The following is a 59863-nucleotide window of genomic DNA, read 5'->3' on the forward strand; positions in this document are numbered from 1 at the left end:
TTGTTTGGGGGTGGTCTTAAATGAAGACGGGTGGGAAACTGTCCGATATTTTGCATCTGCTGCTCTCAAAATTTCCAGGCTCACCCCTCCGCTTCATTCCATGGCCTCTGGGCTCTACGGGATGAGGCCCCCCCCCAGCACTGACCCTGCAGCCAGCCAGCTGCCACAGGAAGGAGCAGAACACCAGTGTGGTGGCCGCACAACCCGGCTGCTGACCCGCCTGATCCAAACTGGGGTTGACCCAGGGGGACTGGATCAGCCATGAGGACACAGGCAGCTTTCTTTGGGGTGGCCATTGTGGGGAGGGGCAAGAACTGGACGGAGGTACTCTGCCGCTCTCCAAGGGGGTCATGTGGCAGGCAAGGTCCTCGGAGACGAGTGAGGTCTAATCCAGGACAGCGATGTCAGAGAAGCCTGTGCAGCAGGGTATAGAAGAACCAAGGACATCTGAGGGACCGAGAAGCTACAAAAGCTTGGGACCGCATGCGCACACTCTTTCAGATGCCTCGGGCCCAGCTCTAGTTACAAGGGTGAGCCACCCACGTAGCCCAGAACAGGCACCAGCCGGGCTGCCTGGGAACTAATTTCCCTTTGCCTTTGCCTCTCCCCGAGAATTCACGTGGAAAGAGTGGGGTTGTACACACAGCTCTCCTTCTTCAAAAACTGTTCTGTCCTCCTGGGTTCCTGGATGGAGGAAGTCAGCCTGTCACTTTCTGCATTCTTAACGAAGTCCTAGGGTGCAAACAAAACATCTGGCCTCCAGGACAGCCTCACACAGGATGGCCCCCCATTGTCATGTTTTTTCAAAACAGATCATCCTGTCTGTTTCAGGGCTTTTCATATGGGCATCTCATGGGAGGTGGGACCAGTGGCAGTGGCGGCCTGCAAGAATTAAAACGAACATTCCAAGACAAGCCACTGCCAAGGAGGCTGGGTTTTGTTTTTTTCTGAATGATCCTTCCCAGGAAAGGTAAGGAGCTGGAGTCTCTGGGCAGCAGCCAATCAAGCTAAATGGCACACAGGACGCAGCTCGGAAGCACAAGGTCACAGCTTCTGACTGGTCACAAGGATAATAGGCCTCTCGACCTTGGGTCACAAATTCGGGCAGCTTTCCCCAAAAACCAAGGGAAGGCTGAGCGGTGGTGTAACGGGGCACAGCCAAGAGGGGGGGCCCAAATAGGGATTTGAAATGGGGTCCAGAACTCAGGGTATCCAGGAAATATTAGAAAAATATAGAGGATGTCCTCGCCCCCACAAGTCTGAGCTGGGGGATGGGACACATGGAGCAGGGCCATTGAGAGCTGTTTTGCATAACAACGGCTTTGCAGCTAACCTCTGGCATGGTCATTTAACATACCTATAACCTTTAACTGGTTTCATGGATATGTTAAATAGCCATGGCAATGCTTTAAGCCAGGGGGATGGAAGTGACTTACACCCAAGATGAAACTAGGGGCCAGCTCCCCCTGGTTACAGAGCCTGCGTGAGAGCTTGGAGATGATTGGCTCCATGCCATGGGGCCACGCCTGCCCAGACTCACTATGGCAGCCCAGTAAAGCTGGAAGGATACAGGAATGCTGGCAGGTGTAACCAGTTGTAAGAGGAGTCAGAAATGGGGTTGCAGAGGAAGACTGGCTTGGGGATTTAAACCCAGACTTGGCCGCCATTGGAGAGAGAACCACATAGCTTTGGCAGAGTGGGGACCCCACAGCTTTGGTGAGAGTAAGGACCACATGGCTTTGGGGTGTTCTCTTTTGCCACATGGCTTAGGAAGCAGGAGAGACTTTGCCTAGAAGGAAAAGGGTGAAAGGACTCTTGCTGGTGGGCCATGAGAAGGTGCCACATGGCTTTGGATTAAATGGAGATCCTGGCGGCGACACAGCTGATGGTGCCAGGAGTTTGGATCATGGACTTCTGCTTCTTTTCCTGAGATACAGTACCCCAGATTAGGGCAGAGGGAGAAGGAAGGACTGTGTGAATCTGTAAGTATCCTAAAAGACTAACATTTTAATGAAAACATTGGGTCACTACTTTAAGTCTGTATAGTTTTAAATAAACATTTCCTTTCCTTTTCACAAATCTCTGGCATTGAGAGACGTCTTTCCTCTGGCAGCAGGCATAGCAAACCTAGTGGGGAGTCCTTTCAGTAATAGTATGGCGAACCCGCCCCTTGGCTCTGTTCTGTAACAAAGGGATGTCTGCAATTGGATCAGCCCCAGTGGACGCCCTCTCCGCTGGGAGGAAATCAGCATGAAATCATTAAATACTGTGAGACGGAGTGAAAGGATCTGAGATGCGGAGAACCCAACAAAGAAGGGAGAAGGGTGCCCTGTGTCTTTGGAGGTGTAGGTATTTTTTAAAAATTCCAAGCCAGCCTTTCTTCTCAATCCTTTTACAGCTGGCCAGCAAATCTGGAGGAAGACTATACTGTGATGCCTCCTTATAGTCTTCACAATCACCAGGAAAATCTTCTGAGATAGATGCATGAGTCCCAAACCCTGAAAGTAACTCAGGGCGCTGTCCAGGGAGGAATACTGAATGGAGACATGGGGGACACTTGCCTTCAATGTCCTCCCAGGGAGCCCAAACCTGGCCCGTGCCAGGTGAAATGCCAGTCGACAGCCTGTGGACATGGATACGGGTTGATTACTCCGGCCCCTCAGCTAATAAGCGCCCAAATGTGCCCCCTTGTAAAAGGCAAACACACTCACGGTGTCAAATATCACTTCAACACAAATAAAATATGGTCCATCACAAAAAACTAGGCTGCGATATTTCACCGCTGGGGGGAGCCAGAGACCGCTAAATCTAATCCAGACTCTAGGTGACGTACATAAAAGTTGCCACCAGGCGGCGTGATTGCCAGGAGAGGGCTAACCTGCAAACAGCTGGTCCCTGGGGCCCTGTGATGGGGTGCAGAGTATGAATCCAATCTTTCTGGGCTAGCTAGGTTATGAGTGCTCTGTATCCCCAAAGGGCTCAGAAAATTAAAATTCAAAGTAACAAGAGCTTTATTTAACAAGTTACTGTGTGGCCAGCCAAAAAAATTTGTTTTAATTAAAAAAGAAAGTAGGAATCACTGGGACGTCTATTCTCGAGTCTGCCTGCAGTGGGAGTTAATGTAAGCATCCAGCTGGGCATCCACACCCTCCAGCTGGGCAGAGGGAGTGTTGCACATCCGGGGAGGCAGTGTGAAGGGCTCCACCCACTCCTCGGCAAAACGGGTGAAAATGATGTCTTAGTGTATGTGTTTCTATATTCATAATTATACATGTTTCTAATAATACAGAAATATATTTATCATATACAGAGACATTATTAGAACTTGACATATTATTTTTAAACTGTGTAGAGTACATAAATTTTAAGAACTATATAGACTTTATCTATAAACATTTAAAGTCCTGTATGTCTAGTAACTATGTGAGTAAATATAAAAACTTTTTAAAATTATTTAACTCTCTCTTTTTTTAAAGATTTTATCCATTTTATTTTTAAAGAGGGAAAGGAGGGAGATAGAGAGAGAGAAACATCAATGTGCGGTTGCTGGGGGTCATGGCCTGCAACCCAGGCATGTACCCTGACTGGGAATCGAACCTGTGACACTTTGGTTCGCAGCCCGCGCTCAATCCACTGAGCTACACTAGCCAGGGATTACTTAACTCTCTTTAAAGGATAATGTAACAATGTATGACAATACCACAGAGGCGGAGAGGGGAGAAATGAAAGCGCACTATTGTGAAGTTCTTTACTCTGCATCAAGTGAAATGGTATCTCGAAGGTGGATACTATGAGCCCTGAAGCAACCACTGAAATAACACAACAGCGTTACAGCTAATAAGCCAGCAAAGGAAATAAAATGAAGGTGTGAAGGTTCACACAGACACCACCAATTAACACAAAAGAACGACAAAAAAAAAAGAACACATGGGAGACGTAGAAATTAAATAGTGTGGTGGCATATTTAGATACTACCACATCAGTGCTTCAAATAGAGATTATCTGATTAAATAAACACCCAAGACCCAACTATATGCTGGCAATCATAAATGTACTTTAAATATAAAAATATAAATATAGATATAAATATATGGAAAACAGTGTGGTGATTCCTCAAAAAAATAAAAACAAAATTGCCATACAACCCAGAAATTCCACTTCTGGGTATTTATCCAAAGAAAACAAAACACTAATTCAAAAAAATACATGCACCTCTACATTCATTGCAACATTACTCACAATAGCCAAGATATGGAAGCAACCTAGTCCATTGATAGACACTTAGTCTATTGATAGACCGTTAAAGATGTGGTGCATGTGTATATATATATATGTATATATTATATACATATTATATTATATATTATATATAGTGGAATATTACTCAGCCATGAAAAAGACTGAAATCTTGCCATTTGTGACAACATGGATGGACCTAGAGGCTACTATGCTAAGTGAAGTCAGTCAGACAGAGAAAGACCAATACCATATGATTTCACTTATGTGTGGAATCTTTAAAAATTAAAAAAAAAAAACAGAAACAGATCCATAGATACAGAGAACAAGCTGATGGTTGCCACAGGGAAGGGGTGTGGGGAGACGGGTGAAATTAAAGAAAGTGGGAGAGAAGGAAGGGAGGGAGGGAGGAAGAAAAATAGATTTCAGAGCAAAAGGCATTGCTGGGTAAAAAGGGGTCACTTCGTCTAAAGGACGCGGTGCCTACGCATCATGCTGTCTGTGGCAGGGCCACTTGTTGGGCGTGTAAAGCTGTAAGACTAATTAAAGATAACTAAGTGAACAATATTAAGAGAAATTTTCAACTACAGAGTGAATTTGATTTTTACAGAGTTGCTCTCAGTGATAAAAATAATACAAATTTAGTTGCCTGAAATCAGAAATACATGTCAAAAAATTGTAATTATTTTTAACAGAATTTGAGTTTGTACTTCAGCCAGCTCTAAAACAGCTTGGATTCTTGTACCAAAAAGAAAAACAATTTAGATGGAAAGATGACAAAAAGAAGTATTCCCATTATGGAAATTTGTTAGAAAATTATGATAAAATGCTGCAAAAAAAGATATTTTACAAAAAGCCAAAAATTTTTCAGTTGTCTCAAAACAATTGCCCACAGAATGCAAGCCCTTCCTAATAGTATCAGAAATAGGTGGACTCAACATCTGAAGGTTTTCAGGCACCTTTCGTTAGCTTCAGCTGAGCCGGGTGACCTGAAACACTGCCCGCTTAATACTTTGAAAATTTTGTCTCAAAGAACACCCAAACTATGAACAAATGTTGCCAATTCATGACCTAAAAGATCAAACTTGTGGCATACATATTTTTAACCTTCTTTACATTGATCAAAGATTTTCAGGTGAATATGGAGAAATAGCAATAGTTTTATCATGACAAATAAATAGTGTTCCGGCTATGTTAGGTCAGAACGCCAGACTGAATGGAATTTTAAAACAGGAGACTGATGTTTCCCTGTTGCTTTGTCCCAGCCTGTGATACATATTTAAAGATATCTGTGCTTAGTTTTTTTTAAGACTTTATGTATTTATTTTTAGAGAGGGAAGGGAGAGAGAAAGAGAGAGAAACATCAATGTGTGGTTGCTGGGGGCCATGGCCTGTAACCTAGGCATGTGCCCTGACTGGGAATTGAACCTGCGATACCTGGTTCGCACCCTGCGCTCAATCCACTGAGCTACGCCAGCCAGTGCGATATCTGTGCTTAGTTTTTATGGCAGACTTTACGAAAAGCGTCATGGATGGACACAGTTGTTAAAATCGGTCAGTGTATACGTGCAGAGGTAAATCACCCTTCCATGAAACTGTTGAAGACATAGAAGGTGATGAATTCGATGATGTGCTTTTCCCAATGCTCACTGATTGAATATGGGAAATTTTACCCAAAAAATTACAATGTCAGTTACAATTTACATATTTTACAGTTTTCTTGAAGCAAAAGGAATGCTTGTCAAAAATTCACTAACCAAAGGCAATAGATGGCATTCAGCCTTAGTTATATTTCTCATGAATATGTACTATATACAAATGAGCTAAATTTAAAGTTAAAGGAAGGAAAGGCTCATTTGTAACCTAGCTAGCCAAGTACAGGAATTTATGTTCAAATGGAAACTTCATAATACAAATCAATAATAATGATTTTGCATGTTCTGCAAACACGAGTCAATATGTCAAAGATTTTCATTGTTACTGGCTGTGCTATGTAATTGGAGGCAAAAACTACCAGAAAAGTCTGAAGAACTCTTTGTGAGATTGATCAATGAGAAATGCTCTTTAAATATGTAATGCCTCTTTGAAGTCAATGTTAATAACATTGAGTGGACCACAAGGGCTAGCGGACGACATAACTCGGACAGACAGAATTTTGAAACTAATATGCTTTTGCTTCAAAGTCAAATCAATTCTTCTAAAAAGATGAACCAGTTGTGTTACTGACTTAAAGGAGAATAAAATGTTAATAACATAGTTAGCTACTGGAAAATTTTTAAGTATGTTTAAGATAACTTGGTTTGTGAGTCTATATTTTGAACTGTACCTTTTATTAAGTTTAAGGACACATCAAGTATTTCTGGTGAGAAGTCAGCGTGAGAATTGAGATGTGTAAAATACACACCAGAGTTCAAAGACTTACTGTGGAAAAAAAGAATATGAAATATCTCAACAGTTTTTACACTGATTACATACTGAAATGATAATGTTTTGGAGATATTAGTTGAATAAAATATATTACTCAAGTAATTTTAATTTTACCCATTTCCTGTACTTCCTCAACATGGTTACAGAAAATGTTCAATAGTATCTGTGCTGCACATCACAGGAAACCAGCCAAACATGTGCAAACGACGCACCTGATAAGAGGTTACTGTCTAAAATGTATAAAGAACTCATGTGACTCAATAGCAACAAAGTTCACAAATAACCCAATTTTTTAAATGGGCAAAGACCCTGAATAGAAATTTTTCCAAAGAAAACATACGAACAGCCAACAGGTGTATGAAAAGCTGCTCAACATCACTAATCATCAAGGAAATGCACATCGAGACCACCGGTTAGGATGGCTGCTCCCAGTGAGTCAGGGGACAAGTGTTGGTGAGGATGTTGGCGCCTGCTGGTTGGGATGTAAATCGGTGCAGCCGCTGTGAACAATAGCACAGAGGGTCCCAGAACACTGGAAACAGAACTACCATATGCCCCAGCGATCCCACTTCTGAGTGTACATTTGAAGGAAATAAAATCTCTATTGCGAAGTGATATCTACACCCCCACATTCATCGCAGCATTATTTACAGTAGCCAAGATATAGAAACAACTCAGGCGCTTGGGGACAGATGAATGGATGAAGAAATGTGAGGTATATACATACCAGCACACATAATTTTGTGAAGACATGGGTGAACGTGGAGGACATTATGCTGAGTGAAATCAACCAGACACAGAAAGACAAATACTGCGTGATCTCACCATGCAATATTTTTAAAATAGCGTACTGAATATTAAAATATTTTTTAAGAAAGCTGTACTCATAATAATAGGCTGTAGAATGGGGGTTACCAGAAGCTAGGGGTCAGATGGAGACAGGAGATATGGATCAAAAGGTCCAACCTTTCAGTAATAAGATGAGTAAGCCCTGGAGACCTGACATACAGCCTGGTGACCAGGGTTAATAATAATGTATCAGACACTTAACACTTGCCAAGAGGGTGGATCTCAAGTGTTCTCGCCAAACATGCACACACACACACACACACACACACAGTGGTAACTGAAGTAATCGATATGTTCATTAGCTTGATATGATTATTTCACAATATATGCATACACCAAAACACCAGGTTGTGCACCTGAAATATGTACAATTTTTATTGGTCAGTGATGTCTCAATAAAGCTGGAAAGATAAAATAATCCATGGTTCACATTGTATGTCTTCTGGACAGCACTGAACTAAACCAGGGCTATAGAACTCCGCTCAGGAGACCACAGACCTCCGACTGGCTACAGGGAGCAGCCTCCCTGCCTCGCGGTCTTGGATGCAGACTAATTGGTTGTTGTGGAATCAAAGGCGTTCGTATATGCAAAGTGCACAGAAGGAGGCCTGGCACGTAGCAAGAGCTCTATAACTATTAGCTTTTTAAGTACCAGCATTATTGACCAAAATTTCTAAAACTACAATTTAGCAGAGAAACACACCAAGCAGTTATAAGGAGAGTAACTGGTTGGCTTAGATTGAAAATTCACCAGTAAGAGTCAAACTGCGAAAAGCTGAGGACCCTGTGTGATCAGTTGGTCCAAAGGGTCCATGACCAGGGTGAGGTGAGTGGGGCGTTTTCCTTGGGGCAAAACTTAGGGAGGCGCCAAAAAAACTCACAACTCATGATAGATAATATTCTAATGTAACACTTTAATAAATTTTAAGCAGTGCCAAAATTCCACAATAAACAAGACATCAAAATTATAAATAAAGACCGGCACTGTGTTACTGGTCTCCTTTTTGCCCCAGGATCCCATCATGGTTCGGAAAGACAGTGACCGATCCCGCCTGGGCAGCCTCACGCTGGCCCCAGCCTGGACCTGCTGTTAGTCTGGGATGAAACCACTGTGCCCAGCAGAGCGAGGGTGCAGTGCCTGCACCGGCAGCGAAGACGTGCGACAAAGAGTACAACCCCTAAAAAGCGAGTCATTTGCTGATTGGTGAGAACCGGGCTACGCACCGCCCTGGGCCATCTGGGAACTCCCAGGCTGCCCCGCGGCTGTTCCCAGGATGCCCCGCAGCCACCAGAGCCAAAGCCGGAAGTCAAAATTAAAGCCGCGGCTGTTCCCAGGATGCCCCGCGGCCGCCAGAGCCAAAGCCGGAAGTCAAGATCAAAGCCGGAAGTCAAGATCAAAGCCGTTGCCGCTTCCCCGGAGCCAGCCCTTCTCCGCTAGCCCGGACGCCCAGCCATGTACTTTCCCTGGTCTGGCATGGCCTCTAACTGGAGTACCGTGGACTCCGGTGTCAACAACGCAGTAGACATGCTGGTGATGGTGTTGTACCTCCTGTTGGTCTTGGGCGTCGGAGTGTGGGTACGACGGGCTCCGCAGGGGAGGGCAGGGCCCTGGGCGCCGACCGGCTTCGACCCTCCCTGCCAGTCACCTGGTCCCCGCCTCCACCTGCACACCCTCTCATCCCCGCCCCTGCTCGTGCGCAGCCCTCAGTCCAGCCTCTCTGCCCTCCCTTTGCCTCGTTACTTTCCTCCCTTCCAGGCAAGGGTAAGTTCACGTTCTCAGCAGCCGAGCTGTACTTGGCCAAACCCACCTTCCCTTCCGGCCCCACATAAACACCTGCGTCAAAGTCCTCTGTGCCCGCTGCCCGGAACCTAGGCAGCAGTTAAGGCAAAATCGTTATGGTCATCATGATGATGGTGGTGGCAATGACAGGTGCCAATGGTGAGGTCTTCGGTGTCACAGCCTCACAAGTGCAGTGTGAATGACCCATTAGCTCCTCCAGTTTCACAAGTGGGGAAACTGAGGTTCAAGGAAGTTAAGTAACAACCAGGAAACGGTGGAGTTCGGACTCGAACCTAGAGCTGCCTGATCTGACTTAGGAGCTCAGCCATGTTTGCCTCACTAGCAAAACCTCAAAGACCACACACAAATAACTTAGGGATCTTACGAGTTCCCTTTAAACTTGAATAAGGAGCTTAGAGTTTCTCTTCTGTTACAAGGTTCTCTGAATAAGGTAGAGACTGTGTCTTTTTTAACACCATTCACTCGCTAAAGCTCAGCATGTTAGCACTCAGAAAGCTGTCCATAATCCCCAGGACCAGACCCTGCCCAGGAGGGGACAGCCCTTGTGCCAGGGAAAGGTCAGATTGGTGTGAAAGCGTCAGCTGATGTCAGGGTGCCACTGTCCCTCGGCTAAGCTGTCAACCAGCAGGCCTCTGCCTGGCCTGCTTCACTGAGCAGAAGTAGCTGATGACAGTGCCACCATTCCCTAACTAGTGGCAGACTTGTCACTACCCATGGTCCCCACCCAGCTAAGCTTTCATGCACGTGTGACCTTTAACTGGGGGCACGTCAGCAGGTCACAAGCAGGACCTTGCTGTGCACAATCAGGCCCTTCGCAGTACAACCACTGGACGCTCTTCAGGGCTTGCAGCGAGTCGTCGCGCTGCTGGTGGACGCAGAGAGCAGTGGAGACACGGTCTCCATCCTCTGAAGGGAATTTTGTACCTGAAGAGAGCATATAGGCCCTTTATTCCGAATGTAAAAAAGAGATCTGATGTGTTTCTACAGACCATTTAAACAAAAGGAACTGGCCTCAGTTATGAGAAACATCCTTGTAGGTAGCCCAGGCAAGGGCTCTGATTAGTACTTGTTTGGGGATCTTTTCCCCAGTTTCTGTTACTGAATTAAGAAGCCCCTGCCCAGCTTTCTTCCTAGCCCAGACGGGGCCTAGGTCTGGCCAAGGTCAGAGTACTGGTAAGCCATCTGGTCACTTCCAAAGGAAACCTGCTGTTCCTTCTGTTCGAGTTGGAGCCATGGAATATGCACAGTTCTCCAGAAGGCTTTGATCTTTTTTCTTCCTTATATTACTATCTTTCATTTGGTTCTTTTTATAAACCATATATTGTTTTTAACTAGGAAAGTATAACATGCTCATTGTAAGAAGTGAAAAGATGTATAAATAAGACAAATAAATTACTAGTCTTCCCCGTCCATTCCCAGCCCTCTGAGGTAGCCGGGGACTGTGTAGCCTTCCTCCCCCTCCTCAGTGCTCCTACAGACCTGTGGACATGTACGTGGAGTTTTTGTCTTTACAAAAACTGTGATCACATTCATGCATTATTCTGCAGCTTGCCTCTTTTCACTTGCTAAATGGTGGAGAGAGCCCTCCGAGTCCACAGCAGAGCCCTAGCTCCTGTTTTCATTAGCTGTGTGGCCATCGTACCGTTGCGTACGCTGCTCTGCTTGTCTGTAGTAATTGACACTTAGGTAACTGCCTGGTAGGTTTTTCAGTTTTTAATGTGTTGGTGCTTTTAATCTGTGTGGCATGGATTCCAAAATTGGAGTCCTAGGTCAGAAGGCTATGTTTACTTCAAATTGTAGTAGGTATTATTAAGTGGCAGTCGACAAAGCGTGTTAAAATGTACATCTCACAAGCAGCATATAGGCATGCCCTTTTCCCCAAGCCCTCCTCACCAGCCTTGCTCATTGCTTCCTGTGTAATTGGCCTGTCTGATGGGTGAATCGTGGCATCTCGGTGTGGCTCTCATTTGCGCTTGCCAGGCTCCTAGCGAGGCTGAGCATCATTTCCATTGATTTTCCTCTTTGGTGAATAGTCAGTTTATTTGCACGTTTTTGACTGTTGTTATGAACGTGTCTGTCATTTGAATTGCTAATATGTTTTTCCAAGCTATGATTTGTGTGGGCCAGTTTCTCAACCTCAGCACAAGTGACATCTGGGACCAGTTAATTCCTTATTGTGCGGTCTGACCTGTATGCTATACAGTTCCTGCAAGTACTCCTGACATACCTATTCACAACCAAAGTGCTCTCTAGACATTGCCACATGCCCCCTGGAGGGATGGGACAAAACCCACCCCGGTGGGCTGCGAACCACCGGGCCAGACTCTGTAAATGGTGCCTTGTTGTCATTTGGATTTTTGTTCACTTAGAAGGAGTCAGCTACCTCCCTTTTCCTTTACACCTTCTAGATTTCCTGGTTGGCTTTTCCCCACTCCAAGTTTGTACAAATATTACTCTAAATTTTCTTCTAATATTTTATAGTTTTTGACGTTTAAATCTCTAACACATCTGGGATTTACTTTTATATGTGAAGTAATGGAGGAGCTTAGCTTTCTGTACTTCCAGTTATTAAACCACCCGCCCCTTTCTCGGCGAGCAGAATTGCTCATGTGGGCACACTCGGGACTCTTTCTGTGCATTCAGCAACTCCTGCCGGCTGGGCATCTGCAGGGAGCTGGGAAGTCGGTCTTTCTGCTGATGCCTTGGCTGCTGGTGCCTTGGCTCTGGCACAGTGTTAAATGGGAAAGACTTTCCTTTGTTATTTTTCAATTACAGTTGAAATTCAATATTGTTTTATATTAGTTCCTGGTGTACACCACAGTGGTTAGAATGTTATATAATTTAGGAAGCGATCCCTTCTATAAGCCTAGTGCCCAGCTGGCACCGTACATAGTTATTACGATCGTACTGCCAACTTGTACTTTTAATCCCTTCGCCCTGTTCACACAGCCCTCCAGCCCCCTCCCACCTGCGAATCATCAGGTTCTTTCTCTGTATCTATGAGTCTGTTTCTGTTTTGTTTGTTTATTTTGTTCTTAAATTCCACATGTAAATGAAATCACACAGTATTTGTCTTTCTCTGTCTTGCATTTCATATCACTTAGCATAATACCTTCTAGGTCCAGTTTTGTTGTCACAAATGGTAAGATTTCATTGTTTTATGGCTGAGTAATAGTCCATTGCGTGTATATGCCACATCGTCTTTACATAGTGGGGTATTGGTGGGCATGTAGGTTGCTTCCACATCTTGGCTGTTGTAACTAATGCTCCAGTGAACATAAGGATGTGTTTTTTCTTGAATCAGTGTTTTGAATTTTTTCAAATAAATACCAAGAAGTAGAATTGCTGGGTCATAACGTCGTCCTATTCATGATTGCTTTAGGAACCTCTACTGCCTTTCGTGGTGGCTACACCAATTTGCAGGCCCACCCAAAAGGAGGCCCCCTGCCCTCCACACCCTCGCCAGCACCGGTGACGGCCATTCCAGCGGGTGTGAGGCGGTTTCTCCTTGTGGTTTCAGCTTACATTTCTGTGATGGTGAGCAACACTGAGCATCTTCTCATACATCCGTGGGCCATCTGTGTCTCTCCTTAGAGAAATGTCTGTTCAGGTCCTGTGCCCATTTTTTAATTAGATTGTTTTATGGGTGTGGGGCTGGTGTTAAATTGTATGACTTCTTTATAAAATTTTAGATATTAGCCCCTTCTTGGATGTATCATGGGTGAATATCTTCTCCCAGCCATTAAGTAGGTCGTCCTTTCGTTTTGTGAGCAGTGTTCTTTTTACTTTAATGTAGTCTCATTTGTTTATTCTTTCTTTTGCTTCCCTTGCCCGAGCAGATATATCATGAGAAGTGAGCTCTGTCAGAGAGTTTACTGCCTGTGTTTTCTTCTAGGAGTTCTAGGAGTTTATGGTTTCAGGTCTTACATGTAGGTCTTTAATCTATGTTGAGTTTATTCTTGTGAATGGTGTAAGATAGTTGTCCAGTTTCATTTGGGGGCATGTACCTGTCCACATTTCCCCAAGCCATTTATTAGGGGTGTCTGCTGTGTCTCCCAGTCTTCACCAGGTGGCCTTATGTAGTAGGTGACCCGTGGGCCCAGGGGCGAGGTTTCCCTGATTACTTGACCTGTGAACCACAGGTGTGTCCCTTCTGTGGGTTGTGTGTGCCCTCCTGTTGTAGTTCTGCCTTGATGGCTATTGGCACATTGGTGGGTGGCATTGACCTTCAGACTGAGTGGCTGTGAGTACTGGTCACGACCACAGTATATGAGCTGCTATGCGAGGCTGATCTCGTGGAGTCCGATTTGCCCCAGCAGGCTTTGGGGCCTGCCAAGACCACTCTTTGGGTAGGTCTCTTGTGGATCTGATCTGGTGGGGCTGGTTTTGGTCTGAAGTGGCCACCAGGTATGTTGGCTCTGGGTCCTCTTGGGAGGGACTCCGATGCAGGCCAAGGTCAGCTGCTGCCTGTAACCAACCCAAGGCTACCTTGCCACCTAGAAGGATGTTTCTCATAACTGAGGCCAGGTCTTTTTGTTTGTTTAAATGATCTGTAGAAACACGTCAGATCTCTTTTTCACACTCAGAATAAAGGGCCTATATGCTCTCTTCAGGTACAAAATTCCCTTCAGAGGATGGAGACCGTGTCTCCACTGCTCTCTGCGCCCACCAGCAGCGTGACGACTCGCTGAAAGCCCTGAAGAGCGTCCAGTGGTTGTACTGCGAAGGGCCTGATTGTGCACAGCAAGGTCCTGCTTGTGACCTGCTGACGTGCCCCCAGTTAAAGGTCACACGTGCATGAAAGCTTAGCTGGGTGGGGACCATGGGTAGTGACAAGTCTGCCACTAGTTAGGGAATGGTGGCACTGTCACCAGCTACTTCTGCTCAGCGAAGCAGGCCAGGCAGAGGCCTGCTGGCTGACAGCTTAGCCGAGGGACAGTGGCACCCTGACATCAGCTGACACTTTCACACCAATCTGACCTTTCCCTGGCACAAGGGCCGTCCCCTCCCAGGCAGGGTCTGGCCCTGGGGGGCATGGTGAAGGACACCTTTTCGTTGTGGTCTCCGGAGGAGGTGAGCACAGTGTTTATCTACTCTGCCGTCTTGACTGGAACTCTAAAGGGGAAAAACTTAGACTTCTTATTGCTTGTTTTCTTTCTTTCTCTGCCGAGAAATCTGAGAAGGCATTAGATGCATCTTCCACCCCGTGAACCTCTCTGCTGTGGTTGTGTAATTCCGGAAAGAGCGCAGAGAAGACAAGAGGCAGAGACATTGGCTTAAGCCACATCCTTCCCAGAATCTCCTCTTCTTCCTGTCTGGTTCTTTCTTTAATGGGAAGAGGGGATGAGTTTATTCATCTCAGAATATTTTGTAAATTCCTTTTAAAAGTTTTAGTGCACCTCTACCTACTTACCACTGATATCTTCTTTGGAAGAGGTCAGGTTCTGCACACAGTAGGCCCTTGCTAAATATTTATTGAATGGTAGAAATGAGACTAACTTAATATGACCAATAAAGAGTTGCTTCTTGGGCTTAAGGCGTTATGATGTGAGGGGACCCCATGATAATGCAGATACCTCAGATGGTGGTAATATAGTAAGTTCACTCTTCCTACAGAAAAACATGTCCACCCGTCGCTGTCATCCTTAGGTTGTGCAGGAAATCCCCCGCCAGTACTGTCTGTTGACTATACCAGGCTCTGGGAATCACAGCTGGGGACCCCGAGTGGAGAGGACACCCTTGGAAAGACACCAGAGTGATGGTGGTGTGACCGCTGTCCTGGAAGAAGCCAGGCACACATTCAGATTTGCCATTGCTGATCGACCCATGTGGTCGCTAAACCTCTTATCTCTGAGACTCTGCCAGGAACTGTGGCACTAGTTCACTAGTTGGGAAAAATAAAGCAATTATTTTCATGGGAGTGTAGAAAAATGGACATTCCCATGCAACGTCGGAGCTAGAAGAGACTGCAGCACCAGCTCGGCAGCCACGCGCCTTCCTCTCAGCGCGTGTGGGCCTCCATTCCTGAAAAAGGAGGAAGGGAAGAGCGGATTCGGGAGCCCATAAGAGACCTGTCTCTGTAGCGGTTTTGTTTCTGGTATTCCATTGTTTGTTTGTTTTGTTTTCCTTTGTTTGTTTAAGGCTATCGTATCAAGCAGCCGCGGAACGGTAGAAGACTTCTTCCTGGCCGGCCGGAATCTAGCGTGGTGGCTGGTGAGTGTGGCGGTCCACTTTGAGGGCTACATATTACCTTGTTTATTACTTTAATTAGGTGTCTTACACTCAAAATAATCTGAAGTTTGTAAGTCAGGAAGGAAAGCTGTTCCATTGGTAGTTCCTTTAACTCTCAAAGTAGTTTGTTACCTAAATGTTTCCGTTTAACTCAGTTTAGTTCATTAACCGTTTCTTTGGTTACTGAAACATGCTTGAGACGCTGTGCACTTACCGGATTCGCATGTCTGTTTTCTTTGCCGGGTTAGGGAAGTTTTCCTGTCCCAATAAAGCCAATGTGTACAAGGAAATGGCACCGCCCTCGGGAACCACACAGCCTAGAGTGGGGGTTAGACACTCCTCCAGTGCCTCACACAGTGCTTGCGGTGCAGAAGGTCTAACCGGAGGGGCGGGGCCAGCCGCGGGTGCAGGGCAAACCCAGGCCACCCAGGGAAGATCAGTGCCTGGTGCAGGACTGGAAAGGCCTCACAGAGGTGAGGGCGTTGGAGTGGTATTTGGAGTGGGGTAGGCAACTCAGAGGTACAGCTCTCTGATTTATCTTTGAATCTTCTTTTTTTTTTTTTTTTTTGGTAACTGAATGTGTCAAAGCAGTGTTTGCAGCAGGCCTCCTCCCTTGGTTTATCCTTCAGCAGAGAATTCTGGCAACACCATCTCTTCCTGGGCAGTGAGGCCCCCAGTCTCTTGCCTGAGCCACTCTCAGGCTTTGAAGTCCTCCATTCTGTCCCCTGGAAAGTGGCCGTCTGCCTCCCGTGTTACCTTGCATTGCTGTGGCACTTGCAGTGGCTTTCTGACAGCGCTAACACCCCTTGGCCTTCCCATGCTTGGGCTGTATGTTACGATTTACTGATTTCTGTACTGTGACTCCTCTTCTCAGTGATGGGGTTATTGCTTAATGAGCAAAATCATTGTGGTATCATTAAAGGAAATTGAAGTAGAAGAATAATTCTGCCACTCCAAATTTCTCTTTTATTTTATATTTTTGTTCAGTCAGAGGTGTTTGATGGATATCAGTGGCTCTCACCAGTGTCCTCCACATGGCTGGTTCCTTTCCTTCCTTCGTTTTTAAATTGTGCGTGGTGTATCCTTGTAGTCAGTTCTCGGCCCTCGTTTCACTCAGCCTGGCCCTGGAGAACCTCCGGAACTCCCAGTCCTCCCTCCCTCCCCATTTCTCCACCCCGCTCTCCTCCTTTCCTGCCACTTCCCCAGCCACTCAATCACCCTGGCCAATTCTCTCCCATCTCCTTGGCTTCTTAACGCTGGAGCTCCCCGGGCCAGCGCCTGACTTCTCCCCTCTGGTTACTCACACACATGGCAACCCCCTCCAGCCTTATGGCATTAAATGCCAATTACATGCTAGCGCTTCCCAAAGCTCTCCCTTCACTGGAGAGGTCTCTCAGGTGTCACCGACTGACCAGGTCCGGAAGGAGCCCTGGACTTTCCTCCACAAATCTGCTTCGCCTGCCTGCTTCCTGTCTCCTGAACAGCAGCTCCGTCCTTCTGGGGTGCCACTTGACAAACATGGGGTCACATTAGACATTTTATTCTTCTCTCTCACACCCAACATCCAATCCACCAGGGGGGAAATGTGTTTGAAATCCGACCACTTCTCATCAGCTCTGCCTCCAGGTCCAGACGGCTGTGGTGTCTTCCTTGGACTAGTGATAACAGCCTCTTTCAGGGCCCTCCTTCCACCCCTGCTCTTCTATTTCTAGTCTCAACAAAGCAGGGAGCCAGTTAAGGCCTGAGTCAGACCCTGTGACTTCTACGCTTAGAACCCTCTGGGGCCCACCCACCCCCACCCCCCCCCACCCGCCCCCCCCCCCCCCCGTCACCCAGCGTGAAAACCCCACTGCTCATAATGGCCTGTGTTAGGCCTCAGGTGATCTGCCCCACCTTACCTCTCTCACCTGGCCTCTGGGGACTCCTGTCCTCAGTCCTAGCCCACGTCCTTGATCAGTCTGCTGTGCTTCTGCCTCAGGGCCTTTGCCCCTGCTGCTTCCCCTTCCCGGAGGCCTCCCCCCACCTGGCTCAGGGCTTGCTTCCTCCCCGGGCACTCCTCAGGGCTCCTCCCAGACAGTCTGCCCCAACCTCCCAGTTGCTCAGCACTTCCTATTCATTTTCCCACCTTCCTTTTTATTAAGCTAGAAAATAGCCCTCCATGTTTTGTTTATTTTCTTCTTGCCAAAAGAATGTCATTGTCGTGACGGCAAGGATTTTCGTCTGTTTTACTCACTAATGTACCCCTAGGATGCTGCCTGGCGCACAGGTGGGTGGCAGTGGACGTTCACAGTAGTTGCTGTGCTAAAGAATGGTGCCTATTTAACCCACCTCTAATACTGTATCAATATCTTCCTAGGCCTGTATTAACGGAGGTAGGTAGATACAGATTTTTTATACAGGGTGGGGCAAAAGCAGGTTTACAGTTGTGGTAGCTGAAACAGAGTTTATTACAGTATTATTATTTGTTAATTATTATATTAGTTTGGCCAAAAAGTTTGTTTAGTTTTGTCCATACAGTGTCTGTAATAGTATTTAGTTGTCTTTAACTTCATTCAAAACAATTTTGTTAGATTGTATTGTGACAGCTCTCATATCAGTGTGCATTTAAAATAAATCAAAAGTTGGTGAATTTTTGTGCAGCCATTTAAATATTGAAGTTGGAAGAAGATACATAACACTGTTGGCATATTATGCTTTATTATTTCAGCCAAGGTAGACACACAACTGAAACGTAAAGACAGATGTGTGCAGTGTGTGGAGAAGCTGCTGTGACTGCTCAAATGATCAGAAGTGGTTTGTGAAGTATCTTGGCACTGTTGACACTTTGACCAAATAATTCTTTGCAGTGGGGCTGTCTTATGCACTGGAAGATGTTTAGCAGCACCTCTGGCCCCTTCTACCCACCAGAAGCCAATAGTGGCAGATAGCCGACATACTCAAAATGTCCCAATCAATAAAGTTGTTGGTGAAAATGAAAAATGTGTCTTCCCTTTTATGGAAAAAGCAAATGGACTTTTGGGCCAGCCCAGTGTCATTTCCCACACGGACAGCTGTGACCACTCTGGCCCCACCAGAGTTTGCGCGTGGCTGCCCGGCAGTGCGCCACAGGACACCTCCCCTGTGGTCGCCTCGTAACTGGGCGATGTAGGCTGTGTGCAGTTTCGCAGTGTCGTCATGAACGTAGTGAGCGTTCCCAGTGTACGAATGACCACCATTGCTTGAGTACTGACTGTGCCTCTTCTAAGAGCTTTCCGCCTTACATTTATGTTTGTCACTGCTGAGGTGTTTGGTGCCTGCGCATGCTCAACAATGTCTTATGAGTGCATTTTACCTTTCATAGTTTCAACAGCAAAACCTCTTGTTTAATGCTTTTGGCATCCAGTGCTATTTTATCTATGTGTTAATATTGTCAGGGCTGTTTTTGTTTGTTTGTTTGTACCTAAAAGTCTTTGATATTTTAAGCCTCTCTTGATAATTTGGTTTTAAATGTTTCTCATATCAACAGCATAATACTTGGATTTTTGGTTTAATGGAGTGGCTGTCTCCACTCAGTTAAAAAGCTATTATTGGTTTAGAAGGGATTTTGTTCATTTTAAATGCCTCTGGGATTTTTTTTAAAGTAACAGATGTTGGTTGTAAAAAAAATTAAAAGTTACAGTCCAAGTGTAGACCTCAAAATTTTCTCCCAATTCCATCCCTATACCCATAATTTCAGCCCCCAGAAGTACTCTGTCGTGTGTGTGTTTCTACATGTGTGTATATATATACATATATACACGCATGTATATCTCCAGAATCTCTCCCATGCATATGTAAATGTATATGTGCAGAAGTATAATGTACACACATAAATTTTAATGAGATTATATTATAAAGTTTTTTATTTTTATTACTTAATAGAACTCCTTTATTCTTTTTTAATGCTACATTGTATTTCATTGCTTTCTTGTATTTTAACCAATCCCTTATAGATGACCAGTTACACTGTTAATATTTTTTAGAGATTTCCAAAGGAGTTACACTCCTGCAAATATTTCTATATTTCTGCATCAGGGAATCACCAGTAAGTCGGTGGGGCATGTGGGGGGCGGCAGCATAAGAGCAGCTGTTCCGCCTCTTTCACCTTCTCCCTCTTCACTCGGCTTCTAATTCGTAGTTAGGGTTCGAGTAGAAGAAACATGAGTGGCATTATGGCTGGGGAATAATCCCTTTTGAAAAACTGTATAATTCACTTTGACGTGACATTCGTGAACTTCGTTCTTGGACTTGGACCAAAAGTTCTGACACGGAACTGCCTCTCGATTCCCAGACAGGCGCGTCCCTGTTTGCCTCCAACACCGGCACCGCCCACTTCATGGGCCTGGCTGGGACCGCAGCGACGTCAGGGATCGCCATCGGGGCCTCCGAGTGGAATGTAAGTGACTCGTCCTGTAGCACCGGCCCCCACCCCCACCGTCACCACGGTCCAGATAAAACTCAGGGACACAAAAACTCGCCTCCAGCCCTGAGGAGGCACTAAAGAGAAGCCACGAAGAAAGGGACCAAGGGTTCGGTTTCTCCAAAAACTGTGCTAGTTTCTTATCTTCTTGGTAAATTAATGAAGAGACAGAATCTTCATCTTTCAGGGACTGTGGCATACACTAAACAAAACTGTTTTAAGAGAGTAGTCATATAGAGAAAAGATCACATTAATATGTAAATGCCTATACATGTGTGCGTATATACGTACACACACATATAATGAAGTATAAAGACAGCTAAAAAAGAAATAATGTCCAGCAGAAGTAACACCTGCTTCAGTGTGGTTGGTAGGGTAGTAATACGGGTGTGATAACTTACAGTTTTAATTTGAATATTTCACCTAAAATGTCATGTGGTGTGCTTGAGTGTGATATTGTTATGTTAAAGAATCACGTGCTTATGGTTTTGTAATAAAGAGGGGCATTATTTGTGCCGGACCCTGTCTATTTGTATGTGTATATGTGTGTATAAATATGCACATGTATGTATATCTGTATGCATATGTTTGCAGTATATATTAAGAATGGGCTCACCTGAGCTCTTTGAGATGTTCAACTAGTTACTACAAAACTCCTAATTAATCTCCTAAGAATACCAGATTTTAACTATAAAACTTGTGAAGTGGATTATCTATTTGATCTGTGGGATACATTTGTTGTAGGACATAGAATTGCTCACCTAAACTGTAAGCATACTTATCAGTCTTCTGTCAATTAGCCTGTCGTCATCTGACTTCTTCTGGATGAATCGGAAAGCCCCCTCCCTGTTCTCCGAGTCACACTTTCCTCTGATGGACTTCGTGCAGAAGTAGGGACACTGGTAGCAGGGTCAGTCCCAAACCCAGTGAGACGCCCCGCACTTACAGCCGTTTCCTCTCGGAATTCACTAGCGGTTCCTCCACGTATTCAGTGTACCTCGCCCCTTCTTTGTCGAGAAAGCCAGACCTGACTTTCCACTTAATCCAGTAACACGTATGAAATGTTGGTGTGGTCTCTCTCCCATTTCTCTGAGTGGTTTCTGGTTCATTTTCTTTTTAAATTGTCTTTTATATTTATTCCTATCTGGAAGTAGGCGAACAATAAATTAATAAATACCTTGAAATTTGTCTCAGTGAACCCCCTGACAATTAAGAATGTACCCCTTTGTAGGCAAAGATCAAGCGCCTGTAAGTTCAGGTCACTGGGCGGAGAGGTTTACACTGGGGCTGTTATTCGAAGGCCCCATAGTGGTACATTAGTTGGGCTCAAAACGGACAGGGAGTTCACCTCTCCGTTCGTGTGGACATGCTGGATGGAGACCTTCTTCTATCCTGGGGGTGCCCTTTTACCGCTGCTCCTCTATCCAAGAAATACTCAGCCCGTGTGGGACCCTGACATTTTTCTGTTTGGTTTCAGGCTCCATTTCTGCTCTGCGTTCTTGGCTGGGTATTTTCTCCGATTTACATTAAGGCTGGGGTGAGTGTCTTTTATCAGCTCCTCAATTCTCTACAATACTTTTTCTTACAAATACTGCCTTTGTACATAAAAGCTTCCTGGAAGACAAGTCGAAGTTCTCAGCCCCTTGATCCCTGTACTGACTCCCCTAAATCCCAAGAAATGCCCCCAATAACATTGTTCTGCTGGGCAAACAGGTGCCGGTAACCACCTTCTCTTCCACTCTGGACTTTACTCAAGAGTTACCTCTTCAGGTTTGTATGGGAAACATTTTAAAGCTTTATATTTAAAAATAAGGCCTAGATAAATGAAGAGAACAATTATGTCATTTAATGATTGGCAGACAGTCGCCTAAAACTATTAGCTCTCCCCAGGTTGGTCTGTGCACGGAGTGCATTCCCGACAAAACCCAACAGGACTTTTAGGAGCCGACGGGCTGATCTAAGGGCACATAGACTTGCCCGGCTGAGAGGACAGAACTGAGAGACCGTCTGGGCTGTACATCCGCAGGGACATGTGGAGCGATGTCATCAAGGTGGCAAAATCCGAGTTTTCTGCCGCCTTCCCCCAAAGAATACCAATTTAGACAATCACCCGCAGACAAGAGGGCATTATGGAAGTCCCTGAGTCTAGCGGAGAATTTCTAGCACACTGCTAGATTAAAGAGAAAAAACTTTGGACACATTAAAGAGAGTAAGGGGAATAGTTCGCTTTATCTGTGCCACCCCTCCCCAAGGTGGCACAGCTTAGTACCAAGAGCGAGCTGCTCAGCCTGAGTTTTCTCCTTCCGAGAGCCTGCAAATCAGTGCCTGGCCGCTCCAGCTGTGCAGCTGCTGCCAGAAAGACCGACTGCTTTCCTGTCTCGTGCCCTGAGGTGCGCTGCCTCGTGGGAGCCAGGACGTGGCGGCGATGCCAGCAGTCAGGGCTCTCAGCTGGCATCAGAGGAATGTGCATCCTACCGATTGCTCTGCGGACTATCAGGAAACCTGCCAATGACCTTTCAGGGACTTCTTATCTGCAGAATCCCCTCCTGGCCCATGGGTACCCCAACATTCTGCACATCTCACCTACGTGTATTTCTACCCTGTGACCAGTCCCCACTGAGCAGCCCTGACAGTGCCAAGAGGGAGCCTTTGCACGAAGCTAGTGGGCACGTGCAGAAAGCCAGCCTGACTCTGGATTGGGAGGGAGCACACGGACTTGAACACTCAGCGTCACCCTAGGGAAGGCAGGCAAACGGGAGGCTGGCAGCACTCAGCCCGGCTTTGCAGGATCGAGAGAAGATGGATCTTTTTTAGAATTCCCGCATGTGAGGGAACAAGAAGAACAGAGATTTATTCACAGAAAAGGTCCCAGAAAGCTTCAGAATCACCAGCAAGGATGACAGAGTGTATTTCTCTCCGAGGCCAGTCAGCAAAGACTTAGAGGAGAGGACTCATCCTCAAATGCCAAGACAGCAGTGCAAGACGGAAGACTGAAAAGTCAAGGATATGCAACACCACCAAGGGAGCACAACAATTTTTCAGTAACTGACCCCAAAAATGGGGTCTGAGATTTACCTGATGAAAAATTCAAAACAGTTGTTTGAAGGAAGCACAGTAGCAATGAGAGAATACAAACAGATGACCCAGCAGAATAAGGGGAATAATAAACAAAGAAAATGAGCAATTTGACAGAGAGAAGTCACAAAAATAACCAAACAGAAGTTCTGGGGCTGCAGAATACAATGAATGAAGTGGAAAAATACAATAGAGAGTGTCAGCATCAGACTGGAGCCCGCAGAGAAAGAGTCTGTGAGGCAGAAGACAGGTCAGGTGAAACTATCCAGGCAGGAAGGAGAAAGACAAAGCAGCAAAGAGAGCCTACATAGACCGTGGGATGCCACGAGAGAAACAGTCTACATGTTATTGGACTACGAGTAAAAGGGGAGCGGGGATGAGGCGGAAAGTTTATGTAAATAAACAATGGCTGAGAACTTAACAAATCTGGGGAGAGAATTGGATACCCAAAATCCTGAAGTTCATAGGTTCTCCCCAAAATTTTAACTGAAAGTTATCTTCTCCACGACACATTATAATAAAACTGTCTAAAATCAAATGCAAGAGAAAAATGTTTAAGGCAGCAAGAAAAAAAAAATCCTCCCTTACAGGGTGACACCATAAGGCTGTTGGCGGGTTTCTCAGCAGAAACCACACAGGCGGGGTGGGGGAGGGGGTGATACAGTGAGTGCGATGGAAGGGAAAACTGCCAAACAAGAGCACCGAGCCCGACACAGCTGTCCTCCAGAAACAAAGGCAGAACGCTTACCAATCAAAGACCGAAGGAGTTCGTACCAGTAGAACTGCCTTACAAGAAATGCTTAAAGGGGTTCTTCAAGCCTAAATGAAAGGATGCTAATTAGTAACATAAAAATAGGCAACTCACTGGTGTAAGTGAGGATGTAGTCAAATTCAGAGTACTCAAATACTGGTATGTTAATCAACTTAAGTCTAGTACAAACGTTAAATGGTAAAACTATTAACATGACTATCTGCATAGTGGATACATTATATGAAAAAGGTAAATTATGGCATCAAAATATCAGGGAGAGATACAAGGGTAAAGTTTTTGTATCAGTCAAAGATAGCCACTTAAAATAGACTGTTATAGCTATGAGATGGGGGGGCTGTTTTTGTGTTTAAGATTTTGTTTATTTTTAGAGAGATGGGAAGGAAAAAGAGAGAGAGAGAAACATCAGTGTGTGGTTGCCTCTTATGGGCCCCCCACTGGGGACCTGGCCCACAACCCAGGCATGTGCCCTGTCTGGGAATCCAACCGGCAACCCTTTGGTTCGAAGGCTACACTCAGTCCACTGAGCCACACCAGCCTGTGCACCGTGAGATGTTTTATGTAACCTTCATGGTACCCACAGCAGCAAAAACCTGCAGAAGATTCACAGGAGGTGAAGAGGAGGAAATCAGAGCTTACCACTGTAGAAAGCCGTTCATCCACAGGGGAAGAAAGTAGCAAAGGAATTACAAAACAGCCAGGAAACAACTAACGCAATGGCATTATTACGTCCTTACCTATAAATGATTACTTTCAATGTAGGTGCATTAAATTCTCCCATCAAAAGGCATAGGGTGGGTGGCAGAATAGATTTTTTAAAATAGCGTGGTAACCGTAGTTAACAATACTATATCACACACTTAAAAGTTGCTCAGTGAGTAGATCTGAAATGCCCTCACCGCAAAAGAAATGGTAATTCTGTGAGGTGATGCAGATGTTAACTAACCTTACTGTGGTAGTATTCATTTCACAATACATACGTGTATCAAATCTTGTTGTACACCTTAAACTTAGGTGATGTTTCATAGCATATCTCAGTAAAGCTGGAAAAAAATAAATAAAATGTATGTAGAAGAGCAAAAGTATGTGAACAACAGAGACACTCCTGTCAAAGGAAAAGAAGGACTTGCCCTACTTAATATCAGGGCTGCTGGCTGGTGTGCGGATGGCACGTGGACAGGTGAGGCGGTGAAAAGCCCAGGCGCACTCGGACAGGGGCACCCGGTGGCTCTGACGGTGGACCAGGTCGGTGCGGGAAGGAGGGCCGGTTGATTATCATATGAAAAGGCAAAATTGGGTCCCTGTTCTACACAATAATTTTAGATTGATTAAAGACTTAAATGGGAAATACAAAGTTTTATGTTTTTACAAGAAAGTATAGACTCTTTGTATGGCCTTGAGACAGAGAATTATAAAATAAGATACAAAAATCCCAAATTCCTGACTGGCCAACCAAAAAAACCAAAAAGAAACTAGAGGACATCTGTCCTGCGCAGACAGGAGCACGCGGGGGTGTTCGGACACAAGGTGGGACGGGCTGCAGTGGACAGTTGTCTGCGCCCCTGCCGTGCGCAGGCACCGTGCCGGGCCCGGGAGTCGGAGGAGCAGGGGGCGCGCACGCCCCGCCACCAGGTGCACGCAGCCTGAGAGGTGGAGGCAGAAGTGAGCCGGGTTATCTGGGGCACCAGCACACACACGGGCGTCGTTCACAGAGTCAGGTTCTGTCTGTCTCCAGCACTGGCTGAACTTGTCGTGTGAGATAAAGCATGTAATCTTGCTCTGTGATTTTTTCACAGAAGTCATTCGTCATCATTAAACATTTTCAATTAGCTGGATTTCCTTCTTTCTGCAGATTGCACCGGAAGCTCAGTTCCAAGCTTCTTGAAGACAGCAGTATTCCCCCTCCTTTCTCATTTCTGTCATCTTCACAGGGACCGGGCAGTAAGTACAAAGCCAGAGTTGGTGACCCTGCATCTTGCCTTCCCTGGCCACTCCCACCATCAGCTGAATCTCTGTGACAACCAGCACATGGTGAGCAAGGCCCATCCTTGCGCCTGCCCCTTCCGGCACTCCTCCAGTGACTTCTCTTGTTGCTCCTGCAGGTGGTGACAATGCCGGAATATTTGAGGAAGCGGTTTGGTGGCTGCCGGATCCAGATCCTCCTCGCTGCTCTGCACTTATTCCTCTACATCTTCCACAAGATCTCAGTGAGTTGTTTCAAAGTCAGCCCAAGAAAGAAAACGAACAAAACTCAGTGGACAGGGCGGTGCTGCATTTGTCCCATCAGGTCACCCTGGGGCCCCATACATTACTCATTGGCCTCTGCTGTTAAAGCCAGGGCAGAGGAAGAATGGCTCCATGAGAATTTACAAAAGCTAAAAGACAGAGACATCTTCTTTGCCTGCCAAGCCTGGGTTACAGGCCCCTCCTCTGTATTCCCAGAGGACCGTGGGCTTACCTGTGTCATGTCATTAGGTAGTGTCACTCTTCTGCTTAAAACAATCCAGGAGCTTCCACCCCCCCTTGCAAGCAAACCTGCACCCCTTGTTGTGGCCGGAAAGGACTGTCTTGTTCCAGCCCCTGCCTCTCTGGCCTTGTCCCCTCTCCTGTAGTCACCGTGCCATAGCCACACCAGCGGCCTCGTTGTTTCTCAAATCCTGCAAGCTTTTTTCCACTTGAAGTCCTTGACACCTGCTCTGTACTCTGTCTAGAATGTTCTTCCCCCATGTTTTCCAAGCATCTCCTTGGAAACGCCTCCCATGGATATGGCTGTCAGTCTCTGCTCCATTACTCTGTCTCTATTTCCTCTGTAGTACTTGTCACCATGTGAGAGGGATTTATTTGCTTCCTTGATCATTATCTGTCTTCTCCACTCCAGCACAAACTTCTTGCGGCCCAGGGCCTCACCTGGCATATTCACAGTGTCATGCCCCCTGTGCTGAGAACACGTGCAGCACATAAGATGCTCATAAAATGTTTCCTGAAGGATCGAATGAGTTCCACATTACATGGAAAGTGCCTGTTTAATGGTCTGTGTCCATCATTAAGTGTAAGCTACTTGAAGACAGTGACTGGCTTTTGATAACCCTGTGTCTTCAGAAACCTGCTAAATACCTAATATGTTGCTGGTGCTCGGTAAACCTTTGGTAAATAAACAGATAGGGGAATGTTAGGAGGATCTCTCTGCCCATTGTATTTCTGGCTTTGGAGACCAGAATAACAAAGCAAGAAGTTGGCCGGTTAAATGATGCGCAGATGCTTCGGAATCTAAGCCAGGGATCAGCAAGCCCAGCCCAAAGGCCAGTCCTCAGAGTGGCCTGCTTTGAACAGCCCTTAAGCTAAGAATGGCCCTCACGGAGCTAAAGGGCTGTGGAAAACAGAGATGGTATGTGGCCTGCATAGCCGACGGCATTTACCATCTGCTCCTGTATGGAAAAAGCTGGCCAGCACCGAGTGAGCTGTTCCCTTTGCCGTCCCCAGTGCAGAACTGCAGGGATAGCTCACTCTCCGAGCGCACTCCCCACTCGGACGCTCCAGGGAGGAAGAGGCTAAGTGGTGTTAAACGGATTAATTGGGTTAACCTAAGCCCTGAAGGTGCTGACCTTGACTGAACTCGTGGGGCACAAGCCTTGGTGCCCAGCAGAACTTGGGTAACCCCCACCCGGTGCCCCCAGTGATGCAGCGCTGTGCCGACTGTGGGTGGCTTCCAGGGCTGCGGTGGGCCGAGCCGCAGATGGAAGAGTGGCCTGGTGCCTTGTCCTCACTGCAGGTGGAGATCTGCACTGGGGCCATGTTCATGAGGCTGGTCCTGGGCTTGGATGTTTACCTGGTCACCATAGTCCTGCTGACAATTACTGGTATTTATACCATCACAGGTGAGGCTACTCTGACCGTACAGGTATTTATGTTAACACAAAAGCCCTACCTCCCAGGGGAGTCCTGGTAGACACTGAGGCAGGGGTCTTCAGCTTTTACATTTTCCGGAAGTCTGTAGAGCACAGTGCTGAGGCCCGGTCGGGGGAGGGGGTACAAACAGTAAAAATAACCAGGGCAGGAGTGCCAAAGCGGGGCCCCACCCCTAGACATCAGGTCGGGCGGGCAGGGGCTCTCTGACCAGCAGGGTCGGCAGTGGTGCCATTTTAGGTGGTATTAGGCCGGACACAGCAGGCTGCTTGGTACAAGAATGGGACCACAGCCCTGGCTGGTGTGGTTCAGTGGATTGAGCACCGGCCTGTGAACCAAAGGGTCGCTGGTTCAATTCCCAATCAGGGCACATGCCTGGGTTGTGGGCCAGGTCCCCAGCTGGGGGGGCGTGTGAGAGGTAACCAACCAACTAATGTTTCTCTCACACATCGATGTTTCTCTCCCTCTCTTTCTCCCTCCTTTCCTTCTGTCTAAAAGTAAATAAAATCTTTTTTTTAAAGAAAAACAGCAAAAGATTATTGAAAGAGATTAAAGAGAGGAAACAGGGTGTACCAAGACCAAGCATATGTAGTTGTCAGACCCACTGAGTTAAAGGGACAGACGGTGCACATGTGGAGACCTGCAGGAAACGGGAGAGGAGAGTAGGATGCCAAGGCAGCTTCCAGCAGAAAGAGTCCAATGTGCTTTCATCCTCTTCCTCCTGCCTCTTCAGGTGGCTTCATAGCCGTGGTGTATACTGACATCGTACATGCTGGCGTTATGATTCTGGGGTCCGTCTTGCTAATGGGCTTTGGTAAGTAAATCTTGAGAAGATTGGGTGCTGTGGATGGTATCTTTGAATCTGGTTGCTGCCTGAGGCCACTTCAGCATCTTCGTCTTGCAGATGAGGAGACTGAGGCCCTCGGAACCCAAGAGCATCACCTAAGGTCGTGCTGAACATCAGGGAGGAAGCTTCTGCTCAATGAGCAGGAAGGAGTCCAGGGACGGGAGTGGCACTGACAGACTCTAGTGCCTCAGGGCAGCAGGCCAGGGAGGTCCGCCACCCTCATCCCCGCCTCTGCCCATGCTCTTCCTCTGCCATTTGAGGCCCCTCTGCTTTGCACCCACTCAGTCAGACCCATCTGTCCACGTCAGTGGGAGGTCCTGCCCCAGAGGCGTGATTCTGTGGTCATTCCATCTGCACGTCCTTCTCCTCTGGCCCTGCGTCAGCTGCCACACAGCTTGTCTTTCTCTGCACACACACCTCATTCGCCCATCAGTTGTGTCACTTGTGTGAACCGTATGTCCCAGGTTCAGAACTCCTTAAGAACCAGGGCTGTCGTATCCCTCATACAGTGCAGTGTGAGGCACATGGTAGATTATTCATTCATCCAAAAGGGGGGGGGGGGGCATTAAGGGAAATTGGGAAATAAAAGGGCAAGATAAGAATCCAACAAATTATTAAGTAATAAGAATGAAAATAATAGCTGCACGAATTGGGTGTCAGGTACCATGTAGGCATTTGTCTGTGTTGCCTCTTGAACCATCACCAGTACCGTGAGGCATAACCACTATCGTTACCCCCGTTTTACACATGAGGAAACTGGGCTCAGCTAAGTGACTTGCTCACAGACTCACCACGAGCAGAGCCAGAACCGGGGCCCTCTGACACAGAGCCCGGCACGCAAACGTACGTATTGCAGCACCTGCGTGGCAAGCGCTCTTACCTTCAGACCGAAGTCTCCCTCCACCGGTTGGGGCAGGAGTACGACTTAGGGAAGCCGGTGTTACCCACTGCTCCAAGAGTGAGAGATCAGTCTTGCAGACACCTAGAAGGGGAAGTTCTCAGACCAGGTACTGAAAAAACACTGAAGTGATATGTGAGTGCAGTGGAAGGATTACGGTTTCCTAGACCTCGCTGTTGCACCCCATGCGGTGAGGACAGACAGAATCAAACGGAACACACTGTCCCCGGTCTTACCATTCAGTGAGCATGAGTGTGCCCTGAAGTGCACTCGGCGAGGCGTTGCTGGGGAAAAAATGCACGCTGAGCGTGACCCACAGAACTCTTTAAAGAGCTGAGAAGCGATGGCCTCTGAGTGACAAAACTGTAAACTAAAACAAACTAAGCCATTGTGATTAATTGCGTGCTAGTGTTAAACATCCACACTTTTCTAGCCCTCACTCGAGGACATGCTTATTGATTTTAGAGAGGGGGGAAGGGAGGGAGAGAGGGAGAGAAACATCGGTCGGTTGCCTTCTGTACACACCCTGACCGGGAACCGAACCTGCAACCTAGTTGTATGCCCTGACTGGGATCAAACCTATGACCTTTCAATTTACAGGACACCACTCTCACCAACTGAGCCACACCAGCCAGGGCAACATGAACATTTTTCAAACTGGCCAAGCCCCCCCCAGTAGTTGAAAATGACATCCAATTAAACTTTAGGAGTGGGTGGGATATTCCACTTAATGTTAGCAATTATGTTTCTAAATAGTTATATTTTCTTTACTGTTATAGAATGAATGTGTGTGTCCCTCCAAAATTCATATGTTGAAATCCTAACCCCCAATGTGATGGTATTAGAAGGTGGGGCCTTTCGGGGGGCTCTGCCCTATGAATAGCATTAATGCCTTTATCAAAGAAACCCCAGAGAGCTCCTTCTTCCCTGCCTCCCCGTGAGGACACGGTGGGTGGGAAGGAGGCCGTGCCTGGAGCAGGAGGTGCGCCCTCCCCAGACAGCCCCGGGCCAGCCCTCTGGTCTTGGACTTGCCCACCCCCGAACGCAGGAAGTACCTGTTTGTAGTTTATAAGCCACCTGATCCACGGTGTTTTATTAGAGTGACCTGAACAATCTAAGGCATTTTCTCAGAAATTTAATGGGATTTTTTTACTGAAATATTCATGTTCTTTTGATAAGTAAACTATTATAAAGTAGAATAATTGTTTTCTTTTAGAAGTACACAAGAACTTGTACATCCAAATGAGTACTGTCCTTCAAACTGGTCACCATGGGAACCCATGGCAATTTTATTTCTTATTTCCAGGTAATATACACACGAACCAAACAGAACAAAAGAGGGCACAGCAAGCCCCTCATTGCCCTCAGTTTCCCAGCCTGAGCCCCGAGACGAGCAGTATCACAAGTTGTGTGCAGCCTTCCAGAGACAGTCCTCATACATACTAGCATTTTTCATCATTGAGATATACATTTGAATAGAATCAAAACCAAATTTTGTGCCTGTTTTTCCACCACTGGTACTATATCATAGGCAAATTTCTGTATCAGTGAATAGAGATCATCCTTTTTTATTTTTATATTTGCAATAAACTTTTTATTGGGAAGTGTGCGAGTCAAAGCGTATAGCTACATCAAAGATTGCCATGTAAACACACTCCGGTAACCAGCACCCAGACGCTTTCTGATTAGCTGAGCGTGGGTCTCAAACCCATCCACCAGCCGTCACCCAGGGCACAGGGAGTGTTGGTCAGGCCTGGGCCACATACCAGACTGGAGTGGCAGGCTGCTTGACGAGGCCCTCCTACAGCCACAGGGCACAAGATGCCGTGGAAAGGGGGCTTCGGCCCCCAGATGCAGGCACAGGGGTCCCCAGGCATGCAGCCACAGATGCCCACTGTGTTCTTCTTTCCATTGTACTTTCTAGATTGGACAGTTCGTCAAACTGAGTCTGTCTTTGCAACCTTGGTTCTTCAGACGAGCATTATACCATTTACAGTACTGATAAGTTTCGTATTGTTTTGAAGCCTTTAAAGAAGTGGGAGGATACCAGGAGCTGCTGCGTAAATACCCAAACACGAAGCCCAGCATCACGCAGGAAGGAAACTGGACCGCCAACCCAGAGTGCTACCTCCCTCGCCAGGATTCTTTCCACATCTTCCGAGACCCCATCACTGGAGACATCCCCTGGCCTGGAGTCATCTTTGGCCTCCCCATCCTCTCCTTGTACTACTGGTGCACCGACCAGGTAATCAGACATGTGGCAGCTGAGCAACAGCGGCACCAGGGGCTGCTGGCCCCAGGTGGGTGCACCACAGAGGGTCAGCGTGCACTTGGTGGTCAGGTGCCCCGCCAATATTCAGGTATTGCCTAAATCACTTTGCATGAAATTCTGTTTAAAAGGAATTTCTCCCACAGGCCCATCTATAAAACATCAGCTATTTTCATTTTTTTCCTTCACTATCACTATCGAAAACACAGTTTTGGGGGATGCAAAAAATAAGTCAGTTCTCAGTTGAGTCAATAAATTAAATGCAACCAATCAGTATTTCAGTTGGATTTTTTTAAGGACTTGAACTTACTCTAAAAATTATATGGCTTTTTCTTAATGGTAGATCTTTAAATAAAATGTGAAATATTCACACAGTGAAAAAGAAATAAAGAAATAAGAAGAAAGTATAGTTACATATAGTAACACTGATAAGTCTTCAAAACATGATTCCAGATTCTGAAGGCTGGGTCCTGTGTGACTATATTTGCGTAAAGTTTAACACAACCAACGCTGCTATGTTGTTCAGGTATTCAAATTAAGTGGAAGAAATTATAAAGACAAGCAAGGAGGAAATAAAATACTCATGCAAGTGGTTATTTCTAGAGTAAGGGAAGGGGGTGCGGTTTAAAAGAGGCACATACGGCAGAATTATTCACAGCTGCCAAAAAGTGAAAGCTACGCCCATGTCCGTCAGAGAATGAATGAGCAAACAAGATGCACGTCCATGAGTTGCACTGTCACTCGGCCATAAAGGAATGGGGCTCTGGGACGGGCTACCACCTGGATGGATCTGCAAACATCACATTGAGTGAAAGAAGCTGGACATGAAAAATCACCTGTTATGTGATTCTTTTTATGCGAAATATGCAGATTAGGCAACTCCATAGAGAAAATGGATGAGTGCTTGCCTGGGGGCTAGGGGAGGCGGAACGAAGGGTGACTGTTACTTCATGCAGGCATTCTTCTATGGGGGAAGAAAACCCTGGCACTAAAGAGAGGTGGCAGTTTTCCAACACCGGGATGCACAGTGCTCCTGAGCCAATTGCTGTCAATGGGCAGTTACGTGTGATGTGAGCTCCGTGTCTCTTCTTCTGTCCAAGAGTCACACAGAGAGTCCAGGGTCTTCCATCCTGTGACCTGGATGGTGGGTGTAAGGTGTACTCTGTCATGTGCCACAGTGTACTTCTGTGTGTTGTGGCACAATTTTAAAAGTTTAGACATTTTGTGGAAGAAAAAAATACCGCATATAGCTAACCCAAGTTTGAACATGAAGAACAAAGGCGGAGAACTTGCCCAACCAGATATGTGAAAATCTACAAAGTAGCTGTAAGAAAAAGATTGAAATTTCCCAGAATAGACACATGGCCTAAGGCAACAGAATAAAAATGTCAGAGACAGACTCGTGTACTCCTAGGAATTCAGTATATGTTCAGTGAGGCTCTACCAATCACCGGGGAGACACGTGCTCTTTGATGCTCTTTGGAGTGATAGAACTCCAGCCCTACCTGACCCTTGTGCAAGGGGGACCTCAGATGGACTGAACTTCCGTGTGCAGGGTGAAGCTACACAATTAAGGAAAGGTAATGTCAGAGAATATTGTTGAGATGGAGTATACATCATACCAATTTGACCACATTACAATAAAAACTTCTTTTTTTTTTTTTGTTTATGTTCTTTCTTTTTTTTTATTTTTTTTTATTTCAATCATTGTTCAAGTACAGTTTTCTCCCCCCTACTCCCGTTCCAGCCCCTCCACCCAACCCTCCCCCTTCCCCCCATTACCCCCCACCCCTAGTTTTTGTCCATGTGTCCTCCAAATTTGTTCCTGTAATCCCTACCCATTCCCCCCTGAAATTCCCTCTTCTCTCCCCTTTGGCCACTGTCAGACTATCCCCTATTTCAGTGTCTTTGGTTATATTTTGCTAGTTTTTTGTTTTGTTTTGTTTTGTTGTAAAAATATGGAACGCTTCACGAATTTGTGTGTCATCCTTGCGCAGGGGCCATGCTAATCTTCTCTGTATCGTTCTAATTTTAGTATATGTGCTGCCGAAGCGAGCACACAATAAAAACTTCTTAACCAAGAATACTGTGGACAAAGTTGACAGATGACAGATTAGAGAAGCTCATTAGAAATGTTGATAATGAACAAGAGGAGAATGGAAAATCCACAAGAAAAAGGAGCCCCAACAGAACAGTGGAGAAAAAATACTGGTAGGCAACGTACAGAAAGGGAAATTCAAACAAATGTGAATGGGAACAGGCATGACACCCAGTGACACCGGGGAGCGCAGTTCAAACCCCAATAAGACAGGCAAAAGTCAGAAAGCTTGGTGACGCCAAGCACCAGAACTGGGACGGATGTACAGGAGCCCTCATGCGCTTCCAGTGGAGCATGGGCTAGTGCGTCTGTCCTGGAAGTGCTTAATGAAATCAAGTGCATCATGCTCTGTGACCCAGCAACGATGTTCCTCAGGATCTGCCTGAACCATCCTCGTGCGAGGTCACAGGTACCTTGCTCGTGTGAGACACTGACCGCAGTGCTGATCGTGCCGTCATCTGAAGCGGACAGGTGAGGCGGGCGGGCACTGCTGCGGAACCCCACAGCAGCGAGAAGCAGTGGACACGCTGGACACGCAGCGACACTGACGGGCCTTCGGAACACGCTGCGTGGAGGCAGGAGGCCCCAGATGAGACCGAGAGCACGGTGAGTGGGCGTTCTCTGCAACGCAGCTGTAATTTCACGATTTGTCGTCTTTTCCTTCTACTGATTGTGGGTTTGAATTATGCTACTCAACTTGTTTCTATAGTTTTCTCTCCAGTTCTTCTGTAGCCATAGCTTTAAAAGCTGCCCCTGGATTTCTACTTCTTACAATGGGTCAACTAGATGTCCTAAACTATCTCCCAACACAAAGCGCCCAGGAATGCTGAGCAAAATACAACAAACATCTTACTATGATCACAGAGGAGCTCATAGGAAAGAAAAAAAAAGCCCAGAGGCCCAAAACAAAGAGAGAATTGAAATCAAGAGAGCTTCACTGGCACCGACAGTGCCCTGACCGCGCTGGTCCTCAAAGGCCTAAACGCCTGGGGAGACCCGGAGAAAGGCCTCAAGCGGATGAGTGGTCAAGACTCAGCCCCCCACGTAGAGCTTGGCTTCCCGAAAGGCTGTAGCCTCCCTGAAAAGGCAGACTAGGGCAAAAAATCTGCCCACCGGCAAGGAGAAACAGCAACAAAAAGAAAAATTTTAAGTGCCTCAACCTGAGTTACAGAAAGAAGAAAAAAGTCTCCTCTGAGAATTTGTCATGGCAGGCCTGCCTCCCTTGTGTGTTTAGGTCTTTAACTGCCTTCTATGGGCAGAGGAAACCCCGTGGGAAGGAATGGATGTGAGCTCATCCAAAATCCGCTGTGCACCAACCCAGCAGGAGTGACAGCAGGCTCTCTCCGGAGAGATGCCCTAATCGAGGCTCTGCAGGGGTCCCGTAAACAAACACCTGCTCACCATGAGCCCCCAACCCAAATTAGAAAACAGAAGGAATCAAACCACCTTGAGCAAGAGACAGCAGAATCAGTACCCTAAACCTCAGAAAATTGAAGTATTAGATAACCAAATACAAAATAAGCATTTAAAGAAATAAAAGTGGAACTGAAAACATTAATACAGTTCTATCAAAAAAGAACAGATTTGAAAACTCAAACTCCTAGAAATGAAATACGAACTTATTGAAATGTAAAACTCAGTAACTGCTAAAATAGCAGATTAAACATAGTTGAAGGAAAAAAAATAGTAATCTGAAAGAGAAAACTGAAGAAATTGCCCAGAAAGCACAAAACACAAAGTGGGGAGGAGAGATGGCATGACATAAAAGAATGAGAATCAAAAGACATTTGGTTGGCGTTCCACAAGAAAAGCAGCAAGAAACAATATTTCAAGGGGAGTGCTGAGAATTTCAGTTGTTGAAATAGCAGGAACCATCAAAGTCAGGGATCCCAGCAAATCTCAAGCAGAAATAATTCGAACCTTCACGCAAAGTTACATCATAATGAAAGGTCAGAACATCAAAGACGAGAAGACGATTTCGAAAGCCTCCTGGGAGTAAAGCTTACCCGAACTGACGAAGACAGTTACACTGACAACAGACTTCTCAGTGGCAACAATGGAGCCCAGAGGCAGAGGAGCAGAAGTTTCCAAGTTCTAAGTTCTAAGTTCTAAGGAAAGGGCAAAACCAAGAGCAAAGTGAAGATGCTGCTGTCCCTCAAGAAAGACTGCAAGGTGTGTGCGAAGGAAGAGGGAGTGCCGGAGAGCGAGGACTGGCAGTCAGCGGAGACGCCAACGGGCACATGGGCAGAACGGAAGCGTCGGCTCCTTCGACTTGAGCCGCGCAGCACTGGCTGAGTATTACAGAGTAATTATGACTGTAGGAGGTAAAACGGGACGAAACTAAAACATCGGAACACAGTTCAGGGTTAAATCTAGCTATGGACTCTAAACTGTTCAGAAAGGTGGGGATATTGATTTTCTTTAGACCTGAAGTCGTATCCACGTTAAAATTTGGAGGGTAATTATTCAAAGCATTGGAGTAGAAGATACAACTTCCTAACTAGTAAAGAAAATGATGTAAGGAGCAATTTTAATTTTTTAAAAAGGCAGATAAATTGACAGTAGGAAAACTGTTCATCTTTGTCCCACCGCCATTTTTAACCAATCATCCTTTTACTGTATAACAACATGTAGACGTGCTTAAGACGTTTCTACCCGGAATGATTTCGTGCCCTTATGATCACCCCTCCTCAGAGTACCTCTATGGCCTTGCTCTGCTTCTTTACCTCCTCCCTGAGAGACCATGTCTCACATGCACAGGGCTAAGCATAGACCAGGAAATGTAGCCTGACTGTCCCCCACCACCCCCCTCCCGCTCTGCACAGATGCACACTGACCCCCAGGCCAGCAGCAGGTGCCCGGAGATCCCCTGAGAAGCAGTGCCTGTTGCATCAGGCAGGATCACTTTCAGGTTCTTCCTCCTGCTGTCAAAATAATACATTTGGAAAATAAAGACGAAAATGAAAACCCCACATTAACCCCTGTTAATTCTGCCACCCCAGGACTAACCACTATTATCACATGGGTTTACTCCTGTAGACATTTTCCTAGGTATAGAGTCGCAGTGTATATGCTATTGTTGTATCCTGTGCCTTTTAGTTGCCATAAAAAAAAAATGAGCATTTTTTCACCTTATTTATGTGTTCTTCAGGAACATACTTTTAGTGCAGACATAACACCGAATTGTTTGCGATGCACTGGACCGTGTCTTTGTGTCTCCTTAAGTGCTCGTCCACCTGCCAGCTGTGCTGTTCTGTTCGGCCTGAGTGCACACTGCCCCTCCAGCAGGGGCTCCGTGAAATGGGTCGTGAAACATCCTCTGAAGATTTTTGCATTATAAAGGCCTCTGCTGCTCTGTTTACATTTAGATGAACGAAGTTGGTCCCAGTTCTAAAATGAACACTCATTTGTTACCAGAGACCCACCTTTGCTTTGACCTATGTCACAGGGCTCTCTCCCTTCTACCCAGCAGCAATGGTCTGTGGCCTCTGGGAGGGAGTCTCGTCCTTGCCGGGGGACAGATTGTAAGCACTGTGCCACCAGGATGGGTGTATGGTGCTGGCAATGAGGCCAAGGTCATGCATGCCATCCCTGTCCCCTCTGGCCACTGTGCACTGAGCAAAGTGTGCTTACTGGTCACACGCACCTCCTCTGGCCCTCAGTGCCTGGAGCTGGCTGGGTGATAGGGCTGAGCAGCTTGGCAGAAACCCACCAGAAGGCACGTCTGGCTGCTGTAGCAGGTCAATTACTCTGTCTGTGCCAAGGTGGACTGGGCTTTCTATACTCCGATAAAGCCATCACCCCCCTTCACCCATCTGTGTTTCCTGGCAGATTTTTGTCCAACGGTGCCTGGCAGGGAAGAACATGTCTCACGTGAAGGGCAGCTGTGTCCTGTGCGGGTACCTGAAGCTGCTGCCCATGTTCACTGTTGTGATGCCCGGAATGATCAGCCGCATCCTGTACACAGGTAAGTTCTTAATTCGGACATGCTCACCCCAGTCAACTCCTGTCTCAGAGGTCTAGGTAGGTCTCCTACCATGTCCTGGTGCCACGGTGCCCAGATTGCCGCCTGGGGAGGTAACAGGTTTAAAGTAGGGATGCAGCTGAGCAGAAGCCTGGCAGAGACCATGGAGGTAGGTGGCAGGAGAGAAATTGCAGAGAGCGAAGTTCAGGCAGGGAAGAGCCAACCAGCGCTCCCTGCAGCCAGGGCCTAGTCTTTGCCACGGCAGCAAGTCTGTGTTCCTCCCCTTGTACGCCAGGCCGCACCTTGGCAGGCCTGTGTGCCAGGCACTGCACTGGGGATCTGACAGATGTGTCCCTGCTCTCACAGCTCCAGAGGTGGCCTTGTGTGGCCTCATTGCACAGATGAGACATGTAGGAGGCGGAGCTCCACGTAACCCCCAAAATAGGTCTGTCTTGGAGGCCCACGTTCTTTCCATCAAATGCTGTGAAAAACATCCCCCTTTCCCTAAATGAGCTATCATAATTCTGTGGATCTATCTCATCCCCTAGTTTTGCTAGCTGTACTGTCCCCCAGGGTCCTGGGTTTGTTTACCCACTCAGCCTTCATGGAGCACGTGCTCTGCCAGGTGCGGCCTCTGGGACGGAGCCAGCAACCTCCGTGCGAGTCTCCTGCTGCAGTGCTGTGGCAGGGTGGGGTGCAAACACCTCTCCCTGCTCAGTAACTGCAGTGGGCATCTCTGACCCTAAATCATCTTTCAGTCTGCCCCGGACATACATGTCTTTCTCTTTTTAATCTTATCTTCTTTCCAGTTATTTTTAAAGATTTTATTTATTTGTTTTTAGATGGAGGGGAAGGGAGAAAGAAAGAAAGTGATAGCAACATCAGTGTGTGGCTGTCTGTCACGCACCCCCTACCGGGGACCTGGCCCACAACCCAGGCTTGTGCCCTGACTGAGAATAGAACCAGTGACCCTTTGGCTTGCAGGCCAGTGCTCAGTCCACTGAGCAGCACCAGCCAGGGCTCCTTTCCAGTTTTAACAGAAAAGGAGTGTTCTGTTTCAACATTCCCATGTTTGGTCTTTGGCTGTCGGGCAGCGCTCTTTGGGGTCTCAGAAGTGGTACCTCCTCATCGAATAGAAAATAGGCCCCTGTGCTCTCCAGGACCCAGGAGTCGCCTGGGCTCCATGGCCCTGCCTCCCTGCCCCCACGCCATGCCGTGGACCTCTCTGCTCGCTGAAGAACAAGACTGGGCAGAACCACGTGTATTTCAAACTCTAAAAGCTGCGAAGGGAGGGAGGAAACGAGAGCCGGGCAGAGCTCTTCCCTACCGCTGGAGTGGGCCTCTGGGAAGCCAGAGCGGCCTTCTGACCACGAAGTGAATAGCGTTGATGGAATGCACTGAGGAGCGCCCTTGGGGTAGAAAAGGGCCCAGAACCACTTGTCCCTAATCCTCAGAAATGGCCACATTCACAGATCCATTTATACATGCCAAGTATATAAAGCCAGAAAGCCATTTATCATGAAAGCCTGGCACTAGCCCACATTCCTGGAAGAAGATGCTTTCCCAGTAACCCGAATGCTTCCGGCCCTGCGTTCTGGGTCTCTCCCCCGGCCAGAGCTGGGGGCCAAGCACTGCCAAGGTGTGATTCTCTAAACCTGGTTTTCTGCGTAGGCCTCTGTAGTGCTTGGGATTTTGTTTGAAAATGATGTGCACTCTTGGCTCCTCTGTCTTCTGAGCTGGTGTCACGCACACAGGGCATCAGGTGGCAAGATTGTCACCGGCAGCACCAGGCCTCTATCCACCCCTTCCCCGCTCAGCAACCCCCGTGGAAAGTGTTTCCCTTCCCAGTACTTCCCGGAGAAATCCCACGTGAGTCCTAGCAAACTCACCTGAGTGATAAGGACTCGTCCTTGTGATCAAGGAGAAGGGATTTCCAGAGTGGCCAGGCCTGGCTCCCAGGCCCCTCGCAAACCAGGCCAAGTCAGACTGAGGTTGTGGTTCCGGAAGCAGGGGGCAAGGAGAGTGGGCAGGTGAAAAAGGAGGGTCGCTGTAGCCACCCCTTGAGTTTTCATATCCTTTCTCCAGATGTTTGGTCACCACTCCTCAAGCTAGATAGCTGTTCCTAAGAAAATAGCTTGCTTTACCCAGAAACCTAGGCGACATCTTACCTCGTTCCAGTCTATGTTGATGTGTTGTTTTTTCTTTTTTTAAGTATATTTCATGCTATTACAGTTTTCCCAACTTTTCCCCCTTTATCTCCCTTCCACCCTCTACCCCCCAACCCTCCAGCATTCCCCCCTTAGTTCATGTCCATGGGTCGTACATATAAGTTCTTTGGCTTCTCTGTTTTCCACACTATTCTTAACCTCTCCCCATCTATTTTATGCCTACCAATTATGCTTCTTATTCCCTTTACATTTCCTGCCGCCACCACCCCCCCTTGCCCCATTCTTTCCCTCCCCCTCCCCACTGAAAACCCTCCATGTGATCTCCATTTCTCTAATTCTGTTCCTGTTCTAGTTGTTTGCTTAGAATTTGTTTTCGGGGGTTTTATTTAGGTTCAGTTGTTGATAGTTGTGAGTTTGTTGTCATTTTACTATTCATAGTTTTTTATCTTTTTCTATTTCTTAGATAAGTCCCTTTAACCTTTCATATAATAAGGTCTTGGTGATGATGAACTCCTTTAACTTGACCTTATCTGGGAAGCACTTTATGTTGTTGTTTTTCTCATATGGTAACTTTATATCCTTTATTTAAGCTCCTGAAGGGTATATCACATTCCCTCCCTTTACTTCCCTTTATCTAAAATTTCTACCCAAATATTCTAAAATAGCACCCCCATCAGGGCTAAGGGAGTAAGGTTATGAGTTGTTCACACATCAGCATGTGGATAAATAACCCATTTGCTTTCCCAACAAGTAGCTGGGACCCTCAAGACTGGTCGAGGCCATGGGGTTTGCTTTGGGTCAAGCAGTGCATTGGTAGAAGTATCAATTCACTGGACTTCTCAGCGCCTAACTCTGCTTCTGTGTCTACCCCAAGCTCCTCAAGTGCGTATAGGATCGTGAATTGGAGCAGTTGCCAGTAGACCAAGAACCTGCCAAATCAGGAACCTACTACCGTTCCCATTTGCACCCCTTTCCCTGAGCTCAGACTTCAGGGCTCCAAGGCCAACGTGTTGGTGTGACTGTATCCCTCCTTGCAGACAAAGTGGCGTGTGCCACACCTTCCGAATGTGAAAAGCACTGTGGCGCCAGAACTACTTGCAGCCCCATCGCCTACCCCATGCTGATAGTAGGGCTGCTGCCCAAAGGTAAGAAATGGACCCCACCGTCAAAAGCCATGGAAACCCCAGATCTCTGTCCCCATTGATGCCTGTGCCCTCAGGCTGTGGGAGCTTACCCACCAGTCTGCCCACCCTTCTGGATGGAAATGCAGGCTGTTGAGTGAGAGAGTTAGTTGCATAAAGGAAATCTTTCGTGGCCTGAAGGAAGGAGCTGGACCTCCTCCCTCTTCATTCCTCATACACTCACACTCTGTGCTTTCGATCTGCGTAGTCCGCTTCCCTGGCTTAGCTCACGCCTTGGTGCTTTCATTCCACAGGTGGGCTCCACACTGTGCTAGACAGTGTCCTAGCCGTGAGAATGCAGAGATGAGAGAAACCTAGTCCTGCGCTCAGAGAGCTCACAGCTACTGGGATGGGCAGGGAGACGGGCAGTTCACCGACAGGGAGTGGGGGGCTTGCACTGCGAGATGACAGCCTGTGCATGCATCTCCCCTGCACCCCGAAGCCCCAGGGGGATGCCCACCGTAGTACATTGTCTTTAACTTCCACATTAGCTCTGCAGATCAATAGGCTGGAAAGGTTGAGACTTTTCCGTGAAATGCAACACAGATGGAATCTGAGTGATGGAAATGCTACCCATCCCACAGTTAAGGAAAAAGTCATCCAGGTTTTCATCTGAGCCCGTCATCAAGGGACGTGGGTGAGAGTGGGCTGTGGGGGCGCCTGAGGGAAGGCAAATCGGAGGCCAGCAGTGTTTGCCTGGCCAGAGCACCCCCAGTAGCCCAGTAAATATCGTGGGGGCCTTGCTGCAGTGGGTCTTCAGTTCAGGCCCTGGTCACCCTCATGCTCTCCCAACAGAGCAGAGCCCCTGCCATGTGATAATACTATTAGATTGGCGTGCTTATAGCTAATATTTGTTGAGCACTTGCTCTGTATTAGGAATTGTGTTAACCCATCTACTTCCTTTGTCTTAATCTTAAGAACAGCCTGGGGTAAGTACTTTTATGCCCCGTTTACAGATGAGGACACTGAGGCACAAGGAACAGCATCGCTTGCCTATAGCCTGCACTCCATCTGAGCCTCTGGCTCCTCATCTGTAAAGTGGTGAGGGAGGGGGCACTGGTTTCCCTCCCCCAGGGTGAGAGGGCCAACTGCGCAGGCTGATGCCTCAGGGAATGTTCTGGCACAAAGTAACACTCAGGAGATATTAGCTCCCATTATTATATAAAAACATAGCAGGACACTAGTAAGTGTGGTCACAAAGCAAGGACAAATGTAATGAGTTAATATGTCTTAGATGGAATCTCACTCCAAATAAAATTTGTGTATTTTGTAGGAGAAAATGTAGTATATAGAAAAGCTCCTTAGGAGGCCTCAGGCATCTCCCCAGGTGGACACAGAGCTGGAGGTCCAGGAAATGTCCCTTCTCTTGCAGGTGCACGAGGCTTGATGCTGTCCACACTGTGGGCCTCTCTCATGTCCTCCCTGACTTCCATCCTCAACAGTGCCAGCGCTGTGTTCACGCTGGACATCTACACCCAGATGCGGCCGATGGCCACAGAGAAGGAGCTCATGGTAACAGGAAGGTGAAGGATTCCTCTGATCGCATTAGTTACTGCTGTCAGCGAAACGATGGCCACAGTGTTATCACATGAAAAATTAGGCTGTAATACTGTAAACAGAATCATCCTGTGTATATACAGTGTGGCTATGATTGCCACCGCCATCTTACAATGAAGATGCATTGCTTTTATAATCACATAGAAAATGATTTTCATTTGGGAAAAAATTAAGTACTTGCAGCGATAAAAATGAGCATAGGTAACTGTACCCCAAAATAGTCCTTGGGAGGAAAGTTACATACAGAGTCTCATTATCTCATTTGGTCCCCATGACAGCATGAAAGGTCAGTTTTACTGTGCTCGCTCTCTTTGGAAACGTGGGGGGAGGGTGGCTGAGAGAAGGGAGTTGGTCTGCCTGAGGTCACACAGTAAGTGGGAGAGTATCTCTGCCCCAGGGCCATGCTGTTAACCGTGATGCCACACGGCACCGTGCAGGCCCTGAAATGTAAGTGGACTGAATACCTGAGTGAAAAGGTTAAGTTCATCAGACTATTTTTTTAAACCAATTATATGCTTCTTAGGAAGAGATACCCATTTTACAGTTTTATTGAAATATGGTTGATATATAACATTGTATGAGTTTAAGGTGTACAACATGATTTTATGTATGTGTATATATTATGAAATAATTATATAAGAAGTTTAGTGAATACTCATCACCTCATATGATTACAACTTTTTTCTTTTTTTATTTTGTTAAAGATTTTATTTATTTATTTTTAGAGAGGGGAAGGGAGGGAGAAAAAGAGAGAGGGAAACATCAATGTGTGGTTGCTTCTCAAGCACCCCCTACTGGGGACCTGGCCCACAACCCAGGCATGTACCCTGACTGAGAATCGAACCAGCGACCCTTTGGTTCACAGGCCGGTGCTCAATCCTCTGAGCCACATCAGCCAGGCTACAACGTTTTTTCTATAGATAAGAACTTTTAAGATCTACTCTTTTAGCAATTTTTGATTATATAGTATAGTATTGTTAACAGTATTCAACATGCTGTACATTATTTTCCCAGAACTTATGTATCTTATTACTGAAAGTTTGTATCATTTGACTATCTTTGTATATTTCCCTTACCCCAACCCCACCTCCCACCTCTGGCAACCACAAATCTGCTCTCTGTTCCTATGAGTTCAATTTTTTAGATTCCACATGTAAGTGAAATCATATGGTATTTGTCTTTTTCTGTGTGACTTACTTCACTGAGCATAATGCTCTCTAGGTCCATCCATGCTGTCGCAAATGGCATGGTTTCCTTCTTTCTATGACTCAATAACATACCATGTGTGTAATACCTTATTTTCTTTATCCATTCATCTGTCATGGGTACTTAGGTTATTGTGAATAATGCTGCAGTGAACATGGGGGTGCAGATATCTCTTCAAGATAGTGATTGTTAGGCCCTGGCCAGGTAGCTCAGTTGGTTAGAGCACTGTCCCAATATGCAAAGGTTGTGGGTTCAGTCCCCTGTGAGGGCACATACAGGAGACAACCAATGAATGCATAACTAAATGGAACAACAAATCAGTGTTTCTTTCTCTCCCTCTTCTCCCTTCCCCTCTCTCTCTCTCAAATCAGTAAATAAAAAATTTTTAAAGATAGCATTTCCTTCAGGTATATACCCAGAAGTGGAATTGCTGGATCATATGGTAATTCTAGGCTCACTTTTTTGATAAGTGATATTGAGCATTTGTTCAAGTACCAGTTGGCCATCTGAATATCTTCTTTGGAAAAAAATGTCTATCAGGTCCTTTCCCATTCCTTTTCAGATGTGTTCTTATTTGCAAATATTTTCCCCATTTCTATAGGTTGCCTTTTCATTTTGTTGGTTGTTTCTGTTTTTGCACAAGGCCTGTTTACTTTGATGTAAAATCTGGAATACACTCATTTGTTACTGTTTTTGTTTTCTTGTGCTCTTGGTGTTGTATCAAAACACACACACACAAAAAAAACATTGCTAAGACCAATGTGAAGTAATTTTTTCTCTCTGTTTTCTTCTGGGGAGCATACAGTTTTGTGTCTTAAGTCTTCACTCTATTTTAAACTAGTTTTTGTGAATGTTGTAAGACAGAGGTCCAGTTTCATTCCTTTGCATGTGAATATCCCATTTTTAGCACCACTTATTGAAGAGACCTTGTTTTCTCCATTAAGTATTCTTGACTCTCTTTCCACATATTAGTTGGTTGTACATGAATGGGTTTCTTTCTGGGCTTTCAGCTCTGTTCCATTGGTCTGTGTGTCTGCTTTTGTGCCAGCACCACACTGTTTTGGTTAACTTTTGTTAATCTTTTATCTTTTGTTATTGTTGTAATATGTTTTTATGTCTACATACATAGTATACCCCACAGTACAGTTATAGTGATATATTAATTGCCTTTGAAAGAAATTAAAATAAGAAAATATATCTATACATAGTATTTTATATAACCCATATGTTTTATGTTTTTTGTCTGTTTTGTCAAAAAAATGTTTTTATCCGACCTTTATTTTTGAAGGATATTTTTGGTGGGTATAGAATTCTGGGTTGACAGTATTTTCACCACTTTAAAACTGCTTCCCATTCTTTTCTGTCCTTTTGTTTCTGAGAAGTCAGTCATGTTCGTAGTACTTCTGTCTGTACTTAACGTGTCTTTTTTCCCTATGGCTCTCAAGATTTTTTTCTTCATTTCTGGTTCTTAGTCATTTTGTTATGATCTGCTTACGCGTGTGAGCAGCGTGTGTGTGCGCCTATCCTAACAGTTTTGCCAGGCTTCTGAATCCGTAGTTAATGGTTCTCATCCAATTCGGGATGTTTTGGGCCATTATTTCTTTGCATATTTTTCTACTCCATCTCTGCTCTTTTGGGGGAGTTCTACACACATATTAGCTCTTTTGATAATGTCCCACAGGTCCCTGAAGCTCTATTTATTTTTTTATCTTCTCTGTGTTCAGTTTAGTTTCCTGCCAGTCTGCCTTTAGGTTGACTGGACCTTCCTTCTGTGATTTCCAGTGTGGTAAGGCCAACCACTGAAATTTTCTTTTCTTTTAAGATTTTATTTATTTATTTGCTTTAGAGAGATAGGGAGGGAGAGAGAAAGGGAGGGAGAGAAACATCAATGTGTGAGAGATGCATCAGACAGTTGCCTCTCACACAGCACCAGCCAGGGGCGTGGCCCTCAACACAGGCACATGCCCTGACTGGGAACCGAACTGGTGACCTTTCGGTCTGCAGGCCAGTGCTCAATCCACTGAGCCCTACCAGCCAGGGCAAATTTTTCATTTCGTGTATTGAACTGGAATTTTAATTCTGGAATTTCTACTTGATTTCCTTTTAAGGTTTTTATAGTTATAATTTTTCATAAGTTCATTCTTCATCATCATTTCCTTTGAGTCCCATAGTATAGATTTAATCACTGCTTTGAAGTCCTCATCCGCTCATTTTAATACCTGAGCCACCTTGGGATCAGTTTCTATTGATTGCTTTCTTTCTTGACTATGGATCACATTTTCTTATTTCTTCACCTGCCTCATACATTTTATTGTATATCGAACATTGTGGATAATGTATCATAAAGACTCTTATCATGTTCCTCTGGAGAGCATTGGCTTTTGTTCAAGCATGCAGGTAAATCACTAGCTGAAAACAAACTTATGGAGCCTGGTTTTACATTTTGTTAGGGTGTCTATTTTGGTTTTGCTCTAGTCTTATGGCAAATTCTTAGCTCTAGGATATAATGTCCCAGAGGGGTGTCCAACCTTTTGGCATCTCTGGGCCACACTGGAAGAAGAAGAGTTGTCTTAGGCCACACATTAAATACAGTATGACACATAATCTCAAAAAAATCTCATAATGTTTTAACTAAATGTATGATTTTTATTTGGGCCACATTCCCAGCCATCCTGAGCCACATGCAGCCCGCAGGCCACAGGTTGGACACCCCTGGATAAAGCATGGTCCTTTAGGGGTTCCAGTGCAAATCCCGAGGTGGCCAGATTGCCATTCCAACTCAATGAGATTCAAATTCCAAATTCTGTTCCCTGCTGTCAGCAGGAGCTGGTTCTTTCCTTTCTCTGCCTTCCAACAGTTGCTTCCTGGTGGGCTGTTTGGAGATTTTCTTCCACGTGTACAGTTCAGGGGTCAGCCATGGATTTAGAGGGGTTATGCACAAATTTGGACCTCCTTGCTCTAGGCTCCCAACTTTCTGGAATTTTCCCGAAATATTTTCAACCAGTTTGCATCCGCAACCTCTGTCTTCAGACTCCTAAGCCCAGTAAGAGCGAGGCTTTCTGTTTAACTTCTAGCCACCAGACACCATGCAGACTAGGGCGGAGCTGAGGCACAATGCTGGATACATGTAGGTAGCCCCCAGTGCAGTTCTGTTCTTTCAAGGATTGAATCCCAACCCCTCCCCCAGTTCTGCCTACTCTTGGCTGCTCTTCAGTGTTTTCATTTTTATATTTGACCCTGAAGTTATCATTGTCAGCTGTGGGAGGGTGGTTCCCACGCCAGCCAGCCCATCGGAACTGGAGCTGAACCCACTCCTTTGACTCTCCTTCCACCATCGAGGTGTTAGTCCTTTCCGACATCACTTGCTCTCTGACTCTCTCTCTCAGAAGTATAATGTCTAAGCTTTTATCGACACAGAAATAATAAGATCTGTTCATCTCTGGGGTGACATTTCATCTAGTGCTATTTTATATGTAGTCACATATTTTAAAATCTTTCACTTAGCAAAGGCGATGAACATTTGGAAACTCGACTCAGTTCCTTAAAATTTTCAGCAAAATTTGAATAGTAAAATAAGCTTTGGAACTTGTTGAAATCGTTAAAATCATGTGCCATACTAATCTGCCTGAAGTGTGTTTTTGTTTTGTTTTTAGCTCAGGGAGTGTTTGCTTTTATTTATTTATTCATTCATTCATTCATTCACTTATGTATTCACTTGTGTATTTTTTTATTATTATTCTATTACAGTTGTCCCAATTTTTCCCCTTTATCCTCCTCTGCCCAGCCCACCCCCCACTCCCATAGTCAATCCCCACACCATTGTCCATGTCCATGAATCATTCTTACATGTTTGTGACTAGTCCCTTCCCCTTCTTTCCGCCATTATTCCCTTTCCCCTTCCCCTATGGCAACTCTCAGTCTGTCTGAAATGTTTAAAAATGTATTACCCCTCAAGAAATTAGTATTTTCTGTGTATTACATTTTTTAAGCGTGACTGTCCCAAACCCACCCTACATACTTGGTAAACATATATCCATGATTCAGTGACAGGCAAACAGACACTGTTTTCTTGTTCAGAAGTTGAAAGACTTTTGTCAGCGGCTGTGTGGCCCCATGAGTGTTTAGGAGTACGCCTGTCTCCTCCACCCCACACTTGAGAATGGGCACCTGAATTTAACCTAGGGAATAGTTGAGTCCCTGGTTTATGGTCTGTAGATATTTTCTTGGCAGGGGAAGAGCTCGTCAAATTGCCATTGACTGTTGGTTTAACTTACAGGTTTTTCGTTATCATCCTGCTCGCTCTCACCAGCACCTTGGTGCACATTGTTCAGACGGCGCACAGCGAGCAGCTGTTCGACTACACGCAGGCTGTTATGAGCTACCTGGTGCCGCCCATTGCTGCCATCTTCCTGCTTGCCGTATTTTGCAAGAGAGTCACTGAGCAGGTAGGTGGGGGTTGGCACGGCCACTGCAAGGCAAAGTGTAAGGGTTTGCCTCCGCCTCCACATTGTAGCTGTCTTTGCCAGAGCTGCCCTGGGAGGGTCTCTGGTGCGTCAGGCATTCACAGCACTGCGTCATGTGCTTTCTGAGAGACGAGTTCCTCCCGGGAAGATTTGGACCATGCTCCTGCTTATGCGTATGTGGTAAAGGCAAGCTCTGATCTGTTTTCCTCACTTTGCAATGTAAGCCACTTTCAACCATGCCAGGGATGAAGCAAAGCGTGTGCGTGATCCTCCCTCACACACATCTGGATGGAGGAAAATATTCTTCTGCTGCCTGTCTGCTTGGGTGTGTCATGCCTGGAGATTCCATACTCACAGAGGGCTGTGCAGTCGTGGGCTCCTTCCACCTTCCCTGCAGTGAGGACCTTCTCTCCCAGCCATGCTTTAAATAAAGGTCCCAATGAGTGGTTCAATTGCGCTTTCATAAGGCTTTGAACACACAATTGACAGAATAGTTTTATTTATTATTTGAGTCATATTTTTACTTGTTTCCCCTACCAACACCAAGTGGCCGGACCTTGTACAAGTTCTTGAGAACGGGGCCTGAGGTGCTCCAGGACCTGGCCCCTTCCAACCTCTCAGCCCTTGCCCTCTCCATGCACAGCCCCTGCCTGTCTCCCGCCCCCACCGATCTGCAGTGCTGATAGCTGAACACTCCTGCCTTCCGTGGCCCCCCTTTATTTGCATGGACTCTTTGCTTTGCTAGGATTATCTTTTTTCCTTCTCCATCCAGCTGGTGCTTCCCCCAAGGCTCATCTCAAGTGTTCAATCCCCTAGACCATCCAGCTGGTGCTCCCTGCTCCACCCACCTCTTCGGGACTTAGTTTAATACCTACAATGTGTGGAGAGAGTGGCTGGGCTCTGGGGATGCCAGAGCCTCTTCTCTTCGCTGTCTCTTGGAAAGAGCACGGGCAAGAGGGGCAGGCAGTCAGGAGAATCTACCTCCCACCTGTGCCACCAACCTTAAGATGTCGGGACCTATCGCCAAGGAAAACTGGGGGTCTAGGCAGTAGCTCTCCTGCTACCACTGATCCATGGTTACAAGTGTATTGTGGGTACCATCTCCATCCTACAGAACTTCTCCAGGCCCTCTCCCCCACCCTGTTTCAGATGGCGTGCTCATCTGGCTTCTGCCGCCCTTCCTTTTCTAGATCTCTCCTTTCTGCATGTCTCCTTCAGTAAATGGTTCCTGTCAGTCATCCACCTGGCTTTCAGTTTGAGCTCTTTCTCCAAGATATTTGCCCCATACTGGAACCTCTCACTCCTCCGACATCCATCCCCCACTCATTCAAGATGAAGTCCTCACTCGTCACGAGTGTACAGTATAGTTGCAGGAGACAGATCATACCCAGCAAACAGGCAGAGATTTCTGATAGTGATGCAGTGCTGATGGAAAGATGAAAAAACGGTCATAGAGGATGGCAGGGCAGGTGCTGGGGTGAGCTGAGGGGCTGGAGGACATTAGCCAGGGTGGTGGCAGACTTCTAAGAAAATGACCTTGAATTTGAACTCTGAAGGATGAGCTAAAAATATTAAGATCTATGGAGGAAACCAAGCAGAGAGAAGAACAAGTGCAAAGGCCTAAGCCAAGGGCAAAGTGGGCAGTGTCCACATGGAGGAGAAGGCACACACAGTGGCCAAAGAAGAATGACTAAGGGCAGAGTGGTGGAGCCAGGCGGGGTCATTAAAGAGCAGAATTTCAACTTGATTGTGATGGTGAGCCGTGAGAAGCTATTGGAGAGTTTAAGCAGAGCGTGGCCTTCTCCCATACAGGCTTTGAAGAGATGGCCCTGGCTCCCACGGGGACGTTGGGAAAGCAGGGGGCCAAGGAGGGGGACAACTTGCGTGAGAAAAGGCGGCAGTCTGGGATTTGGGCACTGGCCACAGAGAAGATGCGAGCGGCTGGATTCCAGACGCTCTTTAGAGGTAGAGGCAGCTGGATTTGCTGCTGGGCTGGTGGCAGGGCAGGATGGAAGGCCAAGGAGCAGGAGTGATACCTGGGTGTTTAACCCGAGCAACCGGGGAGATGGAGGAGCCCCTGAGAGCAATGAGGAGGACTAGGGTCTTGTTTGGATACACTCCATTCGACATAGCTGTTTATGATCTAGCCTAAAAGTGTGTCCAGTGTGTCCCAAGTTCTCTGATTAACGTAAGAGAGAGAGCAAGTACCTCGGGTCTTTGTCAGCCCAGGAAGGAGTCTCCACACTGGCACTTGCTCACACAACGCTTCTGCATGGTGTGTGAAGCCCTTATGATGACCAGGTCAACTTGAGAACTCGGTGCGGGAGGGGAGGCTGACAGTGGTTTGCCTCATCACCCACCTTCCTCTCAGGTGACTTTCTCGGGGCTCCCCCTTCGGCAGGGTGCCTTCTGGGGGCTGATCGGTGGACTCCTGATTGGCTTCATTCGAATGGTGTCTGAGTTTGTCCAGGGACCCCAGACCTGCACATCAGACAACAGCAAGTGCCCCCCGATCATCTGTAGAGTACACTACCTCTATTTCGCCATACTCCTCTTCCTGGTCAGCCTCTTCACCATTCTGGGGATCTCCTTGTTCACAGACCCCATTCCGGATAAACACGTAAGTGCTGCCGTTAGGGTGTTCCGGGGCCAACCAGCAGTCCCAGTGTCCCAGGGGGCAGTGCCTTGGCTCTGCTGGCTTTGGACAGAAGTGGCTGAATTCCTGCATTCATGTTGAAAGTGGTGGGGGCCGGGGCCAGGCATAGGGGTTGGATCAGATATAGGCAGATAACACAGAAAGGGACCTGCCTTAAAAACAAAACTAAATCAAAAACCTTTTCAACAGTCCTCTGCCAATTAGGTATTTACTTATAATGAGAAGTTTGGCTTTTAAAATACAAATTTTCCTTGGAAGTGTTAAGTTCCCTAACCTCAGTATGAATTCATGTAATCAGGTCAGTCCCAGCTGCCACCACCCAGAGGGAACTAAGCCAACAGGAAGGGGGAGGGAACGGTTATTGGCAGCTGCCCGGGACCAGGGACCAGCGTGGGGCTGGGCGCCTCTCAGCCTCTCCTGGCAGGGCTGTTTCACACTTCCCAGCAGGCAGGTGTCAGTCACCCCAGTTGGAAAGCCTGGGCTCAGAGCAGTTAAGTCCCTTGTCCAAGGCACCAAAATTAGTAAATGACACATCTGTGCCCCAACCTGGCGGCACCACACCACCTCCTGCAGCACGGCCAGCAGGCTCCGCAGGACAGGGCCCTGACCGAGCCAGAAAGCAGCAGGAAGGTCCTGGATGTCCAAAGCCTCTGGAGGAGCTCAGAAGGGAGAAGCACTTGGAATGCTTACCTGCCTCTCTTGTGCCTTTGCCTGGGGTAGAGGTAAAAGTCACGCACTCGAGAGGCAGCTTCAGGGTCCCCAGCTCACCCCTGGGCATTCCCTCTGGCCATACTCATTGCTGAGTGGTTCCCGTGGGATTCCTTCCCCCCAACCCCCGCACACAGAGCCCAGCTGCAAGAGGGGGAGAGTCAGTGGGTGCACAGCCAGGATTGTCGGGGGTGCAGGCCCACCGCACCTCACCCCTGCATCCATGACAGTGGGGGCTTCCCTGCCCTGGCACCTTGAGAAGTTGAGGACGATGGACTTAATTTCCTGTTGCTCAAGGCCTTAATCATTTAGACTGTGTTCTTCTCTACCCTTCTCTTACTCAACAGTTTGGTTTGGTCTGCTGCTCAGACAACCAAGTACTTGTTGAGTGCTTCCCATCTGCCCAGCGGTGGCCAGGTGCTCGGGAGAACACAAAGTAGCTGCTGGCAGGGGTGGGGTGATGAAGAGGGAAGTCCATGTTTAGTGCCAGTGTCCAGGCACCGGGCCAGGCCTGCTGCTCACCAAGGAGGCGGGACAGCAGGCGAGCCCAGGCTGTCCCAGTGGACCCCGGACCTCACCCACGGGGGCTGATGGTGCGGTTGGGAAGTCAAATGTGCACGTACAGCATCACCAGGAAGCAGGTAAGGGCTACATCCAGTCTCTGTCATGGACACAGCGGAGGTTTAGTTCCAACACTGTAATCCCACAGGTGGGCCTCAGGCAGGTCTTGGAGTGCAAGTGCGCATGCGCTGGCCGGGCAGGGCCCCGCCCCACTCAGTCACATCCTGAGGGGGCACTGAGGTTCGAGTGTACCGGGCTGGTATAATAATGGATTCGAGTCTATTCCAGGATAGGTAGGCTTGGTGGAAATGTCACTTAGCTCTGCTTCTGCTCACCCCAGCCGCTTAGCTGCTTTTGCGGGGGGAAACAAAAGCAACAGCAATTGGCTGGGTTTTGTTACTTCCCACAGTTTCCATATATGTTTTCAGGAGAAGAACAAAATCACAGACCAGAGGGGAAGGGATGCTCCCCTTCTGCACCTACAAATGCCTTCTTGAGCTTGAGCAGCTGAGCTCAGCCAAGGGGCCGGGTTAACCAGGTGAACCAGGTGAAGCCTCTTTGGGGCTGAGTTAGCGCTCTTCTCTCGCAGCCAGGAAAGAAAGCAAGTTCCTGGGTCTGCCCGGTCCCCTTCATCCAGCGAGAGGGCCTCGTCCACCGGAAGGAGTAGGCCAGGGGGGACAGGTGGCGGCCCCCACCTGAAAGGCACAGGTTCCTGGGCCCTCAGAACTGGAAGGAGCCCTGAGCGAGTTGCCTCCCAAGCCTTATCACACAGCTGAAGGACACTGAGACCTGGCAGGTTATGTCACCCTTTGCCAAGGCCACACAACCACACGGTAGCAGAGCCAAACCCAAGTGCCACGCTTTCCCCATCCCACATTCCCTCGGTCTCATGTTGGAGTCTGAGGACCAGATCCCTTTTCCCCATCAGGACCCCTGTGCCCACCTGCCAGCCATGCCACCAGGAGGCCTGTGTGACGGGGCCCTGAGTGGTCACATGCCCCTTCTCTCCCCCAGCTCCACGGGATCTGTTGGAGTTTACGAAATAGCCCAGAGGAAAGAGTGGATCTGGATGCAGAAGTACTAGAGAAGAGACACGCGCTACGAGCACAGCCAGGTGAGGAGGAGGAGCCAAAGCCCTGGGCGGGGTCCTGTCCTGTGGGGTGGGCGTGGCCTCTGCTGCCACCCAGCACCCTCTGCCCACCAGAAATGCTGTTCCAGGCAGGGGCCCTGTCTTCCATTTTTCTTACCATACCTTCAGGGGTTTGTGGGGCTGTTGAGGCTGCGATGCCTCTCCAACATTCACGGGGAGTGACCTGGGCTCAGAAGACCCACGTGGGAGACATCAGCAGACGCTCTGGGCCACCCCTGAAATGCAGGTGTGGGGGATGGGGGGAAAGGGGACTGGCATGAAGCAAGGGGACACTCCGGGCCATGAGGAGGAGCCAGCCAAGGGGCAGAAGAACAGAAGTATTGTGGGGGCGGGTGATCAGCCCACTGAGCCAAATGCTGATGGGTGGAGAAAGCTTCCTGAGAACTAGCTGCTGTTTTCACTGCACAGAACAGGTGCCTGGACATGAGCAACATGGTGGAGCGGAGGGGAAGGGGGCAGGGGAGGCTTACACAGGGATTTGAAAGGAGAGCGTTTCTCGGAAGGAAGGCAGGAGATGGTCTGTGAGGGCGGGAAGCAGCCCCACCTAAGAAGGCACTGGGGGAAAACAGGCCCAAGGACAACCAGATTTTAGTCCAAGCAAGAAGAGAGAGGATGTTCCAGGCAGAGGCTTGGGCCCTGTGGGCCTGGCGGCCAGAGGAAGGGTTCAGCAGATTGGGTCAAAAAGGAGTCTTCAGGGCCACAGGAAGGGCGGCCTGGGCTGCTCGAGCCCTGACGCAAACAGGGATAAAGGCCTAAAGAGATTAGGCCTGAGTCTGGGGCAGAGAGTGTGGGGGGAGCTGTGAGTTTGGGGGAGGGAAGAAGAGGGCGGTGAAGAGGCTGCATGAGGAGAAGGCAGTGTTCCAGGGCCCTCTCTCTGCTCTTGCCAGGGAGGTTCGGAGCCCAGAGAGGCTGGGCTCCCTCCAGACCCTGGCAGAGGAGACCCAGGGTTGGGTGGGCTCCTTGGACCTCTGCCAGGCCAGGGCAGGCCTCTCTGAGCAAGGCTGCCTCGTGCACCTGGGGCATATGGGGCTCCCTGGGAATGTCTCTTGTCCAACTGGGGGAAACTGGTGCCTGGGGTGCCCGCAGTGTGCCAGGTGCTTGTTCTTGGTGCACCTCTCAATTCCTCTTCTCCCACAGTCCACTGTCATGGGTGGCTGATGATGATGACAGCGGCTAACATTCGTCACCCAGTTGGGCTGTGCCAGGCACTGTCAGAATTCCCCTCATGTGTGAGAAGTTCAGTTGTCATTCTCACTTTAGAGATGGGGACACGGAGGCACTGAAGAGTTAAGTGACTTGCCCCGGGGTCCATAAGGTAACCTGTCAGTGGCGGAGCTGGGATTTGAACACAGGCAGTGTGATTCCAGTGTGTGTCCACCTCCCATCACACGGCTCTTGGTCTGAGGTCGAACGATCAGTTGCCTTTCACTTAAGCCGTCTCTCTGGGTCTGGCAGCTGCACGCTGGCGTTATAACACGGGCATCTCAGAGCACGGGGCCGGAGTGTGCTGCTCAGGACTTCTCCACGCCAGTAGCCAATACTGCTGTCCCTGACTTGGGGGTTCTCTGGCTGCAGCCACCCTCCCCTTGTAACAAGGGCTCCTCCGTCTCTGGCTGCTGGGCCCCATCATTCCTGGCATCCCCCGAGCCTCAGGACACAGTTGGTGTGGAGGCTGCCCAAAGGGATAAGACGCAGATAAGAGCACGTTAGAGCACATGCTGCTGGGTGCCTGCTCTGACGGAAATGCGCGAGTCTTATCACAAAGGAGGAAGCCTTCCCCAGGCAGCGCTGGGTGCAGGGAGGGTGGGAGATGCGCCGGCGCTGGCCGTGGTGCTGACCGGCCTGAGCAGGCCCTGAGGAGCAGCCAGCCAGCTCCACCAACAGAAGTGAAGTTGAAGCCCCAGAGTTAGGTGTTTACACAAAGTTGGCCTAGAAAAATGAGTGGAAACTTTCCTGTAATTCCAAGGCTTTCCTCCTTTGCCTCCTGGAAAATGCTAGTGATTCCCCTTCAAGGGCCTGGAGAGCCTTATTTTGGGCCCAGCTGTAAGACACGCCTGCCTGGAGAAGACCTTTCCTGAGACACTACCAAGGAGGGCAGTGTCTCTTTCAAGAAATCAGATTTTTTCCATCCTCTGGAGAGTAGTGACTGGGGAGGGGGATATCAGAGGAGCAGCCACTTGCCCCAGACCTATGGAGCTGCGTTTGGCTGTGTGCCCGAGACGGAGAAGGGTGGGCATGCCGAAACAAACCTGGGGGAGCCCTCAACACTCTGACCCCCAGTTCAGGGGGTCTGGGCCCAGCTGAAGGCTCTGCCAGTAGAAGGTAAGTATGGCCCCAGGCAGCCCCGCTCTGCCCCCGCACGCGCCCCTCGCCCCCTGTCCTACTCTCCCAGATCTCTGAGGACGGCGGCAGGCGTTCCGTAGCAGGGGCTGGGGACTGGCCTTCATATTAGAGCGAGGCTGTCAGTCTTCCTGCCGGACTCACCACTGAGATGTGACACCCGATCTCTTCTCCGGGGTCCTGGTCTGCGCCTCCTGACCACTGCCTGTTCCCTCCCTTCCAGCTGTGTTCAAGGAGCCCCAGAGCTGCGTGTGGAAGGCTTTGGATATGTTCTGTGGCATGGAGCCAATGCCAGGTAGTAGACTGGCTCCAGAAGAGGTGGCCATGGAGAGGATGAAGAAGCTCAGTGACCTGTCTGAAGAGCCCGAGCTCAGTGACATGTGGGAAGGGACGAAGCACCAGGACACCCTGGAATCCCCATTCTGGAGAAGAGTCATCAACGTCAGCGGGTTGCTCTTGATACTGGTCACAGTCCTGTGCTACATCCTCTACCACTGAAGCCGCCGGGGCCCAGGGCCGCCTGGGGCGAGCAGGCAGACCGCTGCCTCTTCCAGACTCGCTCGCCTTTGAGGGGAGGAGGTGTTTCCTACCGGGAGACCCACGTTTGTGGGACCAAGGACCACACTAGTGAAAACGCTCCCTCATTGTCCCTCACCAAGTGCCACCAGCTGCAGGGCGTGTGTGCTGAGGGGCAGAGCGAAGTCCGTTCGCGTTGCAGAGACTATGCAAATGAGAACATCTGTTCCTTTACAAAATGAGTCATTTTCTCCAAATGACTCTACTGCGTAAACACTGACTTTCACTTTAAATTGAATTTTGGCTTTTTATCTCTGGATGTTCCGGGGATTTTCACTTGTGTTTACTGTCACCATTTCTTTCCACACCCAGCCTTCGTTTGCCCTGTCCCCCCCTCCTTCTTCAGTGTGTGCCCCTGCTGGCAAAGGTGCCATGCAGTGTAAGCGCCACCCTCGTGCTGGGTTTCCTACCCCAGGTGTTGTGCCCACTGACGGCCACACAGACCAGCTGGAGCCAAATCCACCTGTGGAAGGAAACGTGGGCTCCTGCAGGCCAGCGGGGGCGGAGGGGCTGAGGCGGTCTGCGCTTAGGGAGCAGGCTGCACCCCCCTCAGCACTCCCTGCTGCTGCCTTGCCAAGCCCCTCCCAGTCCCTCCCCATCTGCAAGCCCTTGGGATGTTATTGGGGTTGGGTCCAAGGGTTCGTTTCCCCTTCACTGTCAAACACAGGCTACTCCTGGGCAGTGTTTCTATAGGTCCCCCTCCTAATTCTTCTTGGACCAAAATAAATGATTTGTGTCTTTAGAAAAAGTTTTGAGTGCCTTGAAGTAATTCGGGAAGACCCACCGGCATCCCAAAAATCACACTCTAAAGGCGCACTAACGTGCCCAGCTCCTCGTCCCTGATTTGATCCTTCAGCCGGCATTGTTGAGCAGCTATTACGTGCCGGATGCTGCAAGGAACAGCTGTGAACAGAGCACATGGCCCGTGGGGGGAAACAGAATGAAACACCAGCGGAGTTCAGGTTCCCAAAGCAGGTAAGGTCTGCAGGTCGGGCCCCTCCCCACCCAAGTGGCTGCCAGCATTGACTACTGTTTTCCTGCCTGGGCCAAGAACATTACCATATTCCAGCCACAGAACCACCCTTGTGGAAGGACTAGAATTAGCCGAATCTCACAGGGAAGGAGACCGAGGCTCGGCAGGGTGTCCTGGTAAAGCCGGAGTGTGCCGTGGGCCCGAGCAGCCCTGTCTGACACTGAGCCAATGCCGGCCCTCCACGCATGCAGGGTGTGCACTGCAGGAGTGCCCAGCAGGGAGCCCCACCTAGCCTCGGGGGTCAGGAAAGCCTCCTGTGACTGAAGAAGGAGGTCAGTTAGCTGGACAACAGAAGGGACAACCCGTGGGAAGACACAAGGCAAGAGCTCAAGGCATGTTTGAGGCCGCCGAGACACAGCCTGTGCAGAGGAAAAAACCGTGAGAGATGAGAGGACAAGGTAGGCAGGGGCCTGACCTGCGGGCTTTATGTGCTGTGGAGTCCTAAGTCCCTGGGAGCTTTGGAGGGGAAGTTACAGGGTCAGAATTGCTGGCTGCTGCAGAAAGATGAAAAGGGGACCAGGACACCCAGCAGAAGGCTGTTAGAGCAAGGGAGCACGTTAGTGGCAGAAAACTGAAAAGGAGGGCGGGGTCCAAGAGAAGCCATCTCTTAGAAGTAACAGGACTTTGGTGATGAGACTTCTGGAGAGCAGGCCAGGCGTGACTCTGGCCTGAGCACACGGTGAGGGGCACACCGACTCCAAAGACCAGCCACACTGGAGAAAGAGCAGGCGTGGGGGGAAAGGTCAGGCACTGTTTGGGGCCTGCTGAGTTTGAGTTCCATGAAGATTCTAAAAAGGCGTTGTCGAATGCCCTTTTCTGCATCTATTAAGATGATTATGTGGTTTCTGTCCTTTATTCTATTTATGTTACACTGATTCATTTCATATGCTAAGCCACCTTGCATTCCTGGGATAAATCCCAGTTGGTCATGGTGTGTAATGCTTTTTAAAAAAAAATTGTCTGCATTTGGCTTGCTACCATTTGGTTGAGTGTTGGTGTCTACATTCATAAAGGGTGCTGGTCCGTAGTTTTCTTCTCCTATGATGTCTTTGTCTGGCTTGGACATCAGGGTAATATCAGCCTCATAGAATGAGTTGGGAAGTGTTTGGGGAGAATAGTGTGTGAAAGATTGATAATTCTTGCCTGGAGACACTTAAGGGTAGATGTTAAGTTGGATACAAGGGTCCAGAACCCAAGAGAGGCTGGGGCTGGAGACCCAGATCTGGAGGGAGGCAGGCAGCAGGCAGGCCTAGCTGAGACGGGAACCCAGCAGAGGAGGCCCACGTCAGGCAGATGAGGCTGTGTGTTGGGGGGGGGGGGGGGGGGGGCAGGGGGGAGGGCTGGAAGTCAGCGTGAGAAACGCCCCTGGTCATGGAGGGAGAGAGGTCTCCCAGGGAAACCGGGAGGGCGCAGCCAGAACCTTGGGCAGAGGCAGCAGCCCGGGAAGGGGATGCCTGGGCCGCACACAGCACGGGGCCTTGGCAGCAGGGAGGCGGGAGCTCTCAGGTTAGAGCCCCTGGGTGGGGCGGCAGGGATGGAGCCAGCCTGCTGGGGGCTGCGGTGAGATAGGGACCTGAGGAACCAGAGCCCCCGGAGCCCCCATTTTCTAAAGGAAAAAAGGTTTCACCTTAATGGGACCCTTTTTGAGAATGAGGTTCAACCTGACCCCAGCTGGGCCTAGCAGCAGCCTGTCCTTTGCAGAACGAACACACCCTCTTGGAACTATTTGGGCCAACCCTCTGATTCCAGGAGAGTGAAGGCCGCAGTCCCTGAAAGGACAGCCAGCCGGCGCCCACTGGGGAGTTCTGGGTCTGCTGATGACGTTTTCCCTAGGAGGGGCAGGCATGCCGTGAGCCAGGGAGGTTCTGTCCCACAGGACAAATGGCTGCTGGGTGGGGATGTAACGAGCAAGACCTTGTTTGAAACACGGAGCCTCGAGAAGTTCATGGGCAAAGAGTAAGGCTCTAGCTCAGCCCGGACAAAGGAGTCCAGCCCCAGTCCTGCGGCTTCTCCAGCTGAGGTCAGAACTGGCTGGAGGTCAGTCATCCTGCCAGACCAGGCAGGGGTGCGGGGGAGGTTAAGGGGTCCCCGTGTATGCCTGGACCCCACCTCCCCCTGGCTCTCTGGCCTCCTCAGCCTATTTCTCCTTGGGGGAGAAGCGCGGCAGGTGAAGGCACAGGTGGAGGCAAACCAGACCTAGCCAGGCTGACGGCAGGGGAGGGCGGGTGGGGGGCGGCGGCCTCAGGCCTGCCTAGAGCTTACTCGGGTGACTTCCTGCCTTTAGAGGAGAATGCGGCTGTTTGGAAGGAAGACCCTAAGGAGCATCCCTGTCTGGACAGCTCATCGCCGGAAGGGCCTCTTACAACTCACCCTCCTCCAGCAAGAGCGCCTGTGGGAGACATCTTTGACCTTGCTACCCAGTGTGGGAAGGGAGCAGCCTGGCTGAGCAGGGCTGTCTG

General features: G+C 48.0%; 1 protein-coding gene and 1 non-coding gene across 2 annotated transcripts; one reads left to right on the forward strand and one right to left on the reverse strand.

Annotated features, from left to right (window-relative positions):
- The first annotated feature begins 15445 nt into the window (after positions 1-15445).
- On the forward strand, positions 15446-57156 carry LOC114509830 (sodium/glucose cotransporter 1-like). The gene is made up of 14 exons (XM_028528380.2): positions 15446-15526; positions 19854-19958; positions 21460-21519; positions 25929-26033; positions 27596-27701; positions 28463-28543; positions 31499-31719; positions 37673-37808; positions 41011-41118; positions 42527-42677; positions 48194-48362; positions 50782-51000; positions 53320-53419; positions 56019-57156. The coding sequence occupies exons 2-14, from the start codon at positions 19899-19901 to the stop codon at positions 56291-56293; spliced, it is 1791 nt and encodes a 596-aa protein (XP_028384181.2). The 5' UTR covers positions 15446-15526; positions 19854-19898; the 3' UTR covers positions 56294-57156.
- LOC114510520 lies at positions 33696-33802 on the reverse strand. Its single transcript, XR_003685682.1, has one exon. It is a non-coding gene; the product is annotated as a U6 spliceosomal RNA (small nuclear RNA).
- Positions 57157-59863: the final 2707 nt, after the last annotated feature.

Source organism: Phyllostomus discolor, chromosome 13 (genome assembly GCF_004126475.2).
Source record: "Phyllostomus discolor isolate MPI-MPIP mPhyDis1 chromosome 13, mPhyDis1.pri.v3, whole genome shotgun sequence".
NCBI lineage: Eukaryota > Metazoa > Chordata > Mammalia > Chiroptera > Phyllostomidae > Phyllostomus > Phyllostomus discolor.

What these genes read in the sequence shown, in the direction of transcription:
- LOC114509830 (XM_028528380.2), top strand. Translation starts at nt 19,899, where the DNA reads ATGGGCCTGGCTGGGACCGCAGCGACGTCAGGGATCGCCATCGGGGCC. An exon ending in TCGGGGCCTCCGAGTGGAAT is followed by an intron (nt 19,959 to 21,459) that starts GTAAGTGACTCG and finishes GTTTGGTTTCAG; the next exon opens with GCTCCATTTCTGCTCTGCGT. An exon ending in AGTAGGGCTGCTGCCCAAAG is followed by an intron (nt 41,119 to 42,526) that starts GTAAGAAATGGA and finishes CTTCTCTTGCAG; the next exon opens with GTGCACGAGGCTTGATGCTG.